Genomic DNA, 70,111 nt, shown 5'->3' on the forward strand with positions numbered 1-70,111 from the left:
GTTATAATTTAATCATAGCAAAATTAATTAATGGAACCCAATAACAGCTCCTGTAGTCCACAATCTCAGTCAAGAAGAAGAACAAATTACATTGAAATTGAATAATAAAATTATTATTAGAAGCCTATGCAAGTATTCATGATCAGCAAAAAAAATATCATAATTACCATTCATGCAAGAGTGATTTTGCTTATTGCAAACCCTTTCAGCAGGAGGAGACTCCAGACAAAAGTGAAGATGGCTAAATGTACCTTTGGGGACAAGTTAGAAAACAAAACTTTACAACTTTTCACATATGTATACTATTTTGGTATTTTTGCGAGATTTCATTTGGTAGAGATTTAGGGACTGAGTAGTTTAACCACTGCATTTCAATCAGTCCCCACAGCAAAAAAATGTTTAAACTTCTTTTGTGTGGGAGTCCCCATGTTAACTAAGAAAGAATATAATGATTAATAACAATGTCTTGTCTTTCTGAATGAGGTAGGAAAGAACACGAAATGCCTCCAAAAAGCACAGAAGACAGTTCTGTTATGTGATCAAGATTTTTAGTGGCTTCCCAGAAATCCTTGAAGTCATGGCTCTATATTTCACAATCACACCATCTTACACCTCGATCTGCTGATGTGATCCTATTTCCAGCTGAAACTATTAAATAGTTCGCAATTTACCTCACATACATGTTCGATTATTTTCATTAGTAACAGCATTCCGAAAAAATAACTGAGGAGTTCCGCTTTTAGGCTCGGCTAAATCTATATATTAAATTTCATTTGAATAATCAAATCCGTAGTATAGTATGGAATAAGAAAGGTTGTTCTAGTACCCAACCTACAATTAGATGGCCAAATACCAACTGAATATCTTCTGTTGTAAACCCAAAATTTCATGTTTCCAGCATCAGACACCATCGACAAATGCCTCGAGTGTCCCTTTCCTCCCCACCCGGGTATCGAATGTAGCTCACTGATCTCTGAATTACTGTCAGTAATAATGGTAATTCGCGCCGGCTATCAATCTAAAAAACAGCAGGAAAAAAAGTACGTTTCAGGTTTTCTTCGTTATTTGTACTTGGCTAGTCTCTCCTCCGGATATTTATGGTACTCTTCTTTTCCCGCTTATGCTGCTAACGATAACAGCGAAAAAGAAAACACTATTCGCGGACTAGTCGCGGTTATTCGCGTGGAATTGTAGGCTTAACTGATCAGCGGACTGCCTTCACGAGTGCGCAATCGGCGATCTTGTAAAGTGGAGATTTTGATTTGCGGTAGAACGCGCGTTAAAATACGTTATCCACGAAGCTAATATCTCAAAAACTGATCCGGTGACTCTACATTTTTAATACATAAAAATATTCAACACCAAAAGCAGAATGCGTGTGCCAAATTGTAAAAAAGACTGTGGAGTAGAATTTCTCCAACTTGGAAATTTCCATTTTTCTTAATTTAAGAAAAATCCTCTCCACAGAATTTATCATAATTTTGCCTGTTTCAACTTCTGTGTGTGATAAAAATATTTTTATAAAAAAATTACAGGGTCACCGGCTTAGTTTTTAAGATAGATGCAATTGATGGTAAAAAGTGGGTCAAGTTTGTTGCTAGGCAACAGAACAGTGCGGCCTTAAATTTTGACTTAAACACAATGAAAAGCACAGTAGAGAGTTACCCTTAAAAAATAGCACAGCCATTCAAAACAGTAAAGTTGCAAGCCTGGAGAATCGCACCTAGTTTTATAAGTCTAAAAAAAAAAAAGAAAACTGTTTTGAGCCACCTTAAAGTTAAATAGTATTTAACTTTAATTTGTCACAAGGTGTTGTTGCAATTGGCTGTCCGCACATCAATGTAAACTCGTCGAATTCTTTAAGTTGATTTTTCTCGGAAAGTATCACTGATGAAATTAAGAAAAGTAAATTTAACAAGTAATAGATTTACCGAAAGGGAATCGGCTCTAAACCGCAAAGATAAAACTAAAGAACTACAGGCCTTTCGTTATACAATGTCAAACATCGGTGGCTAACCTCAAACATGCTTTAATAAAGCCTCTTCTAGCCTTTTCTACGACAAACGTTCATTGATGCGCTCGTCAGAGAACTACTACCTAGTGGTAATTTGTACAGTAGTAATTTGTTGTCAACGGAAGGATTTACAGGTATTTCTGCATGGTATTTAACTGATATTAAGGTAGACTATATTTCATCAAGGAAGTAAATTGATTCCGGGACCAGGTATTTTGAGAGTTGTGCGCTTTCGAGGTGCAGTTCAGTTGTATACCCGATTCAAAGCTATTCAATTGTGACGCACAGGTAGGGACGGCGGAATCTAAGCGTCTTATATTGAATAAATTTATGCCTTGGTCTATTCTACAGGGTATGATTTCTGCGATTATTTCATCATGGTAGTAAATTGATATCAGGGAAAATTTATTTCATTGCGGTTGTAAATCGATATTAAGGTAGAACTTATTTCATCCGGGTAGTAGATTGATTTCAAGGTGGATTTAACTGGCATATCTTTTATTGATATCGAGGCAGAAAACATTACATCCAGTTGCATTTCTTCGATGACGACATTATCATTGCAATGATTGCTGTGTACGTCGTGTATGACCGCGATGATCGAGCATATCTTTATTATCATTAAAAGTCACGCAAATAAATAATTTTGGTTTTGAATGATGATGATTTTGTTTTGACCTGCGAGACTGTTTATGCAAATGCACTCTGTCTAGGTTTACTTTTGCTGTTGAGAACAAACTCCTTTTGACGCAAATGTTAGCTTTATAAAAGAAAAACGAACATCGCGGTTTACGTTGCCGAATTCATTTCCTAGTTGTCGAAAGGCAGAAAGTTCGCAATGAGGTTTATAGCAGACCTTATATAACTACGCGGAGTCTTTGACGCCGGTTTTCAAGACAAACAGGTCTTAGTTACGAGCAATTCACCGCCTGCAACGGAAAGGGATAGATTCTTTGGAAGTCGTTACGACATCATTATGCTGTATTCCTTCATTCATGTTTGTTTAACTAATGACACGTTCACACCGCAAGAGTTGCGTGAAGTAATATTGTGACATGATGTTCCCTGGGTCCATTATCTCTGTTACCAAGTGACCAAGGTCATTCCATTACTACGGCAGAAAACTCAAGTTAACTCCACATTCTCGAAATCAACCTGGTCGAAGTTAACAATTTCTCAAGTAAAAAACTAGGAGGGTGCATCGTACACCACCGATTCTTCTGACACTTTAAATGATCGGTTGATTATGGCTGTGACAACAAGCTAACGAGAAATAAGCCTTCCAATTAAATGAAGTGTGCTGTCTTTGCAACAGATAATGAGCTCTTTCTAAGGCCGCGCACACCACCTCCTCATTTTTCGAACCAGGTTCTTGTCATAAAATATTATGAAATAAGTAAGAACGTAGAGACGTGCGCTATGCATCCTTCTACGTTTTAAAATTGTCTTCGTTGATTTAGAAATAAAACGATAAAAATGTCGTGTTGTCTATAGCGGTGACGATTTTGACTGATAGATCTTTTTGTGTGCCCTTTCAGTCATTTACGAAACGTGTTGTCCGTGGGACGGTTTCGTGTTTTACATTTGTTTACTCCTTTTGTACACGTATACATTCCCTAAGGAAAGTCGAGGAGCTTGTTGAAGAGATTACTCTGCCCCAACGAACGAGGAGTTTCTTTCTTGAAACAATACTTCCCGACTAAAATAACTCACTACTATGGCGTTCAAGATGATCGTGGCCCTAAGTGGAATCCTCCTGGTAAGTGATCTCTACGACCACATCTTTCAAGAATTGCGGAAACAAAATAGCGCCTCTATTTTTGATGTCGGTGGGTTAATGATTCTTCTTGCAATAAAGAGACTGAAAAGCTGCGAAGTCTAAAGGGTGAAATCGTTTAGCAAGAGCATTTTTGGCTGAGAAAAAAAATCTCTAGTACCTTTTGAACGATAAAACCGATGTTTTGTCGCTTCGATGGCATAAAAATCACCGTTGTAGGAATATTTGTGGTCTAGTTTCGCTCGCTGCTTTACCGCTTCTTTGGGTCCCTCACCCCTTCTTCGCAGTGTTATTAGCAAGACAATGAGATGAAAAAAAAAAAAAAAAAAAAAAAAAATGCCGCTGGCTGGTAAAGAATAACTTCGGCTTAATCTGTCGATAGCCTTAAAGCTAACGAAATGTTTCTTTATTTTCTAGGCAATTGCTTCAACTGACGATCAAAACTTACAAAAACGAGTTCTTACCGTGGGATGCAAGGTAAGATATATATATCTTTGATCATGAGACTACGTTAAACTTTTACGACTCCTAAAATTTACGTTCATCTTTACTCAGGGAATTTTTGTTACGATAGCTTAAAGTTTAATATTGTATTTCAAGACAGCTTGGCAATAAATTGTCAATTGCAACTAACGTTAAAAGTCGATACTAGCAAAAACCGTAGCAAAATAGTCCATCTGGGTTTTGTGCTTTGGGAAGAAATGTACAGAGAGATACCGGAAAGCAAGAGGACACCAGTAGCAGAATGATAAAATGTGTTCATTTCTGTTTCCAGGGAGATAACTGTCCCAAACCAAAGATTCAAGCGCAGGACACATTCCGTCCTACCTCCTGCCTTGATTATCTAAAGCGAGGTGACTCCAAATGTGGCATGTACAAACTTTACGACAACGCTGGTAACAGTTACCCTGCTTACTGTGATCTGAAGTCCGAGCCTGGTACAGCGTGGACACTGGTGATGTCTTGGGCTAACATGCATCGTGCGCTATCTCAGTTCCGCACTGTTCCCCTTAACGGCAACGCTCCAGTGAACGAGAACGCCCAGAATTGGAATCTGTACCGCCTGAGCCTGGCACGAATGAGGTCACTGCAAGCTCATTCCACTCACTGGCGGGCAACTTGCAGCTACCCAACCTATGGTGTCGATTTCAGAGATTACGTCCGTGGCAACTTCAAGGACTTCAACGTGGTCGATTTTACCGGGTCTGGCAAGTGCATGAAGGTGGAATACGTGAACATCCGCGGGCACATGCGCATGCATCTGACGGCACGTGTCTGGCAGAGTACCTCTGTGTTTTGGCACATTGACAGCAGTTTTTCCGGCTGCCAGTTTGACCCAAGATCTGGCGCAGTATCAAGCGAGGACAACTTTGGTTATTACGGTACCATCAACCCAAAGTTCCGCTGCAACCAGGGACCTGATTCGACCACTCAGTGGTGGTTTGGAGCTCATTTGTAAACCCTTTCTAAAGAAGTAAAAGAAGAAGGGGGCTCAGCACTAAGGTGCTCATCCTGTAACTTTGATTCAAAAAATAGCTATGATTCATGTAGCCTTTCACAGATTCGTTAATAAATCTTTAAAATCAACACTTTGCATCTTCGATTGAGCTGTTTGTTGATGGTGAGAAAGAGGCGTGGCACTAAATTGCAACTTTCAAGCAATTTCGCTTTTAAGGGGCTGCTAAAGCATAGCCTTTTCATGGGTTTTCAGACCGGAGAGGAATGAACGAGGTTATATTTTATTTTATGTTTACTTTGTCAATCTGTACATTATTAGTCGGAGGATACATTTTCTCCAAAAAGCTCAAAATCCTAGCATTTTCAATTTTCTTCATGTCCCAAGATCGCGAAGTTTCGCTCTTTGTACATTCCTTAACTGCAGCCTAGAGGCTTGAAAAAGAAAAAAAAACAAACAAACAAAAAAAAAAACTGAAAGATGACGACTGGATTGTATCGAAAGTATCATTCCTCACACAAACATATCCCTAGTAAAATGGCTGAAGATTGACCAAACCAGTGTAGTTGTAGGTGGAAACAAACTGAAGCGTTAGAACAAAAAAAACACAATAACAAATTCTAATGTACCGATGCGAAGACTAATCAATCGATGTTTCATGAAAAAAGACAATAAAATTCGAAAAGAGTCACGGTCAGACGTAAACTAAAATACAGAAAAGAGAAATACATGTCATTTATCTTGTTCAACCTTTGGACCGCGAAAGGGACAACAAAAAATCACGCTAAATTAAACGAGCAACAAAATCCTTTCACAAATTCGTGAATCTAGGTGACTACACTAGTTTTAGAGCCTGGTATAACACCTGTGAGATACGCAAAAGCGTAAGCACAAGAAAAAGGTAGTCCAGTCTCTGAACTCTCCCTTCCCCGCGCTATAGGGGGATTTGGCAACCCCCATATATCGCGGGAAAGGGAGAGTGCAGGGAATGGACTAAAGCACGAGGATATTCACACTAGCGCATAGGTGTTCGCAATGCGCGTCACGTTTGTGGAGGAATAAGATGGCGAATGACTGAATTCTTGGAATGATGCTTGTGCCTATTTCATGCCAGTACCACTTGTGATACAGGCATAAGATTAGTGAATTAAGTATAAACGCAACCACCAGAAAAAAGGAAATGTTGCTTTTTCTAGGACTGCGCTTACGCTCTTGCTTATCTCAAATGTGAACCCGCCAGGCTTAAACGACAAGGTCACGTGACTGAAACGGTAGGGATATTGACCGCGCGTAGATTGGGATGGTTATAGTCACAACGGCAAAGGCAAAGCTGACAGTTTCCTTTGACGCCCAAAATGAGTGATTTAGGTTACGTGGCTTCCGGCCGGAAAATTAATGTAGGCGTTTACATTTTAACCCTTAAACACCCAAATTTTCACAAAAATGCTATTGCTGGAAAAGCTATTTTTTTCACCAAAAAGATAGATTTCCCGAAGGTAAGGTACAAAAATGTACGATGTTTTAATTTGGTGCATGCGCATAAGCCAAACTTTGGACTTTTTAGTGCGATTGCCTGTCCCAGATTTTCTTCTTGCCCTTTCCTTTCCTTTTTCTCGGCCCTTTAACTCTCGTTACCTTTTGCATGTCATATTCTTTCTGGCTGCTGTAAAAGTTGGCTGTTAATTATGGGCAAAGTCTGGAAATGGGACCTTGATCAATTATAGGTATAATTAATAATAAAATAATAAATAATAAATAATTGGCCATTTTACAACTTTTTTTGCACGAAAACTGATAACGTTTTCAACTTGCAACGTCAGAATGCCGCCGATATCCAAAATCGACTGTTGTGGGATAGATCTATCCTAGCTCTACTATCTGCTTATCAAGTATATCTGATGACTTTTAAATTGATGACGTGGCAAGTGGTACAAAGAGCACGACCATCCCGGACGCTTATATGCGTCCTTGGGAGTCAAAGGGTTAAATAGGAAAAACTGATAGGGATCATTATATAAAGCCCATTTCCAAGAGGATAAAAGCTCGCAAAGTAGTATTATCATAGTTACGACTCCAACAGAAGAGAATCTAGCTTTTGTTCTGTCATATTGTGACCATCGAGTGGTTTTCTGAAAATGGCAAGATCATGTCACGAAATATTGTGTGATTTGACAAACTCATTTGAATGACACAAGCTTATTTTGACTGTACGTTGTTTGATTCACTTTGCGTGGTGTTAGTAAGGAGCGGTTGAGTGTTGGCCAAAACGTACAACAGCAACAACAACAACAACAAGAAGCTTTATTCCCCTCAGTCTCTACAAATATTGTATATTTATAGAGTTAGGGGCTTGGCTACCTTAAATAGCTAGAGAGTTAAAAAGGGCAGGCAGCCAGGTGTGCAGATGTATTAATACAAGTTTTAGGTTGGTGGCCACACAAACACAGATATACAATACAGAGCACATAGTGAGCACTAAATAATACTAAGCTAGACCATTTGGTAATGCCATAGAATAGAAGAAATGTAGAGCAAATAGAAGTGACGCTCTAGAGAAACAGCAAGAAAATGTTGTGAAGAGGAAAGCAATGAAGCAGTAAGGCTACTCTCTACTGCAGCCCAAGCTGTTCTGCGGAACCAAATTCTAGGTAAGTTGTTGTGAATCGAGTTAACGTATACTTGGAGCGTCATGTTTTTAAGAATGCGAGCTGTGATTCCAAGCAGGCAATGTAAAAAGAAGAAATAATAGCTTAGGCAGCGATAAATAACGGTATGGTCGTTTTAGCGAAGTTAAGATTATTTCTTGGTTCTATTTTGTCTCTGATGGGACATTTTCGAAATAAATTTTAATAACAGAAGAAGGCTTTCTAATTTGAAAGTTGTTTACAATTTAGGACAGAGAAACCTGTATCATGCATAATACCCTTTATGAGCTGTAAAATGTCTTGAATCCGTCACTATGGATCTGATTAATTCAATTTATAAGCCCGCCTTAACCGTCTTTCGAAGGTTTTAAAAGGTTGACACTACCGTCGCGCCCTTATCGCTAGCAACAGAAACATCTAAAGTACTTGAATCCAAAAGGTGAGTGAATCCTCTGTTAAGGTGCAGTAGAATTAATGACGTTGGATTTGTATCGCCACTTTCTAAATTTATCATTATTGAAATCGAAAATTTGAAAACGAAACATGCCTACTTTGTGATCGAGTTTCACTGTTATTCCCGTTTAACATCACGTCGTACCCCATTCAAGTAATAGTTTTGATTGGTTGAGGTTTCGTGGGATAACTGAAAAGTAAAATCGAAACCATGGAATAACAATGTAATGAACGATGAATAGGACAATCTACTTTTCCGAACGTCAGTGGTATTTTGTACCCGAATTAACAGCAAAATTTTGTACACGAATTTACAGAGCCCAGCGTGGAAACGCCATAATTCTCTCCCTTGGAGAAGTACAAATATGGAAGTCAAAAATAAATGGAACTATCTTGAATATGCTTTTGGTTTTTAATCGGTCGTCTGCCCTCCTGTAATTGACATTAACACTTGTTCTAAGACGTTAGTTGCGTTAATAGCTAAAACTCGAGGGATGAGTCTTCTTTTTTTACATATCCAGGAGACTTTTCAAGATGGAAAGTTTGTAAGAAGATATGGATTCTTAGAGGCGATGAAAGGTAGAGTTGCCTGTCATTTATGACTTTAGATTTTGATGAAGTCACGTGCAGTGAAAATAGAGAATTATTGGCTTGGTTACAAAATGCCATCCGTCTTTTCCTCGAAACTCTTTCCCCTTGGAATACCACACACCCAGCCATACTGTTGAAACGCTAAACGACTTAACCCTTTTGGGACCAGATTTTCACCAAAAAATACCGTTTAATCAGCTTTTTTGGCTGCCGTGACGCTAAATGGGCCTAATTAAGTCTTGCTTAAAAAAGCTATGTTTTACCAAAAAGATAGATTTCCCGAAGATTAGGTACAAAATTGTGCAGTATTTCAATTCGGTGCATGCGCATAAGCCAAAATTTGGACTTAATTATGAGCAATTATGAGAAGTGGACCTTGATCAGTTATAGGCATAGTGGACCATTTTACCACCATTTTTGCACCAAAACTGATAACATTGTTTTTCAATTTGTTACGTCCGAATGCCGTCGATATCCAAAATCGACCGTTGTACCGAAAGGTTCATCTTAGCTCTACTATCTGCTTATCAAGAATATCTGGTGACATTTAAATTAATGACGTCACAAGTGGTACAAAGAGCACGACCATTAATTACGCGTATATGCGTAACTGGGGCTTAAAGGGTGAATGCGGTCGTTAGTATCAGTTTAGGAACATTTTTTTTAAAAGACAACGCTTTTGAGATTCAAATACATGTTTCGACAGTAACTTCTGTCATCGTCAGTTTATTATTTTATCAGTTAACAAGAAAGTGAAATCAAATGTTACATGTATGTCTTTCAGGGTATCGAATATCATTACATTACTTCGTATGATGCAAGTAAAACAAGAAGTGTTAAAAGGTTGCCACGCTATCCTACAGTCAATAAGTTACAACTGGACGTAAGTCGCGGACTGGACAATGACCAGTCGCTCACAAATTAACGGGTTCTCTGAAGGCAAAGTACCCACATGGAGTACACAAAGAATACTTAAACAATCACAGATCAAATGATAATGCATTTCCCAGGACCAAGTAATTCCCTTCATGTGAGTAAACGACACTCCCAGTAATGAATGTAGCAGACCATTTTGTTTCTAGCACCAAGGCCCATGGTTCCACGACAGCGGCAACTGTAGTATCGAAATCCTTGGTCGACAATGCTGGATAAGGTGTGCATCTGTGCGTCATTCGATGAACAGGTCACTCCAATAATCTTTACATCCTGCGGAATGGTAGAAAGAATAACAACGAAGACACCAATGAATTGAAATGCAGAAATAACAAGGGCACTCAATAGCAGCTAATAGTCCAGGTCTTCAAATGTATGTTCGAAGAAGAACCTACGTAATGTCGCTATAGGAAATCGTATGAATTGCTCGTATGTGTCGCGAGTTATAACCACAAGTCTTAAGACTATATAATGCAATTTGAGAGCTTCCAAAACAATACTAGAGACCATAAATTAAAAATGCTGGAGGAATTCATGCATTTTTGCTTAAACAATCCATACTAAAATTTTGATGCGACCGTAAAGCTACTCTGCACATAAAAGATCTCATTAGTTTCCAAAGTTAAGTTCTCTTCATCCCCTTATTCATGCCATACATTTAATCAAATTTATGATGCGTTAGACCGAATTTTCTCTACGTTGTTCCAAAACACTATATGCTACCAAAAAAAACCAAATGACAGCATTGGATTTTCAAAACTGGTACTTCTCCGAGTATTGTTTCTTCGTCTGGATAGGATGCTACGTAGGCTGAAGTTATCCCAAGTTCTTCTGCCACTATTTTTCAAGTTTCTTCAACACCATATTCGCTAGTATCCAGTTAGACAGGTGACGACAGGCTATGTATCTTGGTTAAGCACCCAAACCGAGACAGAGAATGGAGTTCTAAACATCCACAATCAGTTCATAAGTCTTGATCTATCACCGCGTCGTTAAAGAGCTACCCTCAGTTGCGGAAATTCCTGATAAACATACCAGCCCTTCCGGTGTATTAGAAAAAGCCATGGCAATTAATTCTGGGATTAACCCTGCGATGGACCAGCATCCCACCCGACAGGGAGAAGAAATACTCCGGTAACAGAAACAAGATCCAGCAAGATGGGACGCGTGCCCGAAAGGAGGAGGTCGCTTTCGAGAAGTAGTCGCTAATGCGTAATAACACGAATTGCATACAAACTTACTTTCAATTCTTTCAGAACAACGTCAACGTTTGCATCTGAACCACTATTGACACCGGTAGAACTCTCCATTTTGTAATGACAGTAACTCAGGTTTCCAGGGCCTGGTGGACCTGGACTGCCCGGAAGGCCTTGAGAACCATCACTTCCGCGGGGTCCGACAGGGCCCTGGGACCCTGCAGAGCCATTTAAGCCTCTTTCACCAATGGCACCAGTGGGACCTCGAGTTCCATTGATGCCTGAATTTCCAGGAGGGCCTGGCGGTCCAACTGGGCCAGTCTTCTTACTAACATCGTTGATCTAACAATTGGACGAAAATCCTGTTATCAATTCTCCCTTACTTCCCTATTACTTGTTTCTTCTTTAAATTAATCACACAGTTGCAATAAAACCCGTTCTTAACGTAGAGATCATTTAAATAAAAACTCTTCTTGATTCGGTTTTATGACTTACAAAGTGTTGATGATATTTTTATGGGAAAGTTAAGCTAAGATTAGAACCCACATGAGGACCATAATGTGCTTGCACAGATCCACATAGGACCACATAATGAGATTGTTAAGTTTCATAGCAAAGATGCAATCATTTTTAGGTTACCGAATACCTTAAGAGCACCTTTAGAGTGGCGTCCAAGCGATGTAGCGCGTTCGGTTTAAACTGTAGATACCTAAACCCTATATCAAATTAAAGTTTACAGAGCTGGCTATCACACTATACCAAGAACTTTCCGAAATAAAATGAATTGCCGAATTTGTCACGACCTCTAATTGTGAGCGTCCGAATCATCTTTTGGGTCCCTTTAGAAAGCTACAAGGCAAAGGGAATTTGTTCGTTTGCTCTCAAATTTGGACAGTAGCTAGTTTGACATAGAAACAGGAAAACTCAGTTGCAAATTTTTCATTTCTAAATATTTTTTTCTCTGAGAGCGATTTTTCTACGATCACTGAATATTTTTTTATCCTATTTCGAAAATGTTCTGTGTCTTTTCAATGAAATTGAATACGGCGAATCGCAGATACGTTTTCTAGCACTTTGGGTCCGGAAACTGAGGAACAAATGAAGTAAGCGTAAAACGAGATTCGCTTTGACTTTTAGCTTTTAAAAGGTGATTCGGACGATCGCAATTGAGAGGTCGTAAAAAATTCGACAATTCATTTTATTTCAAAATTCTTGGTACAGTTTGATATCCAGCTCTATAAGCTTTAATTTGATATGGGGTTTAGGTATCTACAGTTTAAACCGAACGCGCTGCATCGCTTCGAAGAGAGATACCTCTAAAGGTATACGGTAACCTTGAATGCCAACTCCAGAAGAAAAGTAGTCAAAGCCACCAAGAGGACGCTATCAAGAGCAGGAAGTGGACTGGGCATCTCATAAGAAAACTTAGAGAAAACAACCCTAGGACCGCCTTCGAAAATCGCGCCAAATAGAGTGCAGTGGAGAACAGCGGTGGAAGCGCTAAGCTCCCCTAAGGAGTGAAGTTGGTAATATTGAATATTGTGAGCCTCAGGCGCTCTCGTGTTACCCCTTTTCTTTCCTTTTTTTACACTTCTGCATTATCTCCTTCCATTTAGAAGAAAGTTACCAACTTAAAAATTACAATAATGATAGTACGTGGGGGGGGGGGGGGGGGAGGGGGGGAGGGGGGGAATTGTCGAAAAGGAGAGAGTGCCCTGGTAGTTCAGTTTTCGAGAATGACTAAAGTCACTGTCAAGCACATATCTGGACTGACAATCAAAATAATGGGCGTTATTTAACAATTATTCCATGAGCGCGCGTTGGATATGAGATGGTAAATAGCCGACGAGGCCCGTAGGGCCGAGTTGGCTATAACCAATCTCATATCCAACAAGCGCGAATGGAATAATTGTTTTATTAAATTCGGTGCGTTTGTATTCTTGGAGATATAGCTTAATTTTATTGGATTTTAATTTTACAAAACGACCGGAAGTCGATGTGACAAAAACAACAACAAGTGGGAAATCACATGACATGCGCGCCGTTTGTAAAATTACTTGAATGAAAAATTTGAGAGCGAAGCAAGAGAATTTGCTGAATGAAATTGCAATCAAGTAGAATTCAAGAAACGTCTATCAAATGAAGGAGATATAACCTTGGTCAGAAAGTTTGAAGAGCGTTCAAGTTCGAGTCATGGAGAAGAGCCAAATAATTGTGCACTTGCACATTGCCATTGTAATAATGCTGCGGAAAACTTTGATCGCCATGTGACACAGACGTTGTGCCAAAATCATTCTCGACAAGATCTCTCTCAGGATTCCCTTGCTTTGAAAGCCTTGGCATTTCGAGCTGTATGTGTGGAGCTCATTGTTGGTCAGTTTTAGAGTCAAGGACAGAAACTATCTTAGCGTCAGGTTCATCTTCAGAATCTCCAAGGCCACCCTGGTGGTTTTTCGTGGCTGGTAAAGCACCGGGCTTACTTCGGTTCAGCTCAAAACACTCAACTCCTTAAGGTGTTTTTCGCAAGGACAGAATTGTTGGCGCTAGCTATCGTTGATTCTCTCGTCGTCGTCGGCCAAAAAGAGACTGAGATGAAACTAGGTCGTCCTCTGTAGCTGTGCGGAATTCTTGCTCTCGGCCGATCCGAGCTTGCTTAGTCGAACAGTTTCCTCATCTGCTCATTGGAAACTGGTTTCTTTTGGACTACGCCGGCAATTATGCCTGTTTTCCTGCGGCCTTTTACAAATGCATGTGCTCTAATAATTTGTTTGCCTGGTCAGAGATAATGGAAAACAGTTTGTTGGGCGGCGGCGTGCGAAGGAAATGACCAACTGGCGGCTTTAATGGATTTAATCAATGAACTTTTGCAATAAGTGTCTCCTTTCTTCCTCGCAGACGAGTAAAAACTCTTCAACTGAACATTCAGTTCTTCTTTTGACATTTCTTATATCAGTTTTGAAAATTTGGTGCCACTAGCAAGCCATTCTGTTAAGGTAAAATTTGTTTTTGTTACATAATCTTCATGAATGCGTAAAATCTCGTCGGTCATATTTTAATTTTGCAACTATACGTACCGTTAAATAATCTTATCTCGAACTTTGTGGCTTTTTTGTTGTTACTGGGACGGCATTGTCCATAATTTCCTGTATTTCCTGTGTAGATAGCTCACCGAATGTGCTTTTTTTCATCCATTTTTTTTGTCGACGAAACTTCGCTTCATGCGAAAAAGCTCATGCCGAGCGACATTTGCCGCTTTCATCTCCATATAAGGTCAAACGCAGGTATAATGGTTGGTAACCGAGATCCAGTGAACCTATCAGAAAGCTAGAATTGTATTATCCGAAGCTGAGAATTTAAGAGTAAATGTCAGTAAAAATCAAAGAAAATTCTAAAAATGTGGCCACGGTCGAAAAATCGATTTTGCTCATACTTTGCCAGTTTGAAGGCCTAGGTAAGTAACTGACGGAAATCAAGTTAGTTTTTTGAAATATCCAATATAACGGCAGAAATTCCCGAAAAACGGTTATCGCACCGAAAGCTCAGATTTCACTTCGCGATAATCCGAAATTTTACACTTTTCAGCTTCTTGCTACACAGTCGTTTACATCGCTGTCAAACGTTCTCAACTTTAAATGTATACATTGATTCTTCCTTAATCAAGAGATAATGATTGTTTTTATTTCTTGTGTTTTCTGGCCGAACTGAGCCCCAATTAAGTAGACATACTTTTCTAATTAAAACAAAACTCAAAAGTTATGCAAATTCAGTGAGGAAAAACGCTGACCGGTAGTGCTTCAAATTGTCTGATATTCTAGCAGAAGACAGTTCAGCCAATGAATTGTAGGCCTACAGTTTCATTTTTGTGGGATCTACTTGCAATTTTGCATGAACGCCGATCAAAAATCGAGAAAATTGCAATTCAGCCCCTTTGAAATTTGCAATGTAACGCAATACGCTAAAATAGGTAAGACCATTTTTGTTGGCTTGAGACAGGACAATCAAAGCCTACTAATGTCTTTTACATTTGAAAAGCTTTAAAATTAGTATTTTATTTACAAAAAAAATCGCCGACAAGAGTTTAAAAAAAAGCGAAAAAGAAACACCAAACTTTTAAATCGCACTCTCCATCTTCTCGCTGCCCAGTGTCACGTTCGAGCGATTTTTCAAGGGGAATTTGAAACCATTTTTTCACCGTTCAAAATGAGTCAAATTTTAATAACAAGATCTTTGCGAAATCATGCATTAATAAGAGAAGATTGCCCAGTTAACCCGCTGAACGAAGTAAAAAAGGTCCCAATAGTATATACATATTGGAACGATGTTAGGGATTACAAGCTTTATGCCGTCGCCAGCTAGTAGGAGGCCATCTATTCCCACGAAAAGTTAATGTTGTATCGATAACCAAGCAAACAACGCACTTATCAAAGAAGAATCGAAGTAAGCTGGATGAATTAAAGACGCCCCGCACGAGTTCGTTCTTCAATACGGTGGAATTTGTGCCGGCACGCAGTTACGGTCATACCGCTCATACAGTGTAACAAGGATATCAAAAGCCACTAAAAGTCCTTCAGATTTTATCGCATTGAGACATACGTGAAGAATATTTTTGGCGAATGTGTGCGTTTTGAGAAACCGAGAAACTTCTTGGAATCAACAATCTCATTGATTAGGCCAGGAGCCCATGACCCGCTCCTGATTAGGTACAGGTCCAGAAGTTGATTCATGTCACTCAAGGATCTGTGGAAATTACACACACGGCAAATGGAAATTTTTTCAAGTCCGTGAATTTACTTAACAAATAAAGAAGCCCCGACTGTGCTCTGTTCTGTTGTAAAGCACGCAGGAAGCGGTAGAGCACGAAAGAAGTGTAGGGGAAAACACGAGACGTAGTCGAGTGTTTTTCCCTGCTTCTTGAGTGCTCTACCGCTTCCTAAGTGCTTTACAACAGAACAGAGCACAGTCGAGGCTTCTTTATTTGTTTTATGATAAAGAATCAGATAATTTCCCTACACATTCAGCTGAATTTTCAAACCAAACTTTATTTTCCAAACGAGCAAAAGTGGCGTCAGCCGTGCACTGTTCTCTGATAAAGCACGCTAAAATAAGCCAATCACAATCCTTGCTAGAATTGTTCAAATAATTTGATTGGCTAACGAAGCGACAGCTGTCAATCACAAACTGGACTTCAGCTAAGCTTTCAGTTTCGAGAAGTTTGAGCGGCTTTCGAGAGAAGAACGATGCCTTCAAAGTTCGCTTTTAAGTTAATTTTTAAATACGGATCTCAAGGCAGGTAAAGGTTTATAGTCCAGAGGAATCCGGTCGTATTGTGGCCCATGAAAACGAGCACTTTTCCAGTGGAAATTACGAAACGCGGAGCTCAAAGCTTGTGGATGAAAATGCGAAATGCCGGGTTGAATTTGAAAGGAGCTACAGTTATTTACGGCTTGTAGCCGCATGCAGCAAGATTGCCCGAACTAGCGTAAAAGTTAGAAAGACTTAACGGCTCCCACTGGTTCTACTTCGAGCACAGAAGAGAACATCAGAGCAAGTTTTGCACTGACCACTCGTCGGTTTACTTCGCTGAGATGACCGGAGAACGAGCGTTACTACACTGCATGTAAGTGTTGTTTGAGCAAATGAGCATACAGCTATACATGTTTTGTCGGCGGGAATCTAGCAAAACTTGTTATTTTAGTACAGTTTTAACACTACTGTTGCTAACAATGGTCTCTGTGAGCCATATTTACTGCAGAAAAATAGCTCGCTTCCAGTGCGTTTGTCTGAGTCACAGGGGATGTTTAATTTGGGTCAAATTTGTCAAAATTCCGAAGCAAAAACTTGGAAGCCAACTTACCGTCATCAACCCGTGCTCTGTTCTCTGATAAAGCACGCTGTTTCAACCAATCAGAGCGCGCGTTATACGGAAACTTTATTATAATAGAAGATTCAGAACAGTTCTTCCCTGTGGGCTCAGGCGCGCCAGTAACGACTGAAGTCTTTGATGAACAGAGAACCAGAAACTCTCCTCAATGATAACAACACATATTCCTCCTTGACTTGCACCTGCTGGCTTGTACTTTAAAATCAGTCTGACCTGATAAAAAGCAACACGCCAGTCCTTGTGCTAAAAGTTTTCATCATTGAAGGAAGTCGAGGTAGGCAAATACTTTAGGAATAATAAATAAATAATTTCCGTAGTTTTAACGGTCACACCCTCAATGACTATCCAGAAGCAAGGTAGTCCTCTTCTGGCCCTCTCCTTGTCAAGCAACGTCGAGAGGGAGGGTCCCTCTCTCTCGGCTCTCTCCCGACGTTTCGTGACAGAGAAAGGGCCAGAACTGGACTAGAAGCAAGGGAAAAAAAATTGACGCGCGCAAGAATGTCACCAATGTTGCACACACGCAATTTGCTTAATTACGTTTGGCCACCTTGTTGCAACATCCAACATCTTACAGGATACTTGTGTTTTCGAATTATTTCTTGTTAATTATTTGAACTGAAAAGCTTGTTAAACCAGGGTCGAAGAAAGGCTCGTCAACTGAATGAGGCAGTAGTTGGTGGTATAAAACGATCCACAAGACTACATGATAAAGCATGATAAAGAGTAGGTAGCACTAATTTTTTCAGAAGTGTAAACCACAACGTAGCTTAAAGATATACCGACATGTCATTGGCTACAAAAATGCTTCATGCTTCAGTGCTAAATAGCAATGAAAACCAACCGTGGCGTCACAAATTTGGTTTGTAAACAAGGCAATTTTTATCAGGAGTTTTCTCTCATCCCCACCCCAGCGTTATCAATGCAATTCAACTCTTTTCTCTTCCTGCCTCGCCCTGCAAGTAGATCATGAAACTGATACTGGCGTCTCTTTTTCCACCCCGATCAATGAGCTGAATGCAAAGGTAGGCTTTTTGTACTGGACGAAGCTTCAAAGGAAAGCAAACTGATATCTGAATATCGCATAATTTGAAAAAGCGATTGAAGGTTGAGTTCTGGAGAAAGCTCCATCATCTTCTACAGATTTAACGCATCTTCCAAGTCCGTCACGTACTCGCTGCATAGTAGCACCGTGGATTGCAGTGTAAAGCTCTAGTACGCGTTGTTATTTGAGAAAACTGAACAGTGCGTTTTAGCCGTCCCGAATATCCTTGCTCCTGCAGATTTGAATTGTTTCTGGGAGGAGTTATCTAAACGCAAAGGGAATCTAAGAGCAACTGGTGGGGAAATACTTTGAACGCTTCAAACACTCCGTCACTTATCCCGAAGCTGCATAAATTACTTGACCTTCGCCACAGATTGTCATTTCCAAGATTGTAGCATCGGCCAAGTGTATCATGCGTGACACAAAACAGGGAGAGTTAGGGAGCGATTAAGTTTGGCTCTACTCGTGTTTTTTAGCTATTACAGGCAATTTCCAAGTTAAATATTATTTCTAAAGCGTTTCAACCGTTAAAGACATTAATAAGCTTTGATTGTCCTGTCTCAAGCCAACAAAAGATTTTTACTTATTCTAGCGTGTTGCGTTACATTGCAAATTTCAAAGGAGCTGAATTGCAATTTTCTCGATTTTTGATCGGCGTTCATGCAAAATTGCTGGTAGATCCCACAAAAATGAACCCGTAAGCCAAAATGCATCGACTGAACTGTCTTTTGCTAGAATATCAGACGATTTGAAGCACTACCGGTCAGCTTTTTTCCTCACTGAATTTGCATAACGTTTGAGTTTTGTTTTAATTGGAAAAGTATGTCTACTTAATCGGGGCTCAGTTCGGCCAGAAAACACAAGAAATAAAACCAATCTCTATCTTTTGATTAAGGAAGAATCAATGTATACATTTAAAGTTGAGAACGTTTGACAGCGATGTAAACGACTGTGTAGCAAAAAGCTGAAAAGTGTAAAATTTCGGGTTACCGCGAAGTGAAATCTAAGCTTTCGGTGCGATAACCGTTTTTCGTGAATTTCTGCCGTTATATTGGATATTTCAAAAAACTAACTTGATTTCCGTCAGTTACTTACCTAGGCCTTCAAACTGGCAAATTATGAGCAAAATCGATTTTTCGACCGTGGCCACGATTTCTTTGATTTTTAGTGGCAATTATTCTTAATAATGACCGTTATTCTCCAATAGCAGAGGAAAAGGACAAATCTGGAGAAGCAGTGAAAACAAGACGCTCAAGTAATCTTTTTAAAACAAAGTGAATTTAAATGTTATGTATTTACCTTGTCTAAAAGAGACGTGTTCAAAAGCATAATGTGCTTCTGCAACGTACCAAGTTCAATCTGTAGCTCCTCCTTTACCATCGATATCTGAATTGATTAATACAAGAAAATGCAAAGATTAGCGTATCAGAATTACCATTACATTTCCGACCGCAGTTGTCAGTATATGTCAATTCATTGGTGTCGGTGACCATTGATTTTCATTTTTTTAATGTAATTCCAATAATATCGGAACTATGTCGACTAGAAAGAACTGCCACAGTTAAAACAATTTGAGCTTGCATTTTAGACTGACCATTAAGCATATAAACTGAGTATAAAGCGTTGCTAAATTCTTCTTGACTGTTCTCCTATCATAAATATAGTAATACAAACCACGACAAAAAATGTTCAAGAAATACGTAAGGATTCATAAATAATCCGATGACTGAAAGCTCATAATGCAGGGTGCGGCTCGAGAGAAAGTAATGCTGTGTTAATTCATTCTCACTTGTAAGCAACATTCAGTGCAGGTCTTATTAACTCTCTGTTACTTCAAACTATTTCTTCATAAGCAGTGAATATGTCATATCTTTGTTGTGGGTATAATATTCAGTGCTATTATGTTTCCGGAAAGTTCCATTAGAAACTGCCTATGGGATAAAGTTTCTAATAATAGGTTGTACACGTGTAGATGTTAGTCAACTGATAAAAGGCAAACAAACGGTTTCACTGGGATGCTTGACTTTCAGGATAGACAAACAGACTCGAAGCAGTTTTAATCTTTCTTCTTTCGACAAACACCTTCTTAGCTTGAGTTTAATTTTTACGTGCCCTCACCTCTAACTCTGTGCGTGAGAGATTTTTTGCCGCCTTTTCGATGTCTTCGATCAAATTTCGTGACTCGTTTTCCAGCCTTTCCAATCTTTTGTTTGTTGAATTAAAAAAGCTCTCAGGATTTCCGGAGGTGTTATCGCCGTCCAAGGACGTATTTCCTCCGGCAGCAAGTTTGTTTTTCTTGGCTTGTATTTCTCTAATTTCTTGTTTGGTTTCATTCAGACTTCCCCAGAGTTTCTCTGTGTCGCCGACAGATTTTCCTGTTGAGTGCGAAAACAGATACATTGCGTTCCGTAAATCTCCTCAATTTAAAACACATCAAACACGCCCTGTTAATGACGAAATAACGGAACCTGTAAACCAAACGGTGAATCGATGCATATCTGCTGTGTACGAGATTAGATTAGCTAAGGTGACTAACAGAAAACTTAGGCTAAATTTAATTTTACCAACAGCTCAGTATCAGTATAAACTTGACTTGAAAACAGGTTAATTAATTCCGCGTTATGCTATGCGGTGGGTAAATACGGTTGCTATTCTGTCGATGTATTGCCCTACAGGTGAACTCTTTTTCAAAATTCTTTAAATATTTGACCTGCTACAGAAATAAGCTTTAAAATATGTGAATTAGACCTTATCGAAACGTTTCAGGAACAAGGGGTTAAATTGTTCGGGTAGGGTGAGAGAAGGCCTCAGCTTGAAATATATCCGTGTGTACAAAATGGTAGAAAGGGATTCTACTGACTGAAACCAACTGATATAATGGTAAAATTATGAAACAGAATAGCTCAATATCATTCAGTTAAAAAAAAAAAAAAAAAAAAAAAAAAATAACAATAATAATAATAATAGAAAAAACCAGTGAACACAAAATCGTCAAATAAGGCTATTCAAATACCTCTGGGTAATCGATTAACACTGCAATCATCGTTCTGTCCACGGTCCCTGCTGATGATCCAAATGTTTAAGACAAGTGAAACAGTGGAGGTGACCACTAAGACTGCAACCAGGACTCGGAGAGAATAAACCTCCTTTCGAATTCTTTCGATGCTGACAGAATTCTGCGTCAAATCATCTTTCAATAAGCTCTTGGAACTTTCAGGTGTTCCTTTGAAGCTTTCCTCTGGAATGGAGTGTAAATTGCGACGTGAATGCTTGTCGTTTTGTAACTCAAGTTGGAAGCTGTCTTCACTCTGAACGATTTCTTCATCAGGTTTTTCTGAGCTGAACGTTTCAATTGGCTGCACTTTGACTTTTTTACTTCGAAACGCCATTGGCTCTTGAAACATTGAGTGGAGACTTTTTACACAAGTCTTATCATGCGATGGATATGGCCCTGTGGTCCTGACTCTATTAATGAGACCACGTGGTTTAAGTTGACACCCAGTCTGAAGATTCAATCGTGCTTTGTCATCACTGGTATAACAATTCAATTAAAAGTAAACACATCTACGACTTTACTTAGTGGAGAATACTTGGGTCCCCCGGGACTGAGCAGGCGGCGTTGGACACGGTTCACGTGACAGTATTCGACCAATCATATGTCGTCTCAGCCGGAGCAATGGCGGACACATTTTTCGTTGCGAATGGAGAGTAGGTTGTCGTTTCTCGACCGATTTCTGCATTCATCATGAGATTCAAACGAACCTTTTCTAGGTGCCGCTATTGTAATATCTAGACCAGTTATTTGCCAAGCCTCAAGCTTTGGTAAGCAATTTTTGCATCAGAACTGGTCAATGGAAATCATGCTATGTTGAAAACGTTTGTTTACCACACGCGCTTGACATGGGTATTCTTTTAGTCGTTTGCGGGGTAACAGGGATCAGTATTGTGAATTATTTTTTCGTGAAACTTTAGTTCGAGAGTTGAACTTTTAGGAAAGTTCGGCGGGCCCAGGCGGGCCCCGTCGTTTCAACGGTCAAAATCGAGCTTGAAGTTGGGGCATTTTCCTTGATTTGTCAGATGTTCGCGGTATTTCGCGGGAGTGATTGTGTGATTTCTACCCTTGTTATTTTGTGGCTCGGCTTGTTCCCTTTACATCTTAATGTTTTCTTGTTTGTTTGTTTGTTTTTGTAGTAAGTATGCCATCCGTTTGTTTGGCCGATGTTCAAGATTTTTGGATCCTGCTTTGGATTCTAGTCTATTAAAGATATCATCTCATTTACAGTGAATTTTCACTATCATGATCGCTGCCTGTCTTGAACTGTTATCTCTAACAGAAATTTACTACTCTTGGATCGGATGTTATTGTTCAGTCGTCTATGGCTGATAATTTTAGAAAGCTGCATGGCAATCCCAAGTTTTAAGACCTACTGCAAGTGTTCAGTACAGTGCATCTGCTTGTATTTTCAAATGTTGTTGCAATTTAGTTATCTCAGTCAAAATATCTCACTATAGATGATCTAGGATACAGTTACATGCTAGATTATTCTGAATTCAGTTGGTCATAGTCATTACGAGTCAACATGAGGAAGTGCTGTGGAGACTGTTTTTAGCAGAATATTTAACAGCAAACGTAGGAAATGTTAATATCGGTACATGATCACTGTGTTGTTGACCACAGGACTTGCAGTAAATAATAAATTTTAAACTGATAGATATTTCAAATGACCTGCATAGCACTCTTCTGGGTAAGGAGCTCCCTTTAGTTTACACAAGTTACATTGAACCTTAAACTTTAGCAGAGTTGTGATATGAGGACATGCAATGAAGGCACAGGACCATGAGCAATTCAGTCATTGCTAATTGACCGTGCCTATCATTCACAGTCTTCCAGTTTATTAATTTATAAGTGAACTTAATGTTGGCTGCTGTTTCCAGAATATGATTTTTGTGCTATTTTGCTGGTTTTTTTGGTGTGCTTGTCAGTGCTTTGCAAACATTCAGTTTAAAAAGCATACTTTGGAATTGAATTATTATTTGCAAGTAAATGTAAGTCTTTTTTTTTTTTCACATCTCCCATCTGCAATTTTAGTTGCAACCACTTTAAATAGCATGAAGTATATTATTTGTCCAAAGCATTCATTTCATGTAACTCAACCAAGCCTTCTTCCCATTGAGCCTGATTTCCCTCTTACATGGCCTCACATGTACTGAGAACCCAGGAATGGACACTTGGAGCAGATACAAGTTACATCCAACACCTAAGCACTAGGCGAAGAGAAATCTCAAACTCTCATCATTTTGAACATTGATATTGCCAGTGGCAATGTCTGAGGCAAAGTCATTTGTAGACCCTTTTACTTTAAATACATTCAAGGAAGTTGAACAAGACAAAAGTCGTGTTATCTCATTGTCTACAAAATAGATCCACACAGTACATATTTAATCTTGGATTTGTAAGTTGAACAAGGATTTGCCGGAAGTGTGACCTGGTATAGGGGACAAATACAATTATTTTTTACCACTTACATTGAAGCAAAACATACCCTACTTCTCCCATTAAGCTTCTAGTTTTTTAATTCCATTTATTGCAAATTGTTTTTGTCATTTTGAAAGAGCCATAGCTCATTAGCAAGTTGTTTAAGATTCCTTTTGGTTAATAAGGAAATACAGCGGGCGAAACTCGATTAATCAAGCTTTGCACAAGTTTTCAAGGACAAAACATGGCTTTGATTTCGAATTATTCAACCCTTTTCTTCGTAGGTTTTACTTTTCAGCTCTCTTATCGTCGAACGAAAACATGATATCTGTCAACAACCATGTTGTTGGCCAGCGATACACTGATACACTTCACACACAAGTCGAGCTATCTGAGAAGGAAAGTGCCGAAGGTAGGTTCAATTCCGGCAAGTTAGGATCGAATTCGAAGAGATCAGAAACGGAAATAATTTATTTTTCAACCGTAGAGATTCGACGAACCGCGAAGCTTCGATTCCTACTAAAATCATCTGTTTAGCACTGAAAATGGTTGCTTTGTAAATCGAGCAGAAGTCAACTTTCAACTTTCAACTTTATATTGCTTCCATCACCTATTACAGTATATACTATAAATCGCCTAATATTACTATTTTGATGATACAAAACAAGTGATGAGGGAGTCTATAGAAAAGCCAAAAAAATGCTTGAAATTATATATTCCTAATTTGACATTTTTCAACTAACTGATAATAATTATCAAACTTGAAACAACTCAAAATATCTTATGAAATGATCAACGAAGCAATAAGTATCAAAAGCTTATTTTATAAAAGGGGTATTTTGCCACTGCTGCTATCTTTGTCTATTATAGATCTTTTTATGTTATTCTTAATTATATTGAAAGATTTGATTTTTCGTGTTTTGATGTCTATACTATTCCATATTTTTGGACCTTGAAAGGCCAAGGAGTATTGGCCAAGTGTAGTTGATTTGCGAGGGAGATGACAATCATCTGCATGTCGTGTACCATAACTATGTATTTGATAATTTGCTGAAAAGATGTTTGACAAATTTTTTGGAAGTTGATTATTGTAAAACTTATCATAAAAAATGATTAAATTATCTCCTGTACTTTTAACATTTTTAGCTCCTTCAAGACATTTTCTGTACTCTCTCTATACTGTATTTTAGCTATAGCCCTGACTGCTCTTTTCTGAAGTATTACTATTCTAGATAGTCTAGTAGGATAATTGTTGGCCCATATGACATTACAGTAATGTATGTAAGGGTAAACAAGAGTGTAATATAAGGTTTTGGTCGTTTCTTTGGTTGAAAATTGCCGTACTTTAAACATAATTCCAATACTTTTTGATATTTTACTTGTTACCAAGCTAATATGAGGTTTCCATGTTAGGTTTTCATCTATAACTGTGCCAAGAAACTTACATTCCCTAACTCTGTCAATGATGTTCTCGTCTATCATTAAATTATAGTCTCATTCATGTTTTTCTTGTTTGAAAATATCATGTAAGTTGTTTTAGAAATATTTAAAGATAATTTATTTGCTTTGAACCATAGAGAAAGTTTAGTTAACTCACCATTTGCTTTTGTAAGTAACTGGTTTAGACTTTTATTTTTGTAAAATATGTTGGTGTCGTCAGCAAATAATGTGAAGGAAAACAAATTTGAGGAAGCACTTATGTCATTGATGTATATCAAGAATAGGAGTGGCCCAAGTCATCTACAGCTATTACTTGGCGTGCGGAACATTTCATGTGGATGTCATTCCAGATTTCTTTCAGCATCGGATGCGAACGAACCTCCTATAAGTCATATTTCCACGTCACCATCGGCGCGTGGAGATGTTTGCCGTTCAGCGATCAGATGAAAATGAGCTCCAGGGAAAATTTCTCCCGACATGCTTTGCGAGTCGTGTCCAACACCGCCTGGGGACTGAAGTTGCTGTGGCTAAATGACCGGAAGCCGGTCAAGGTTTTAAAATCACTAAATGACCGGCAGTCTGATATTTTTCTCAAATTTTAAGGAATCGAAGGAACCCATCCAGTTCAAACTATCACATGTCGATTAAGAACTGCCAAGCGATCTAGAAGAGTTGTATAGATCGTAAGTCTAACGCTTGGTTTACGCTCGGCTCAGAGAGCGAGACCATGGTTTGTGACACTTAGGATTTATTTAGATTGACTGCCGGTCACGGTTTTCAAATCACTAAATGACCGGCAGTCTGACATTTTTCTCAAATTTAAGGAATCGAAGGAACCCATCTATTCTCATACTTATAATGTAGAAAAAATTTTTTGGATCGCTTGAAACTTCTCAGTCGACATATTGTAAGATGGACATGATCGGTTCCCGCGATTCATTAAACTCGGACTGCCGGTCATTTAGTAATTTGAAAACCGTGATCGGCAGTCGACCTAATTAACAAATAAAGAAGCCTCGACTGTGCTCTGTTCTGTTGTAAAGCACGCAGGAAGCAGTAGAGCACGAAAGAAGTGTAGGGGAAAACACGAGACGTAGTCGAGTGTTTTTCCCTACTTCTTGAGTGCTCTACCGCTTCCTAAGTGCTTTACAACAGAACAGAGCACAGCCGAGGCTTCTTTATTTGTTTTATGATAAAGAATCCGATAATTTCTCCACGCATTCAGCTGAATTTTCAAACCAAACTTTATTTTCCAAACGAGCAAAAGTGGCGTCAGCGATGCACTGTTCTCTGATAAAGCACGCTAAAATAAGCCAATCACAATCCTTTTTAGAATTGTTCAAATAATTTGATTGGCTAACGAAGCGACAGCTGTCAATCACAAACTGGACTTCAGCTAAGCTTTCAGTTTCGAGAAGTTTGAGCGGCTTTCGAGAGAAGAACGATGTCTTCAAAGTTCGCTTTTAAGTTAATTTTTAAATACGGATCTAAGGGCAGGTAAAGGTTTATAGTCCAGAGGAATCCGGCCGTATTGTGGCCCATGAAAACGAGCACCTTTCCAGTGGAAATTACGAAACGCGGAGCTCAAAGCTTGCGGATGAAAATGCGAAATGGCGAGTTTAATTTGAAAGGAGCTGCAATTATTTACGGCTTGTAGCCGCATGCAGCAAGATTGCCCGAACTAGCGTAAAAGTTAGAAAGACTAAACGGTTCCCACTGGTTCTACTCCGAGCACAGAAGAGAATATCAGAGCAAGCTTTGCATTAACCACTCGTCGGTTCACTTCGCTGAGATGACCGGAGAACGAGCGTTACTACACTGCATGTAAGTGTTGTTTAAGCAATTGAGCATTTTTACAAAAATAAAGCTTCTCATCATAAACAGAGACAGTTCAATTGTTGTTTTCTGTCGTTGTTTTACTTCTTAAGTATAATTTCTGCCTTCGTAACAAATATAATGTCCTTATCGAAGCACTGTTTAGGTTGAGAATTTGTTTATTTCGCTATGTGTTTTGTCGGCGGGAATCTAGCAAAACTTGTTATTTTAGTACAGTTTTAACACTACTGTTGCTAACAATGGTCTCTGTGAGCCATATTTACTGCAGACAAATAGCTCGTTTCCACTGCGTTTGTCTGAGTCACAGGGGATGTTTAATTTGGGTCAAATTCGTCAAAATTCCGAAGCAAAAACTTGGAAGCCAACTTACCGTCATCAACCCGTGCTCTGTTCTCTGATAAAGCACGCTGTTTCAGCCAATCAGAGCGCGCGTTATATGGAAACTTTGTTATAAAAGAAATTAAAGTGTCACAAACCATGGTCTAGTTCTCTGAGCCGAGCGTAAACCAAGCGTTTATTAGACTTGTGATCTATAAAGCTCTTCTGAATCGCTTGGGTTGGGATGGGTACCTTCGATTCCTTAAATTTGAGAAAAATATCGGACTGCCTGTCATTTAGTGATTTGAAAACCGCGACCGGCAGTCGACCCAGAAAAATCGTGAGTGTCACAAACCATGAGCCGAGCGTAAACCAAGTGTTAGACTTGCGATCTATGCTGCTCTTCTGGATCGCTTGGCAGTTCTTAATCGACATATGGTAGTTTGAATTGGATGGGTTCCTTCGGTTCCTTAAATTTGAGAAAAATATCAGACTGGCGATCATTTAGTGATTTTAAAACCTTGACCGGCTGCCGGTCATTTAGCCTCAATTGAAACAAACTTCAGCCTGCGACATGCAGTCTGCGTCTGTTTTGCCTTCTCAAGGGGACCAAGCTGGGCGTGGGTTACGCTTTATTTCACCCCTTAAAGATATTGTACAAAAAAAGACACAAAACTAAGAGCTATAATTACTTTAGGGCGGCTCGATCGGATTTTAGTTCAACGTTGAGCTTCACCATGGTCAATCCAACAGGAAATCGAACGTATCATGAAAAAGGTGAAAGTCCCAAATGAGATGCCTTTTACCACAATCTGAGGTACCAAGCAGTATATTCATGTCATGCGAGATTTTACACGAGACCACATAATTTCATTATCATGATTAGGGAATATGTTTGGAAATGTGGGGTCGGGATCTTCCACCTGACCTTACGAGAGCATTTTCGAGAACATGCGAGAGACGTTTCAATGTGTCGAATGTCCACAATAACAAAACTAATTCAAAATGTCATTGAAAACTACAGTCACACTCGCTCCACAATGGCCACCTTAGGGACAGTAGGACGGTAGAGAGGTGGCCGTAATGGGTAGGTAGTGAAGTAATATAACACTAGATATATTTTTCGCTAGTGCAACATTTCTGTTTCTAAAAAAAAATGCTTACTGTAGCATACAAATGCGTAAAACAATCAAAATAGATAAATAAAATTGGAATAAAACAGAAACAGAGACCAACGACGAGTGGTACAGATCAAGTCAGTTTTGTGACCTTTTACAACAAAACATGGGTTTTTGTATACATCGTTAGTCACTGGTTGGTTAACTGGCCGTTGTCGAGAGGTTATTTTGGTAGTTGGGGACGAGTTTTCAGTGGCCGTTTCCGTTGTGGAGAGATGGCCGTTGCAGAGAGGTTAAATAAGATTGAACATCTCGACCGTCCACTTGTAGCCGTTGTAGAGAGGTGGCCATTAGTGGAGGATCGACTCAGTAAGTCCACAAACTTGACTAAATAGTATTTTGGTTTTAAATTGAATCTTTATAACATCTACCTGCAATTAACTTGAATTAAAATCCTTTCAAACATTGGCTTAAAAAGCAATTGCTACTACCAAACTCATAAAAGCACGAACACCAAAGAAATAGACTGCGAACACAGTCTCTCTTTTGTTCAAAAGTCCGCGGGGAAGAACGTTCTTCCCTAGCGGATCTTCGAGCAAAATAGAGATTGCTTGTCGTCTGCTAAAAAACTCCTGGAATTTTTATTATAAGGTAAATGCGGTACTACATTTAACCATAAGGCAAGGTGGTCTTGAAGCTTCTAGAGGTAGATCCTAGCGTTCTGATTGGCTCTCAATTGGTCGAGATGTTGCCTTACGAACCGTTCTCATGGAAACGGTCATTAGCCCTGTATTTTTTTGGCTTTCGAAAACCGATAAATTCACTTACTAAACCACTCACTAACCTAGCTTGCTCCAGCCGTACTGGAGAAATATTGACCTCCGGCCGTTTTTGTACGGACCACGCTGCGCTCGGTCCGTACCGCGCCTCGACTTCGGTCAATATTGTCCAATACGGCCCTCGCATGCACTCGGTTGGTAAGAGGTTAATATTGCCTGCTAGTTGGGAGGAAATATATTATCGTAACGAAAAATACACATTACTTTAAAGTACGCCGAGGAATTGTACACGCAAAAATATTTTCCGTTTCAGTTGGTGGCGCATCATTTAAATCTTTTCGACTTTTGAGCCATAAATTCTAAAAAAAAAATTTCACTCAATGAATCTCAGTGAAGGTCTCCAAAGTAGCCGCCAATATTAACCTCCAAATACAGACATCTTATGAGATTACCTGTGTCCTATGAAATTCAGAAAAGTCAAAACTATTCGAATATTAGTAAGTCGATATTCGATACTTAAACCGATGGGTTTGGGGAATAAAATGGGTTTGAGGGAACGCTACTATAGCTTCCATCGAGCTTTTACGCGCATCATAACGATACAATGATTTAATGTCCTGCATAACGCATACAATAGCTATCTCGAGCTGTAACTCTTTTTTTATTATTGCTAGTTGCACAATTGAGACAGCTTAAACTGTGAACCTTGTTATTGAAAAGTTCATTGCTCCAATTGTCCCATTTAAGAGAAGATACTGAAATGACGACTAAGAATAGTGGTTTTGCTGGTGGCCCAGTAGGCCATTTCCGAGTTACCTTTTGCCTCTGAGTCTGTGTCAAAACGAGTCTTTGAGCGAAACCATTCATATAGAAATGAGCTCCGCCTACAACTTCATTTTCAGGCAAATCAACTCATTTTCATTTAAAAGGTTTTGCACTAAGACTCGTTGACGGAGGCAAAAAGTAACTCGGAAACGGCATAATCCAGGTAATATTCACTAGCAATCTAATAATAAATTTAATAATGAAGGTTAAAAACATTTCCCAGTGTTACTAAAAAAAAACCACTTACCTAATATCTTTATTTATGTGCTTTTGAAGCATTTTACGTACGATTGAAGGTATTCATTCATAAATTTAGAAGTGCTTTGAAGAACAAGTAACATGCAACAAAGTCTCCATGGCTGTATTTCTTACAAACGGCTATTTAAAGTAGAACGTTCTTTGCTATTTAATACACTTATACGCGAAAGTGATCTAAAATGTTAAGTGGGAGGAAAGGCCAGTAGCCATTAACTGTAGCCTGGCCACGGTAGCCTGCTAATAATTACCATAATATTAGCTCTGAGTTTTTATACTTTAAATAATCGGCATTTCTTCAGATGGGTATACGTATCTGTCAGTAGGATGTGGAATTTCCATACATGTTATTTTCTTTTTCCAGTGTAGTTATTATGGGATTAGCAAATGTGGTTAACCAGTTTTTTTAGGCTTGGGGCTATGTAAACAGCGTAACATTACACTTTCAAGCAAAGTAAAGAGGAAACCTGGAGTGAAAAGAGTACAACTAAAGATTGTTGCTTTTGTTGTTGTTGTTGTAACACGGTGTACCCAATAGATCCAAGGCGGGAGGAAAGGTTATAGGAGAGTTAATCTCCAAATGGGCCCTTTTCCATGGCAATTTCTCTAAAGCTATTTGTGGATCATTCCCGACTTTGAAAATCCAGGAGGCTCCAGAAATAGAGCAAAATTCTTCACACAGGAATTTGCTCACGTGGACAGACTATTCACGCCTCCATGTACGTAACACGCGCGATAGCATTAGAAAAAGACTTGAGTACCATCGGTGAAATTAACTTGAGAATGACTTTGGCAGTAGGGCCTATAAGGGCCTATAAGGCCCATAAGGGCCCCGTTGTTGCCAAATGAACACAAACATGTTATAGTAATAACTTTCTCTGTGGTTAATGAAATGTTGGAACAATTCGGGTGAAAATGTCGACAGAAGCTTTCAGAAAGGCAAACAAACAGAAATTTGGGAACCATTTCCTGACATTTTGAGAGATTTTGAAGCTGAAAAGTTGATTTTCCATGGCAAATGCAAAAGTATCCCAGAAATTAAATCCGAAACCACGGAATACTTACAGAGAGAAAACACTTTTAAAACACTGTACTTCCACACTAAATAAAAACATAACAAATACACCTTACTACAATTCACATCATTTAATATTTCACTTTGTCAAGAAAACTTTAAATATAATTTGTACAATCTTTGTTAAAATTAAATAATTTGAAGTAACTATACATACATTAAGATTTTTTTTTACATATAATTCAACAATAGCGAAAACTCTGTATCTAAAACACTTCCCTTTTAAAAGTGCGTCTTATTATAGCTTCTGAAGCTTTCACAATATTCAGACTGAAAAAATGTCCTATTTCAATCCCCCGTAGGAAAAGAGATGGCGACTGGTACATTTACCCATAGTTCTTAGCGCAAGAAAACCGTAACCACGTTCGTAAAAACGTACAGAAAAGTTATAAAATCTTCAAACCTAGGCTACAAAATGTCCTTATTACAGGAACAAATATTGTACAAATGTGGCTATCATTTTGCCATATAGGCTGTGTTAGGTTCTCAAGGTATATGGTGAAATGTACAACCGCCATTTTTTTTCCTACGGTGGATTGCTTATATGTCAATTTCTGCTTATTTACAAATACTATCCCACAAATGTGAGCCTACCTACAATAGTCTGTCATTTACGTGGTTAATTGCCTAAAACAAAACTTCAGTAAAATGGAAAATCTGAAGATAATTTTTACAGAAAAATATAATTGGTCTTCATGAAATATACAGTGACTAACTAGTCTTCTCAATTAAAGTCGTCCAACCAATTGTGTTTGATGAGCAAAAATTGATTATTTAGATTAAATATTTTTATGCGATATTCGTTAATTTATAATATATTTATAATCATGATTATTACTCCCGGGAGAGTTCGTCTTGGTTTTTCTTAACTTGTAGCATTATGAAAGTGGTTCCAGTGGTCATAACAAATGTTTTTTTCCCCGAACAATACCTATTCAAAAAAATTGACCCAACTGGCTTATGCCAAAATTGCAAACAAAAAGAAACAGTACTTGTAGCGCATTTCTTTTTGTATTCAAATTTTCGAAACGGAGTTTGATAAAACATTGTCAAAATGAGAAACGTAGTTAGAAGAACGTGATTCCCAAGGAGCTATCAACTAAATAACCTTTACGCATTTGTTGATATCTGTACACTGAAGCAATATATTTTCCTTCATGACACATCGTCAATTGCGCATGACAAAGGTCTAAACGAAGAACACCTGAAGGAGTGGACGTGCTTATTCGAGCTGACCTGCCTTTTTGGAAAGTAACCTTGCAGTTGAGTTGAATTGCTTATTTGGACGGTGTAGGGGTGGGAAATTCAGTCATAAACTGTGCCTTTTCTTTGCAACAGAGGAACCCTCTTGAGGCGAATAGTCCCCACAGTGTTACCTGATCACTACATTGTAAATGAGTGGCAAATGTCATTGATAATTATGGATATCACATTGATTTACCACCTTAGGATCCCCTTTAAAGTACACCCATTTCATGGATGAGTTCAAAGTTCACACTGCCAGTAGTTTATGATGCAAAACATCCTTTTCGCTTGTGGGTTGTTGCGTGTTCCATTGCACGTGCACTTGTATCTATACCCTCCCGATGGTAGTTCCTCGCTTGTAAGATCATAGCTGATGGCATCGTTTGAATAACACGTCGCACTTATAATCTTCTTTTTCTGCAAAAATGAACAACAACGTGCTCACACAACGAAATTATACTGGATTCCTTGTGGCATCGGATGAAACATTCAATAGCAAGAGAAGATCAAGGAAAAACATTTACTCCCCATATTGGACTTATACCTCTTAAGTTACTTTTAGATTATATGGTGCCCTGTTCTTCCGAGGATGTTATCAGCCCCCTAAGTGGATGTTTCCTTGGAGGAGACGTGGAGGATGCAATTGGACCAAAAATGGTGGACAGCGAGTCCTCAAAACAAACATCTCCTTAACGTTTGAAGTTTCAAGCTCACAATCAAGGCAGATGAAAAACTTTGGTTCGTGGGGTAGTTCTACCGAGAACGAGAGGTTATAATGGTTATAATACTTAAGTTTGAGAAAGTTCAAGCTAAAGTTACTTCCACGTCGGCAGATTAAATTGATTATAATACTAATATGAAACAAGAAGTTTACAGCGACTGTCTTTTGCATAGGAAAACAGACGTACAATGCTACACTCTCGACCATCTGTTAGTTCGGTTGCATTGTGTTTGGGCGTTTGTTTGCTTTGCGCTCGTATGGCTGTTCATTTCTCTGCCGTTCATTCAGTTCTCATTGTTTCGGCGAGAACATCTGTTTCTTATTTAAACTCCTATTAAGGTTCCGAAATGTTTTAAAACCGAGGGATTGCCACAGCTCCTTTGTTTTAATATTAAAGAAGACCTCCCCACAGCGTTGGAAGGTTTCCTTCTCTTTTTACACATAATATAAACAAATGCTTGCGCGTGAAGCCGCTTGAGCTGTCCACGCACCGCCCGCGAGAAAAATCCGTGGAAGGAATTTAGTACCACGACCAAAAATAACTGAAGAGGGATCACCTTGCGTATAAGGCCAATATGGGGGATTAACTCCGCTTTAACCTTGATTTTCTTTTGACAGCTAATAGATGGGCGCGCTCCGTGACGTACTTGATGCATCTTTACTCCTTTATCACTAATGATTTATAAAGTTTACTTGTTGCTTTGGATGAGCTCTGTTTGCTGGTAATAAAACAAGATAACCCTATTTGGGGATTTCTTTTGCCGTTTGTGTGGCCGTTTACTTTCATAACAGTCATGATAGGTCTCATAAGTAAAAACATTTAAAGTATAATCCCAGCAAAGGTGACATTACACGATTACACGACGTCACAAGGAATATCATCTGTTTTCTGAGATAACTGTCTTTTTTATACCAATAGTTTAGTGCTTTTTTTTTTTCGTAAAAAGATTTTTAGAAAGTGAAAGTCAGAATTCTAGAAGCAACGTTAATAACGTAAAAAAAAAAACATGTGCTTACCGTCCCTTCATTAACGTGCACGTCATTATGTGATCCCTTGTTCGCTCCACCGCTTTCTTTCTTGTGGTGAGTACAAGAGCTAAAGTTTCCCGTACCCTTCGGACCTACTAGTCCTTGAGGTCCCATAGCGCCTCTTTCACCTCTAGTGCCATTAACTCCTGGGGGCCCCGGGGGTCCCACTGGTCCCTGGATTCCACGATCCCCGCGTTCTCCGGGTGCTCCAGGTGTGCCGTTGCTACCGTTATAGCCACGAGGGCCCTGCCTTCCCGCAGAGCCAGTGAATCCTCGTGGCCCCCCTGGTCCGGGCATTTTGGTAACGTTTGCCTAAAATAGAAATAATAAACTCTTAAAATCTTGTATTTCTCCAATTCTCAGCCATCATGCTGAGCCGTGTTAAAGGTATCTTACCACAGACTGATGGATTATAAAAGCCAAGCGTTTAACTAGTCTGGGTAATTTGAGAATTACCGCGATTTTTTACACAGTTTTTATACATTTACTGTTCATTTTTAAAATGATTTTTAGTGCGTCGGATGTGGCTATAAGACGTGATGTCTTCCTCTTGTTCTTCTCGTTAAGCTTTTAACTCTTTCGGAAAATTTCTTAGATTTTAATCCTTGCTGTAATTACCGTCTTGTGAAGTCTTTTACCACGTTATGTGATACTTGAACAATTAAAACGTTATTGTAATAAATGGCCAAAATAAACGACCCAGTGCCCAGGAGAGATTGGACTATAGAAATTTTAATCCCGTTTTTCTCAAAATCTATCCGTATTACCCCACCTCAAAGTTTCAGGTATTAGAAATCTGGTTAAACATCCATGGATATTAAAGAAAAATGTGAAATTTTGCCTATTTCAAAAATAGCTCAAAAACTGCCTTACAGAGTTATTTTAAAAGGTGGTTTTGAACACGATTCACTACTGCAAATCAATTGAGAAAATTTCATCACGGGTTGTCTGGTACGTCGTTGAGTAATCATGGATCACTGACAGGTTTTTACAGCTTTGCGCGGGAACTGACCCGCGTATACCTTTCATTTAAGCGCGTGCTCATGTGACGCCATATATCGCGTGCGAGAAAGCAAGAGTAAATAAGAACTCCTTTACCAGTTTTTTTTTTATTTCTTTTTTGTCATATTTCATTCGTGCTAGGCTTGAACACTGGTTTTAAAGCAATTTAAAACTATCGCTATGTATGCCAAAGGTTTTTAACGCGTTTCAAGTACTGAAGTTGTTTTGGTTTTTTCTTAATTAGCGTTACTTGCGCCATTTGTGCACGCGTGAATATTACTGAATCTGGCAGGCAATCGTAGTACGCGCTAGCGAGTCTCAGAATAACTAGAGTAAGCCACCTTAATTAACGTTATCGAAAACACTAAGATTCCAAGGATAATCTTAAAAGGGCCTGATTTCTAGTATTTGTTAACTTTCCAAGGCATTTTTTTTCGGTTTTTCGTTTGCCACATATGGTTGCCAAAGAGATTTTTTTCAGAAAGTTAAAATGTTCGTGACGACTACATCTTGGTCATTTTAGGACCGGTACAAGGATAAAGACTCACACATAATTATGAACTTTGATTAAGATAGATGTTAAATCACAGGCAGAAGAGTAATCAATTATATCTAATATTTTATTGGAATTCGTCTTACCACTTTCTTTTGTAGAAACGTCAAATTCTTGGATATCTGGTCCATTCTGTCGAGTAAGTCTTCTCGTAAAGGATAACCTGAGGATTTTACTTCCAGTGAAGGACTCTCATCTGCAAAACAACAATAGAATTTTGAAATTCTCAACAAAACGTCGTCAACCATTACTGAAAGTTATCGTCGCTCTCGCGGAAACCCCTGTGGCACCCTGGGTACCCACCGCCTTAAAATACATAAAACATAGAGGATTTACCTTTGTAGGTCATTGGTTTTTCAAAATTGCCTACAAATATGTTATTAATCATTACTTCGTCAAATACTGAAGCGTATCGTAGCCACAACAGGAATCATCAAAGTAAGTGAATATGACTTCGGGTATGAAATTCACAAATAGTACCAAGAGGGCATACCCAAGTATTAAGGTGATTCCCTAGTAGAAGAACCCGCCATAGATTTCCGATGAAACTTCGTATGCTGTTGTTACAGGACAAGGAGATATTATAAACGTAGTAAAAAGAGGGGTCACCGTGCTTGTTTTCACGCCACAAAGCTGACAAATACGGTCATTTGGGCGACTTTTGGTAATATCCGCGCGCGACAAATAAGCTCGATTATTTTTCAATGCAGCGTGGTATATCACACAGAGTTTGACTTTCTTTGGTTATTTATTTATTTACGTCCCAGAAAAAATGTCTTCAAATACCCTGCATTTTTTATCCTTTAAAGGAAACATAATTTGGACATGCGCTGTTGGGCCCGTTATGTCTTCCTCTATAGTATTCATTTCATTTGCCAAAAAGTAGCCATAGATTTCTACCGATTTCTCACTCAGTTATTGCGGATATTGTTCTCATTGAAATTATGAAATAAAAAGTGGGGGTCACCGTGCTCGTTTAAGAGAAAAGGAGCATTTATTTCGCTATCGAGCTCAATTTCAGGGAAATCTCTCACCTTTTGTACGGGCACGCGCTCATATGCGCGCACTAATGACGCCAAAATCGTGCGCAGTAGGGCTGCGCAATACAATACTAAGGAATCACCTTAAGGTGTCACTCGACTCTACAAAACAGATGGGATTAGCTTACTATTATAAACACTGCCTGATCAACCGGTTCAATTCAGGATGCAAACCGTCGTGAGGAAAACCTTATGCTCACTACATGTTTAGCTCTTACGGTGCATTTTCCCTAATACCTGCTGTTTCATCGTGTTCCCCACGTGATAGGCACGTGGTTGAAACCGCCTCTATCCTGCCCGCCAAAAACACGAACTGCCACTAAAAAAGTATTAAAAGCTAGTTTTGCAAGTTTCGAAATTTTATACTACCTAAAATAAACTTCATTTCAGCATAATAAGTGATTGTATGACGTGTAATAATACCTGGACTAGAGAACCAATCAGACTACAGGGAATGCTTGCGATATTTTGTAGGCGAATGCACTAGAATCGCCGATGGTCGACGCCCGTGCGTAGCAGTATATAATATACAGTATACAACACCGGTATTTTAAAAGCGGCTTCGCTCTTCGTGCACAGACACAAGTATTCTCCATCAAAACACATTCCATGTATTTGCTCCTGTTTCCCAACTGCGATATTGACCTTGGTTTCTTTGAACGATGGCTATTAGGTCGTTGTTCTTCTTAAATTCATTGCCTTATTAATATAACAATTAAATCCCACGTATTTGTGGCGAAAAAATAAAATTATTTTCTTGGCGTAAAAGGACACAAAAATGCCATTTATGCTCCGCAAAAAACCCGTCAAAGCTTTGCACAACTGTATCCATATGTCGTGTACTTGGTGTTCGTTTTGAACGATTTTTTTGTTTAATCGAACGGACAAAGTCCGGTTCTTTAGGCGTTTGTTCGTCCGGAGTACTAACACCTTTAATCTGAATTAGTTTAACCAGGTGTACACTTAAAAGCTTAAAAGGCGACTAGATTGCTGCATTAGTTTTACGTCATAACTGAGCTACTGTAACATTTGCGATTTCTCTTGAATTTCTCTTGAAAAGTGATAATGTCATATTTCGTTGCTCAGGGTGATCCTGTTTTATCGTAGGAAAAGACAAGACAGTGGTTTTAAGATGATATTGACGAAAAAATGTATATAGACATCTAGGCCCTCTAATTTTCTTCTGAACGTTGCTTACTGCAAACAGTAAGTATCCTAAGATCTTCATTTGGGACAAATTAATAAGGATTTAACTTTGATAAAAAATATCCCCCTCACGTTTTAAATTTTTGTCCGAAGCAAGAAAGGTGACCCTTCTTATAGATTTTCCTGTTTCTTCTGTTGTTTTGTGAAGCTTCTGCTGTTCTTTGCTCTGAGTGTTTCTCAAATTGCGTGAAAATATTTATATCGACTTATTTCTAATATTCGCACATGATGACAATTTAAAAGTGATGTTTAGAGGAATCCGAACTGAAACTAATATTGAAGATTACAGAGTATAGGAGCGGTCATCTAGCCATATGGGTGTCAGTGCTCGATTGTCTCGGAATTTATAGGAGAACCATATGGCAAGAATGGAGGGGCCTAAACACGTAACATTAAGCGCTACTGAGCTCTTCATTACTAAGACATAAACATCCTTTTTCTTTTAGCATTATTGTTTTTTTAAGATACAAGCCAAAACGCGCTGATGCCTATGAATACTGAAGTGTCTCAGCACCGACCTTCAATAAGCAACAAAATGTTTCCACTTGAAAATAAAGTCTACTTGCTGAATTGCACCACCGAAGAAAATCGACAGATTTATACGCAGATGACAGTTTGGAATGAGCTTTGAAAGCATGATACGTGCAAAAATTGGAAGTTTGCAGTAAAATAATACTGTAATTCGTAAGGTTAATTTTTTTAAAAACTGACAAATTCGTCGCGGTTTTTATCGAGTTTTAGTAAAGACTTACTAGCGTTCTATCACGAATGCCATTCTCTGATTGGCTACGCTACTCACTATCTGTTCTGTGATAGATAGTGAATAACGTAGCAGTGTGCCCTTGTTAACAAAATGACGGTCGCTTCTTGGCGTTTTTGAAGTGTCTGCATGCAAAGAGGATTTAGATAAAGTTTTGAACGACTAGTAGATCAGCTTACACTAAAACAATGAGAATATTCGCTCTCGATTTCTATGCGTGATAGTTGACTCGGGCTGCGCTCTCGTGTACTATCGCCGGCCGGAAATCTCGAGCTCATAATCTAATTGTTTAATAGAGACCCCTGTGGAAGTTTGGAAGAAAGTCTGATAGATGATGTTCGAGCACGAGCCGAAGGCGACTGTTTCTTTAGCTTTTTCGAGTTCTCCTAAAGTTTCAAAAGTGGTTCTATAACTGAATAGAGACACAGAGAATATATCTTCCATTCTTTAAATAATACTACTTGAAAAGGAGGGGAGAATCAATTGTTTATTTCGAAATCAAAATGTAACTTCAATTTACCCGCACTATTACGTCGGCACCTGGTGCTAGTTTTCTTTATATAGAGTTATAAAAGTCTGGCATTTAGCGAGTACTTTTTCAAGGCGTTTTCGAAAAAGAAACAAGATCAGGTTTTGAAAAGTTTCTGAGTTTCTTTAAACTACGACACAAAGCTCATGTAAGAACGCACCAATTTTAACATAAATTTACACGCGGTTGGTCGGTAGGTCGTTTTTACAAAAATAGAAGAGTTTTCAACGTTTTGACATGGAAAACAAACACAGACATTACAGTTCACGGATGTTTTGGCGCTGCTCCGTGCGAAACTAGGAGTGCAGGATATCCCCCGCAGTTAGAACAAAAACACAAATACAAAGTGCAACTGTTCCACGACTTTGGGAACAAAGTGCAAAATGTTGGAATTGCTCAAGTATGTTGGACTAACAAGAATAATACCATGCTAAAGAGCGGTAAACTTTTTTTCTTTGTAAATAAGCTTCCTATCTGGTGAAAATCACCTTGGAATAGATACTCACTTAAAATAATGTTGTAAACATATATATACATTGTTAGGTAGCGTGACGAAGCAAAGCACAATTGCATAACCACACATGTTTTAACATTCTTCTTCTTCCTGCTGTTCTCGTATTACCCTTTGACAACAAGAAAAACTGGAAATACTACGTTGTATTAATTTCTTTTGAGGCTGGGTGCTCTCAATTGAGTAGAAAAGAGAAAAATTGACTCGTAGAAACTAAGATTACGGAATGGAAGCAGCAAAACGATGGTCAGATTTTGAAACGTAAAACAAAAGTTTCTTGAAAGTCAAACAGTACCAGTGCTCTTTCCCCGCTCAAGGAAATAAGCTCATTAACTGGGGTTATAATAATCAAGTTCAACACCTTAATAAACGTTGAACATATCTATACGATAAAGAGTTTTTCGGGATCTCTCCTCTTTGATTACATTTCGTACGCCCTTACCATCTTTTGGTGAATCGGAGTTTCCGCCTAGCTTTGCTTTCACAGCGCCCGCACTCGTGCTGTAGAAGATGATGATCGTGAACGCTAAAGAAGCGAGCGACGTCAAGGTCAAAATCACCAGCCAAGCGACAAGGCATTTCATCTTTCGAGATTTCTTTCTTGGTTTGGATCTCTCGACGACGTCGATATACATTGGTTCTAAATGCATGTCTCTCTGTCCTGGCTTGACTTGATCAGGATTGGCATAAACGCTACCATTCATGGCCAAGGAGGCAATATTTAGAACTTCGTTTCCTCTTGCAGACCTCGCGATAGAGGAGTAGTAATTTTCCGGAGCCGGAGTAAGACTCTTCCGAGGACCGTAGTCATTTTTAGCCCTTTCTATAAACATGTTTACACTTTTCAACGGAGACGCGTTACCGGATTGCTTGACTAAGTTTGTAATCTGGAGCACAAAGCGTGGAGGCGCTATCTATTATTGTTACCCTGCTGTGGAAATTTCCCGCCCTTAAATTTTTAGATCATTTAAAGATCATTTAACGTGGCTTGCGGTGAAACGCTGAATGACAGGATTTTAAGCATTCCTTGGCTGTCACGAGTTACACACGTGCAGAATTCCGGATGTGTACCTTGTATCTCTTCCTTATATCGTCTTCATTGGCCGCACGTAGAAGAAGTAATTTGAAGTACGAAAATTACTTAGAAATTGTTTTAGCACGATTATCTTTGTCCTAATTTGTGGCCCTTTGTAAGTAAGCTGGTGTTATTGCACTGCAGTAAGTTAGTGACGTATTTTTCTACCCTATTCCGTTTTCGCCGCTAGGGCTTCTTTGACTGTTTTCAGTTTAAATATTGAACCGGAAGATTTATCAAGGTGCAATTTTTATTTGAATATGATTTTAGACCCCCAAAACGTAAGAGCCCTGACTAATCCTGGAACTCTTCACGAAAAACGAACAATTTATAAAGCACGTCTTGAGTGCAAAAGTCAATAGAAGGAAGCTCTAAGTGGTTTTGAAGTCAAAGGTGTACCAGTTTAACGTTATTTGTGTGTTTTAATCGAGACGGTGTTGTTTTACGGTGTAGTAAGATAAAGAGGGATAAGTAAGATAAGTTAAGAGTGTTGCAAACAAAATGCGCTGAAGTTTCCCTCTCTGAAAGCGAGAAATTATCTTTTGCGCGAAAATATCCTTCAGAAAGAAAATAAAATAATTTCATTTAAGTTGGAATTTATCAGATATGTCAATCCCTGATCGTCTGGCATAACTTGTTTTGGTCAAGGTCAGATCAAGGCTACGTAGTAAAGAATTTCGCCTGGCAAGATCTATGCTGGCTAAAGAAGTGGTCACTTAGGTTTTGGGAGTCGGAAAGGCGTATTATTACAGCGATATCGAAGAATTTTTCTGTGGCTAATCGTTTTTGAACACCGTTTCAAATGTATTGTTTACGGGTTATGCTTTTATGAAGCCACACAAAAATAGCTTTGTAATAATAATAAAGTGTTGTTATCTATTTAGCTGCTGAGTCACGAACCCGGGCGACTCCTTGAAAATAGAACCGAGTGCACTGACTGATGGCTCTCAAAACCTCAGCTTCTGTTTAATTCAAAATCACACGTTTTTCCATACCTAGGTCGCTCTGCCTACTATCTGTTGAAGCTAAATCATATTGTTTCAGGCAGTTTGGGGGCAGACGCGTATAAGGTAACTGCCATATGCACAATGAAAGAAGATAAGATAGGCAATAGTTGACTAAAGTACTGGACAGATGTCAGCTCTTTCATTGTATAATCCTTGTAATAGGAATCCTTGCAATAAAGCACGCAGGACTCAATTTATCCAACAACTATTCAACTACCGGGAATTTCAATTGATTTTATAGTACAAAATAAGGACGTTTGCTTTAAAAACACGAAAACTCTCAAACATTTTTGCTTTTACTACTAACCACAAACATCCTTCTCCTAACCCACGTGATTTAGAATGACAGTCGGAACCCTCAAAGATTGGTTATTTCTGTAAGCCTCGTATCGGATTACTGTAATATTTAACGGGTTCAAGCTTGAAAGACCTGAAAGCCCGGGCTTGGGGCCCGTTTCTCGAACACCCCGGCAACTTTTCGGGCCCGTAAAGCCATTTTTAGTTCATCTGTACCTAAAAACGGAGAGGTGTACACGTCTGAAACTTCTTGTATGAAGGGAACCTGTGTTCATATTAAGAATACGTGAATAAAACAGCTTCGTAATCATATGGTTCGAGACTGTTTGCTATGGCTTTCCCGGGTGCGAAAGCTTTTTTGAGACCTTCGAGAAACGGGCCCCTGAAACGATCATAATCGAAGTTCTTTTAATTCTGGAGATATACGGTGTCTACGTTGTTCACAAACATCTTGAAATGCAACCAATACATGTATTGCAAACTTGCCTCACGCTAACCTGTATTCATCCATTGATAGTGGTTTCGTTTTAGCAAATTAAACCCTGACTGCACCTGATTTACCACCAACGGATTCCAATCAGAGCTAATTAGCCAGTGTAAGAAAATCAGCCAATTATGTCGAGGTCATGGGTCTAATTCGGAGAAAGAGCCGATATCCGGCAATTAAAAAATCTTTAGATATATATACCCTCTGTTTATTTATCAGGGGCACCCAACGACCGTTTTCTCTCTAATGCTGTTAGATGCTGTTTTAGGCTATCTGGAGTACTTTTAAAGCTCTGTAGGTTAATTTTAGGTTGCACTAAAAAAATTTTATCTGTTCGGATATTCTAGGGGAACTTGAGTATTCTCGAATTTATTAGGGCTTTTTTGTCCATTTCCCGAAAACCTTAGGTCTTATCGCCTTTCCGAAAATGATAGCTGACCTTTTTTCGGTACTCAAAACGACATTTTTAACAGTCCGAAAACAACAGACATTAAATTTCTCATGTCACGAAAGTTCGAGGTGCCAATTCTCTCAAGAAAATCAGAGGGGATTAAAAGCCTTCCGAACAGATAATTTACCGAAACGATCCGTTGGGTGCCCCTGATTTATCACGCAACTGAATATTCAAAGATCTTTTGATACTCTTCTGAACGGCGTTTTCGCTTTGGAGTTCAGGACCGTAGCCAGTATGAGGCAAACCGAGGCACTTGCCTCAGTCATTTTTTTCTTTTTTTTTTGAAGGGGGAAATAAAACTAAATACCTAGGAAGATAATTTAACCATGGACGTTGTCTCAGTCATAAGTTTTTCATGCTACGGCCCTGGCGTTCTATCTCAGGGGACTCTCTCACGAACGCTTTCCCTTGATCTACACTGAAATAGATTTTAATAATATTACCCAACGCCTTTAGACTTTCTCTGTTATCACCAATTGGAGTGCTGACAATCGTTAAAATAAAGTAGACTACAACGGACAACAGAAAAAACTTTCGACGGATTTATCGGGCTCAGACAAACAAAAATAAAATGCACTATCATGCACTGCCTATTGGCTCAGAATACTATCGCTGTAAACTTTGTTTCATAGAAACTATTTAAGGTAACAGATTTGGGTCAGTTATTCTTATGTCGTAGTAAAAATAATTTGCATCCAATGGACATCAATTTGCCGTCTAGTCTGAGATAACAGATGAAGCAATACCGACTTCAGACACTCGAATCAAACTTGCTGACAGCTAGGTTTAACGCTGCAGACAACAGATCCATACGCTTGGTACACAAGAATTCAACAAGGGTGTTGAATAATACCAAGAAAACCGTGGGATTCGGAAATTTTAGTTCTGTCTGTCTCTTTCTCAGAGTCAAAAATCTGAAGTCCCAGTCTTGGATTTTCAAACGGTGTCTCGGTGTCTCGGTGTCTCGGCAAGTTTCAGATTTTTGCGGTTCATAACCCTAACATGGACAAGTGCATGGCCATGGTGCTTCTTAAGGTTTTGTTGGCCACATACTCCCAATGAAGAGGATAAGAATGGTGTTTCTAACAACATATAAAGTAAAATTTCGAATTCCTTGGATTCATCCATGTTAGAGCAATTACACCTCATGCATATCTTATTAAGACTGGAATGATCCAGTTCTCGTGTTCGCTTAAAGGTTATCAATAAAAGGAAATTCCAATCGATTTTTAACTTTGGCTTCGCATATCCTTTTACGTCAGAATTACGCGCTTGACTAGTTTGTTATAAAACACCTCACGAAACCAAGTTTTGCGCGTAAATATAGATAGAGCGCGAAAAATTTAGTGGTTTTTTTAGCCATGATTCCAGTCATCAAAGAAATAAATAAAAGTAAGTTTAGTAGTTGATTTACTGTATACATTGTATATATTCAAATCGTCGAACTAAAACCATCCTTGAATCAGATAACATAGAGCTCTTAGCTCTTAATACTATTTTGAAAAGAAGAGTTCATGTCTTACATGCCGGACCAACTTGCTGTCAAAATAATATGAAAGAAAGATATATGACTATTATTTGAGATAGCGAGGGGTGGGAATGGAAGGAACCGCTTCTCGAATCCCAGTGCTGATCATCCACAGCTGAAAAGCCATTGTTTTTGCGTTGAAAACCCAACTACAGACTCTACTGACAATTCTCATTTTGTCTGCTAGTGCGGATAGGCCCTCACCACAAAATGTTTGCCAACTCCCGCAACTTGTGAGGTCCCTTGAACTTAGTTAACATCCGTTATTGCGAACTTTTTGATTACGTATGACAACAGGCGACTAGAAATTACAACTTTATGATTACAAACATTCAACACGCAAGTAACAACGTTGAGCTAATTACTGAAAAAAGGTTTAACCTTCCTCTTCTCGATGTTACTCAGCAAAAGCAACTGCCTTTCTTGAAGTTCACTCCAGAATAACCTATGTTTATTTAACAAACAGTACAAGTTGAAGAACCCCTATGGCGGATTTCAGTCCTTTTCACGAAAGGTCAGTCTCTGGAGAGGCTTGAACTTTACTGGAATGAAAATTCTGATCGTGTAAGCACTGTGGCAATTGTTATGAAATGTTAGCAAAATCAGAAGTAAGCAGAGCCACTGACATTTGTCGACTGCTAACCGCCTCATCATTAGGCATGGTTCACAGGAAGAAGAGTAAAAGAGGTGGAATTTTTTTCAAAATAAAGTAAGTTTTCAACGCAGAATTTGTTTTATAAGCATATATACATTAAGACAATGCCGGATTGCCGTTTCTTTCCACATGATGGTGAACCTACATATCTATGAAGTGTTTGGCTCTTCGCATCTTTAGGAAAACTGAAACATGACCTTTAAAAGTGCTGTTGAAGAAGCCAGACGACCTTTAAGCATTGGGCTCTTCCGTTAGCACAGCTAGAAAAATAAACAGCTGCAAATCTTGTTATGTTAAACCGTCAGTTGTGAGGTTGTAAGGTAATTTTAGTGCTACTTCTCCACGAAATTCAGACTCTTCGGGTGAACAGTTTGTTGGACTAAATTAAAATAGTAACCTCAAATAACCTCTTTTGCCTGTGGATTTTTTGATATTTCCCTGTGCAATGAGTCCCCTTGTGAGAAATCTTTAAGGGACTTGTCCCAGAGAATTCTCCTTCGGTATCTGCAAGCCTTAAGATATAATGGATGACGCAGATTGAAATTTAGCCTGTAATTTTAAAGTTTGCCAGTTGTAATCCATGTCAACCATAACACTCCTTGTTCCTTTTGTAATATCAAACCTTTTTTCACCATTGCAATGTTAACTTTATTTTCAGGCTTCCCTTGATGCGAATATGTGGATAACAAAAATAATACTCACTAGGGTGGTATGATCCATTCTGTGCAAACAGCTTCTCAAATAATAACCGTGGACACTGCGGTTAAACAGTATGTCAGCAGATTGGATCCAGTTATCTGAGATTTACTTGTATCACAGCGGTGGTTGCTGTTGTGTGGTTTGCTCGAAGGCGAGGTATGTCAAAGGCAGTAGCAGATCTTGACGATGGCCGCTGCGAATAAAACTGAGAACACGTCATTAGGGTGCAATCTGCCTGTATAGATAAGTGCTTACTCGACTTACTCGTGAGCGATAATTAGTTTATTAAAGAAGTGGCCGGTAGGATATGTAAGTTATCCCGGCCTTATCTAGGCATTAAAAAGTGCCCGAAAATGAATGTTTCACAAGGAAAGCAGTTTACGTCTTCAAGCCGACATTTCAGATCCCAGAGATTTGATTATTTATTTTTATCTCAAAACCACGGGTTTCATCTTAGGCAAAATGGGCATTGGCCCATCTTACTTACTTATTTCTAATTAGAATAGTGTACTTTTTTAGTTCAGTCTCTGTCAACTTTGCTCCACATTCGGCTATAATTATATGCCTCCTCTGCTGCCCGGTGTTTTAATAATTATATATAACTTTGCAAAATAGCTTTGCAATTATTGTAGTTTTTTATTTTTTTATTTTTTTATTTTTTATAAATGTTACAAAGATAAAGCGCATTTATTTATGTATTTATTTAGCTAATAAATTACGAAGTCGTTTAATTGATTGAACTGAAACATGTCTAAGTGCAAATCTCGGAATTGCAGGTGTGGTGCCTCAAAGGCTTTAGGAATGCAAAGGCTCAACTTCTGTGTTACTTCGTATATATAATCTTATGTAACCGATTTCAAGGATACAAACTCAACAAAGAAAAATCAAAAAATGCTACAGATGCGTTGGTAAGTGGCTTATTCTAATGATGGGGTTTAAAAAGAGAAAACATCACTCAGACGACTATCAAAAGAGAACATTTGAAGCTCTTTGAATGTTCAGTTGCATGATCTGTTAAAACAGTATAGCTTAAGATTTTTAGACTTTGGGAGATTAGTTCTCTCTTTGTATTGGACTCTAGTGACCCACACGACCTTAAAATTGGCTGCGGTTAGCTTTTAAATGAAATAGTCCTATGTTCTGCTCTAAGGAAACTTCTTGTTTACAGTTTACAGGCATATTTACAAGCAACTCCTGGATCTACATATCAAAGTTTGCAGATCGTTGACTTGTGTGCAGACATCAGCTTGTCTTCAACTGAATACCAGAATCAATACCAAAGGCGTATGCATCACTGGCGCTCTACACAATCGAGCCTTTCATAGAGATCCTTCCCCACTGCCAATTGCGCGCTTATTATAGCTCACACTTAATTTACAGAACATTGTTACAACAGTGGGCCGGCAAACCTAGGAATTCCTTAGATATTTGTAAGTTAAGGGAGTTCATCTCTTCTAGAGGATTATCAAGTTATCATGTTTGCCTGAAGGCTAACGGAAATTCCAATAACATCTCGATGTCCTCCGACTTTGACTTTGGAATTTCTGTTACATCAGAAACTAGTTTAAAACCATAATTCTGCTTTCTAATGAATGAAGCTTCTTGTAGTCACATTTAAGAGCTAATTTTGCCACGCAGGCAATTTTTTGCCGGACCGTTAAATGTTTATACTTTTAAAGGTCTTTAAACCACATTCTTCTACTTGGAATTGACCTATCGTATGACATTTTCAATCAGAAATTAAATGCAATCAAGACTGAAAGTTGGATTGTACATATCATATATTCAAATCCTTCGTCAGAATGACTAGTACTAGTTCATGTCGGTCCTCTTTCAGCAAGCAAACCGACTCGCCAGTAGTTGCAAATTGAACTTGTGTGGATACCTGACGTTGGGTGGCCAAAGGGACCCGCAAGTTTCCTCGCAAGTACACGCAAGTCCCAAAAAATAACCATTTCAAGGCTAGGGGCTTAGGGTTCGCTTTCCGTCGCTTTCAGTTCCTCTTAGCCTAAAAAACGTAAGATATAATTCCTTTAAGAAGCGGTATAAGCAGCACCTCTTAAATGCTTATAATAGAGTTAATAATAGTCACTTGTGTTTCTGTAAAGTATTTTCAGTTCTGTATTCCTACATAATACATTTTTGTTCTCCGCATTTACCTTAACACGCTGGTAACCAGCTTAAAAGCCCTGGGCTACTACGGTTACCATGCACAATTTGTTTTATTCTTTGCATAACCATATGCAACGTATATTCTCTTGTCATATATATTTATATATATTTATGTTACCGCGAGGAGCGCGAACAAGAATGGAAACCGTTTCTCAAATCCGGAATTTCATCATATCATCTCAAGCTGACAAGCATTTTGCTTCGTTTTACTTGAATATAGTAATACGGACTCCGCTACTGTATGCTGAATCTATTATCGTTAACTTCAGCAATGTGTGAGGTCCTAGCTTGACTTAAATTGACACCCGCTATCTTGACTCCTGCTTAAACCTTTGATTGCCACTGACAACAGGAAACAGTGAGTTAAAACCTAGTAATTATGAACTTTATCACCACGCAAAATAATAGGTAATAACGTCCAGGTAATCGGTAACATTACTTTCTCTGATGCCTTAAAAAGCCTTCAGTCTTGTCGATATTATTTTCCGGCTGCCATTCTACAAAGGCAGCCGGCCATCTAGAAATTTACTAAACAACAAACCTATTTATAATTTATCAGAAGTAGAACTAAGGGAATAAAAATAGAAAATGAAGGGGATTTCATATCCGCCAGTAGCCTCTCTTAGATTCTTTATGGGCGAACGGGAAAGCAGGCAAACCTGCCGCAGACGAATTAAGAACCCAAACTCGTAGTTCGTTTCTGGTTTACTAATAACCGTTAACGTTATTCTCTGTAAGTACACAATAATGTTAAGATATTTTTCGATTAAGGAACATTTTCGTCTATTTTGTCTGAAATGGAGCTACTGTGATAAAGAATAACGCATTTTCATCAGCTTTCATTATCTTTCTTGAGATTTCTTTTAATCTCGCTCTGATTTTAATTTGACATTGCAAAAATTCTCGTGCAGATTTATAACCTAGCCGATCGTACCTCAATGCTTCCAAGGCCCGGGAGGGTACTTTGGGAATTTCTGGGTGGGGATGTGCCGCTGGCACCCTGGAACCCTTAGCCTATACCAGAGCTAGTTCAGCTGAATTTTGCTACCCTATACTAGAGTAAACTCCCCAAATCCCCCCATCTATCGACACTGTTGAGGCTGATTTGTGTAAATTTAAACTTGCTGATTTGATTTTTTTTTTACATTTGTGAGTGGCAATTCCTGGTTTCCTTAGTCTAGATAAAATCTTCAACCAACTTGTCAGTTTTGTGAAAAAATTATACCCTATTCTAGACCCAAACGCTCTGATTTATATACCCTATCCTAGAGTAAACTGCTTGAAAACCATACCCTTCACAGCAGCACATACCTATACAGCTCATATATGGCAGTGACCCCCCGGGTTCCAAGGCCATCGTTTCTGTGCAAGCCGATTGAGACCAATTTTCAAGAGTGCGTGAAGTACACTCTCTTTTTGTCGCGAGAACGTCCATCTTCGCTCCCGGGGTCTGAGCATTCTACAGTTTCAGATGACTTGAGCCTGAATTTTTAAAAACAAGGTCACGGTCTTGTGGTAAATTACCCTTCGACGCGTTCAAACGATGCTTGTATACTTCCATGTCATTGTCAGGTGATGACAGTGTTGGTTCCTGGTTTTCCATTTCCAAAACATACCGGAAAAAGGTTTCAATTTCTCAAATTTTAGCGCTGGGTTTGTTTTAGTATGTTCTTAAAAACAATCCAACGTCTGTGAGATTCAAGGTTGCTAGAAAATGAGCTCTTACGAAAAGGAGTAAGAAGTTTACATACAGATTGCATTTTGTATTATTCATATTTTAGTGAAGATATTTTAGTCTTACCAGTTTTGTATTTTGTATCAGTCCGTGTTCCCTTATTAGTATGGGTGTCTCCCAGGCTACGTGGTTTGACACCTTAATAAAGTGCCGCTGGAACAGGGCATGCGAAGTACATGGGGAATCTTTACCGGCTGCGTTATTGTTTACATTTCAGTTGCATTATTATAGTACGACTCACACAGAAAATGTATCACGTTAGATACAAACATCAAAAAAGATTTCGAAAAGTAGTAATTTAAGATATCTTCTAGCTGTTTGGATATAACTTTTGTAAAATGATGAACACATGCATTCTTCTTGGATAGTTAATGTTGCCGTGCCATTCAATATTCAGAGCAAGTTTTGTTTCTAGTTTGATAACAATCTTAAGGCTTATGTTGAAAATATTGTAAACAATGATTCGCCGTTGAGGGGGAAAATATAGACGCAACTTAATCATAGGAAACACGCAAATGTAAGGTCAAACTGGTTTTGATGTGTTTCCTGTGGACTTTGTGTTGCGATGACGTCTGCGTTATTGCAATTTTTGCAGAATCACTTCCCGACCACGTGCTGTACCTCAATGTCTTTCAAGGTCATAATTTCTGTCCAAGTATACAGATCAATTTTCAAGAAAAGGAAAGGTGTGTACACTTAACCTGGGATCAGAAATCTCTGCTAGCTATTTGGGCGATCATTGCAGTAGTTTTAAATTGCTTAAAGCGTCCGTGTTTGCTGCCCTTTGTCCTTCGTGTAATACATTTAGGCCCCGTCCCCGCATCCGGTTATTTTTGAATCCTCAGCCTTTTATATCCCGATACGCCTTCCCTCCAAATGCATCCGGCGAATTCGGAAGCGAATCCGGATAGTTTTGCTAAGTGTGGACGGGGAAATTTTGGAATCCGGAAAGAAAAAGTTGCGTATTCAAAAATATCCGCATACGTGTGGATGGGGCCTTTAAAGGTTTAGTGCCATATTTTTCTTAATTAATCTTAACTTTGGAGTCATATCTCTCGATGTGGTTTCTTTTGTTTCATGCCCCTGAGTCGCGGAATCAAATCAAGCAATAAGACAAATAAGCTAGAATAGTCAACAATCATTTATTAAAACTTTTGACACTGAAGCTTAATAAAAAAAAGTGGCGAACACGAAAACTGACCGATCTGGAATGACCTACATCTCCCGCTAAATGCCTAAATAGGCCCTAAACGTCCCACAAGGCCCTGCAAACCGCTCCATCGTGCCGTCAGAATAGTAATTTCTGACTAATTCGCTGACACTCAATCGTAAGAAATTACATCTTGATTTTTGTTTTCATTTTGCAATGGAGTGGCTCTTTTGCATAACACAAATGTTGACTGCTTTGCATTTTATATTTCGTGCTTGCAGGGAGTGGGTGTGATGTCCTCTACGCCTCTGTAATCCAGTCAAAACTGGAGATTTAAATGTTAGTGAGGAGTTTCATCTCGTGATATGTTCTGTAATGAGGCAGTTTACCTGATTGGTTGAAAAGAGGTTTAAATTATTTTGTCCATACATAGGATTTTCCGTGGATTAGTTGGAAAGTAGAATATCACTTAGAGTTCATATAGATAAATAGATCGTTTTAGGATTTATCTGAATAAAGCCTAGGGGTTTATTATAGCCCTAACCCTAGGGATTTATTATATAAATCCATCTTTATGTTACGAACTCACAAGGTGACCACCTCCAGTTGGCTAGATAGCTCAGTTGGTAGAGCACTGCAATGGTATCGCAGAGGTCATGGGTTCGTATCCCGTTCAGGCCTAAAATAAATTTTTCAGGCCATAATTTCACAACTGCTCAAGTTGTGTGAATAACTGCGATGATCTGTTATATCTTCATATCATTTTTTGCAGTTCAAGTATATGATCTTTCATATATTTTCGTGTATTCTTCTCCTTCTGCGGGTATATTACGAACTCACGAAGTGACCAGCTCCCAGCTGGCTTGACAGCTCAGTTGGTAGAGCACTGCACCGCTATCGCATAGGTCATGGATTTAAATCCCTTTCAGGTCTGAATTTTTGGCACCTTGCTCCAGGATATTTGATTGTATCACCATGGCGATAGAAATGGTGGGTAAAAAATGAAAAATTAAGGGAAAAAAAATGATAGGATAAGAGACTCGAGTGTAATCATAGCATTCCCTCCGACCAATAACAGTGAACTCAGATTATCCATTGAATCAACAATCCTTTAAATTCGAAGCAAATACCTTTAGCCGGCATGAGACGCGAGAAAAAGTGACCTAGTGAGTCTGGTTCCCGCAGATATTCAAAGGAGTGGACAATGTTATCCCCTAGGTAGCACGCTACTTAGCAGATGGCGTAGTTTGTTTCGGCAACACTTGTCCACTGAATTTTGATTTGTCCAGTCGATAACGTTATCCACCCTTTGAACAACTGGCTCATATTGGATGACAGAGTCGCGTGAATTCCTTGTTAATTGTTTAGCGTTGAAATGCAAAAGCAAACAAAATGTGAATTACTTTACACCTAAGGGAAAACAGCTCTACAGAAATAAAAACTTGATTGACACATGAATGTAATTGCTTTTAAAGCCTATTTCCATATGATCGTTGGCGATCACTACAGAAAAAAAAGAAAAGTAAGCGATCCTTGCGAACTCCGGGTTTCATAAATGATCGGCACGACTACTACAGTCGAAATAGAACCAGGAGTGCGTTTGGTGCTAGTCTGACGCGGTGTTTCGTCTCGGCCAAGATACTCTTCAGAGATCTTTAGAGTTCATAGGCAAAATTCGTTGAGCATCACGCCCAAAGTCCCGTTCGCAAACTGTTAATGTTGACAATCTGACCCTCTATCGCAAAAGGTTGGGAATCCTTCTGAGATAGAGGACCAGAATCCAATCTAAGATTTTCTTAAAGAAGCACACCCTAAGTCTGTCTCACCAGTCATTGTCGCAGAAGAGTGGTTTCCATATGATTACAGTAATTGCTGAACCCTTTTTTTTGCGGCGATCGCAGCGTTCTTACGGAAGCTAACCTTAACGTATAGTTTAGGCTAAATAGTCAAGCTTGTCAGTGGACAATTTTCCCCAGACTTAAAGTTCCAGTCGCTCATTTTTGGCTTAGACTTTTCCTTTGTATATTTGCTCACCTTAGTAAATTTTTGAGTTGATTTTATCTTTATCGAAAAAAAAAAATGATCAGGTATTTACAAACTGTTTGTAAGCTTTTCAAAATTCCGTTAGTTAATCACATACAGAATGTTCCAGGTATTGTAACAACCGTCGTTGCACCGAAAAGTTTTACCCGCCGTATCACATTATTCAACCCGCAATAATTCTTTATAACGGAATTGGCGAAAACAAGGATTGGCCTTTGGGTTAATTGTTAGTCCATAAAGACCATAACTATTAATAAATTTTAATAAGGATGGTGACTTACTAAACTCCAGTTAGGTTTAGCAAGAGAATAGTTAATCAACGTGCTAGCTTTCCATCTGAATTCATGTATACGCATGAAATTGACAGTTTCATACAGTCTACGCCTGGGTCACAATGCATACTGCAGGAGGCATATCTGACAATATCTGCTTTTGGACCTTGGCAATGAGTGAGAAATTGAGTGTAAAGTTCGAGGTACTCACTGGCGCGCTATTTCGCAATCAAAATTTTTCAAACCATGTGTTAGTGAACTTTTAAACAGCCCTCCCGGCTGTTCTTCACTTCCTTTCTTAACGTTATTCAATAACTCAAAGCATGTCACCGGTTGTTGTCGTAACCAGCTGCAGTTTATTTGTACTGCTTCATTACATTACTACGTAAGTCTATATATAGCCCTAACCGTTTTCCAAAACCAATATTTTAAAAACATTCCGTTAAAATACCACCACCACCACCAAAACCACCACCGTCATCGTAATGTTATCGTCGTCGTCGTCATCATCATCATCATCATCATCATCATCATCATCATTTTTAATCATTTGCCACACAATAAAATTTCAATGTACAGTAAAAATACTTTGATAGGGCGTGGAGAGCTAAAAAACAACCAGGCTTACAGCAGAGGCCATCTCAGTCGTTAACATATATGATTTAAATTTTTAGCCTCGTTTGCGCACTTTTTTTTTAATGATATTTAATCATATTTATCTTAACCCTTGGAAGGTTTGGTAAACAAGGCAAAGTAATTATAAGCTGGATGCGATGAATGTTGCGTATCATGTTACAGATTGAAAATTTTCAGATAGAGCGGTTTTCAATAGCCCTTTTCAAGGTTAGGTTTTCTCATTTGTATTACAATGTAATCCAATAAGAATGCGAGGTCGCAATGTCGAGCTGAAAATTTAAAAACCCCGAAATTGCCTTACACGCATGCCAGATTATGTTGCAAAGCAAATGAGAAAAGTTAACCGTGAAAAGGGCCATTGAAACCAAACTCAAACCAATTACTTTCCAATTAGATTACTCAACAAATCTCAAAGCTTAGTTAAACCAAGACCAAAGTAATTACCTAATTACTTTCGACACTCAATTGAAAAGTGCTCTATAAATGTCACAGATGCAATCATTCAATGACGTATCCATTTTGCAACCTACACGGTGGGAGAGGTAGTCACAGTGCCACTAGTGATTTCAAGTTGGCCTGGGTACCATTGAATCCTGGCGGTCCTTTGGGACCTGGAATCTTAGTTGCGTTGATAACTTGGATGATACAAGGAAATTTGTTAGTGGCACTCGCAGAGCAGAGAGGTTACGGCCGCCTCTCGTCCCTGAGTGTCACTAGGTAATCAAGGATTAAGACGATTATCCAGCTGGTAAAGCAAGCGAACGTGCAAAGTAGACAAGCACTCGAAGCAAGCTAGGAAGCAAATCCAGATAACAAGCTGGAAAGCAAACAAACAAGCAAGCAAGCCTTGCAGAACGTAATCAAATAAAGAAGGTACACGAGAAAGCAAGCAAAAAAGTAAACAAGTAAGGAAACACTAAAATACACACAGCGTTGAGGCAACCTCTAAGGGAATTAGCTGTCGCCACAACACTCTGTGAAATTGACCCCTGGCTCACTTCCCGTCCAGCTGATTTCTTGTTGAACACAAGATAACACTGATTACGACTCAACTCTCCTACAATTTATTTCTCTGATCTTGCTCACGAACCATCAGTCAAATATCAAAGTAACGCTTTCTAATAATTTAATGTAAGGATTTGCGCAGTTCATATGAATTGAAGGTACAATTGCGGATAAGGTATTAATTTGCATATTTTCTTTTTACCATGGAAGCACTATGGAAACTGTTTTCTTTCCAAGTTTGTACCATATTTCTTGGTCACGGTCTGATCAAAGCAACGGTACGCAAGCAATAAAAATTGCAAAGATCATTTTAACCTTATAAAATTGAATTAATCAACAAAATTATACAAAAAACCTTAAAGATTATTACGCGATGTCTTAAAACAACAACTATAACTAGGTAACATTTAAGAATAAGGGCGGAGCGACTGGTTACGCCGTCTTCCACAAATGAATTTTAAGTCGTTTACAAGTCTCCGATCAGAGATTAATTAAAAAATGCCTTAAAAAGCGTTCGAAAAAATTGTGCCAAAATAAAACCTATTATTTGTACAGTGACAATGAGTAGTGAGGGGCGCATGATAGACGCGTTTTTGAGGCAACCTCGAGGGTCCTGTCTCTACCTCGAGAATGTACCTTGGTTGCGGCTGGTCACGTGACTGCTAGATTTTAGCAGATTCCGGAGATGTGATTAAAGGGAGGGGCTGGAAAGTTAAAGTTTGTCTCAGCACTGAGCTTGCCTACAGAGCCCAGTAGGGAGTGGAATTTGTAACCCTGCTATTGTGGATCGGCAAAAAACACCGCGAAGGCATTGACACATTCGATACCGGAGTTCAATACGTTCAATGTTCGGCTAAAAGGTTAGCTCTGCATTTAGCTGAATTTTCCCCGTCGATAGTTGGACGGTCTTTGGAATTTGTGGTAGTGAACAAATTTGGCAAAGAACTTGGAAATGACGACCACCACAATAAAATGGACAGCGCGGTGAATTTAATTCGATTTTTTATTTGGCAAAATCACAACGAAGGTATTTACTCGTTCTGTTAGAGTTAAATACGTCGTATGTTCACCTACAAATGTAGTTTTGAATTTGATTGAATTACTCTCATCGACAGTTTGACAATCATTCCATTCTCTTGCGGCGAAAAAATATTACGAAGAACTTGCTGAAATCAGTTCAACAACGTCTGCGCGCTGAATATTAAAGCTTGATTTAACTTAAGCCTATATTTTTCGATCGGCAAAATCAAAACGTCGGCATTGACGCATTCGTTTAGAGTTTGACACGTCCAGTGTTTAACCAAGAGACTAACTCTGAATTTAATTGAATTTATCGAATCGAAAGTTTGACGATCATTCGGTTCTCTTGCAGTGAAAAATGTAGTGAAAAATAAGCAAGCTTCCCTCTCAATCAACATCTCATACACATTAAAGTTCAGATGGAAACGAAGCACCAGGATCTCTGACAAATAACTTGTTTAACTTTCAAAATAACGTCTGTAAGGCAGCGCAACTTTCACCTCCATAGACAGTGTTGACAAAATTAAGTCAAAGATCCACCCTCTGTGCGGAGTTGATTTGTATACATAGGCACGTGACCAGCCGCAACCAGGGTACTTTCTCGAGGTAGAGAGAAGACCCTGGGAACGAGGTTGTTTTCCAGGGAGAACCATTTACATAAAGTGGGCAGCCAGAACACGATGACGTCGCAAGCCATCTTTCGTCACTGTCAAGTCGCCCACGATCAACGCGAGACGCACGTGACCTCCAGGAGAAAACACTTAACTAAAAACATAAACTTCACATGAACGCTAATTTTTAGGTAAGTGTTTTCTCCTGGAGTTCACGTGCGTCTCGCGTTGATCGCGGGCCACTTAACAGTGACGAAAGATTGTTTGTGACGTCATCGTGTTCTGGCTGCCCACTTTATGTAAATGGTACTCCCTCAAAAAGGCGTTTCTCATGTGCCCCTCACTACTACAATGTTTGTAGAAAAGTGTTCAAAGTTATTTATCAGTGGAGTGGAATGGTATGACTTCAATATGGACTGTGAAGATAAAAGCCAACCAAAAACAATCCAAAATAGAAAGGCACGCAGTTCCATGAAAGGTGGCGTAACTTGTTTTTAGATTAGGTCAAAAACGGCAACTGATGAAGTGCAATTTAATGCCAATAGCAATTTGTCTCTAGGTTTTGTTGTCAAGGGAAAACTTGAGAAAGCAATCACGGCAAAACATCGGCTCCTTATATCGGAAATTATACCACAAGCAAAACTGCAAGCAAGCAAACAGAACGCAAGAAATCAAGCATTTATGTATTACAAGTACTGAGAATATTCTGGTGATGTATGTTGTTGTTGTGTATATCATTACTGCGTGGAACGAGTTAAAAAGTTACTGATGTTTCTGTAACCTATATGTTCCCTTAAAAATTTGAATGGCCCATTGCTCTGCATGTTTTCTTAATGAAAATGCAATATTTCAGTGATTGGGTTAAGCCCGTACCCGAGCTCGTCATGGCCTTTGAAAAGTAAGCAAACAGTTACTGCTTTACTTTGGCGCAGTTTTAGTAAATTCTCATTTGTACCTTTCGATCAAGCTGAACGATTTCTTGTTGCACGTCAATTAGTTTTTCGTTTATACTTGCGTTCACTGCAGGTAAAAGGGCTGATAGACTGTCGATCCTTTTGGATGAAGTCTGTATTGCCAGCCACAGCTCTATTGCATTCTTTTCCTAAGGCAAAAAGAAAAAGAAACACCTTACCTTCTAACACCATAGCACCTTAGGCTTCTACTCGGTTTTAGCACTTCCGATCCCGGATATAACTCGCCGCCCACCGCTCCGACGAAAACCTGAAACTTATTGTAATTTCGTAGCAGATCTTGAAATAACTAGTGAGTACAGTGAAACCTCTATTAAGCGGACCCCCAATTAAGCGGGGACTTACCCTGGTCCCGAAATAGACTAATTTGGATATACTAAAATTCAGCCTAAAACAACAGACGAGTACGAGGCTCTGGGGAATTGAATACAGAGTTTGTGGGATTTATTGCCCAGAGCCTCGTTCTGAGGTCTATTGTGTTAGGCTGAATTTTAATATATCGAAATTGGTCTATTAACATGTTATATTTCCCTCTATTACGAACCCCTGTTCAGCGGACACCTCTATTAAGCGGACGCGGGTACTAAAATAAATTGTATTTGGCTAATTTCTATTGTTGAAACCTTTATCAAGTGGGCACCGGACTGAATTGACAATGTGGCATTAGATTTCGCCTTTGAAATAGTCGATTAAATGTCCCCGTATTATCGTTACTGTATGGAAAGGGCATTATTACAAACAAATTAAAGTTGGTAATGAAAGCTGATGAACTTGAACTCTGGATAGCTTTGTTAACAACCTGGAACTTAATTAAAGTACAGAGGAACCGTTGAATGTTAATACCTAACAAACATTGCGCAATTGTTATAAACCTTTTTTAAGCGGACACCCTCTATTAAGCGGACACTTGGGAAGAGGTTTCATTGTTTTTTAAAAGTGAGCCTCGCCAATGATCATAACTATCAATAGCTACCTGATTTGTGTCTGAAGACGTGCTGGATTTATTGCAATTTGCAGAAGAAATACTTCCTTCAATCTTGTTCATCTGAAATAAACCATGTCTTTTTAGTTTTTCCAAGAATTATACATAGGATATAAAAACGTAAAAAGAGCTAAATTTAAGTAATGATACTTATGTATGCTGTAAAAATACTGTGAAAACACATTTTGCAAATTAAATGAAACGGTGAAAGGAAAGTCAATCTTTGATTTGCTCTGCTGAAATCCGATCCAAGCCTTTGGGAAGATTTGACGAGTGAGCAGACTCTTCATGTTAATTTTTGGAACGATATGGGTCAACCCCAGTCTCTGTCATGTTTGTGGCAAAAAGAAAAAGCTTTTATTCATGGTTTACGTGCTCAGCGCAATATGCAGATGGAAGTGTCACATCTTACTAATATACTCACTCTGATTCTGAGATTCTCCAGCTCTGCCGACATCTGCAAGAAATGGGAAAAAATAATAATAAAGTAAAAAAGACCAACGATTAAGTGTGACAAAAATAAATAAGCTGTTACTTTTTCGATTGAACCAAGATTATTTGAATATACAGCGATCTTTAAATTCCTTTTAACCTCAACTTTTTAGCAATGATTAGGATCCATTTTTGTGTTATTTTTAATTATTTTCTGTATTTAGTGGTGCCAATCATCTACTGACGAACAAAATCGAATCTTGTTATTTTTCAACGCGCGTTTTATCTTGCGAATCTCGGTCTTTAACCTCACGTAAGCGTAGCTAAATAAATCACAGTCATCGATTATCTTAGAGATCAGATTTTCCCGTAAAGCTGCGGTTGACCCTGTAAAAAAGAGAAGTTAAAGAGAACAACGAGAGTGAAACAGGTCTTTGCCAATGTCATCCTACCAGAGATTGGCTGTCCTTGATTTCCTTCAGTTCGGATGCCAGGTCTGAATTGTTTTCTTTCATTACCTTCAGCTTGGAGGCCAGGTTTGCCCCTAAGATTCGGTAAAAGAAGAGAGAAAAAAAAAATGAACATTAAAAAAAGTAAGCATAGAAATAAGCAAATGGGCGAACAAACAGATGGGTAGCGGCAATTATCGGGTGAAGGTGATGTTGGCTTTGTTTTGTGACTTCGGGGAAAACGGCTGCGAAGGAGACTATTCGCCGAGTGACTTGCGCTTATCTTTATATATATATATATCTGTGTGTACGGTGGCGGATCTGGGAGAATATAGGGCCTATGAGCCAAAAATGTATATTCCTCCCCCCATTATTTCAATAAAATAGTGTTCATCTGTCGGTTCATTTACTATTATTAGGTAAATAGTATAGTTTGAATTTTCTTTTTTTCTGGATGTATATTTCACTTGTCATACACCGTATTGTAAGATCTTAGTTTTAGCATTTTAATATCAGATCTGTTTCGCTGAAATTAATATTCATGTTTTACTGATTTTCATTTTTTGTGTATCTTCCTCAGAAAATATGATCTGCCAAAGAGATTACACCAAACTTCTATGTATTTTTAATAACTGGTGTAATTTTGACACCGATCTGATTAAACTGATTCAAAATGCTTGGTATGGTCCAGAACAAATTTTTTTAAAGATATTTTAATAAAATGTAAATTACTTTTTGTGGTTACTGGAAGTAATCGTTATGTCATCGGGTCCGTTAGTAAGTAAGTAAGTAAGTAAGTAAGTATATACAGTACCGATCAAATGTAAGTTGACAGTCACTCGAAACTCGAAGGACTCGACTCGATCCTCGATCCTCGAAACTCGAAAACTTCGAGTATCGAGTCTCGAGTCGAGTCCTTCGAGTTTCGAGTCGAGTCGTTCGAGTATCGAGTCGAATCATTCGAGTTTCGAGTCGAAGTGACAAAGAATTTATCGCTCGATTGATTTTTCCGGTACGTGTCAATCTTTCGAGTCGCGACTCCAGAGGCGGTAGGCGACTCTACATTTGTAAATCGGTTGGCTTAGTTAAATCGATTGTTTTGTCCCTCGGTTGAACTTCTTTCGATCTGGAGTTAATTATCGTTCAATTCAGAGTAACAACAGAGTAACAGTTCTGAAGACGACGCTGAGTTTCGTTTAAATCAACTGTACGAAGGGCTCAATAGAAATCAGAAACGTTAACTCTCGAGGTGCGTACGCGACTCGATATCACCAGCTTCCAATCGGTTGTTGGTTTTGACGCTTGGTATGAACACATTTCTTTCGATTCAGAGCTATCTTTAATCCATTCGCTGATGATTTCACGGGAACTTTTCCGGTCAGTTTTCAATTCGAAGCTGGGTTTGTTTTTACGGCTCGATAGAAGGTGGAAACTCTCGAAGCGGGTTGTTTCCCGCAGACAAGAAAATGCACGTCAAAATTGAAAGATCTTATCTTCCGCTGAAGTTACATGTAAGAAAAATTGTTCGATTACCTATAATAATGTCACAAAAATTAAGATATATCAACTGTTAAAGCTGTTAAATAAAAAAAAATGAATAAATCAGTGGAAAACCTTTCTGCTTCATTCAATCTTGAATTTTACTAGCCGTGAGAAGCAACGATTCTGATTGGCCAGCCTGTAATTGTAAGCCAACAAAAAGAGTCAACACAGTCTTTTCGTCTGGGATCCGTCTAGGTTTTTTACGAAGGCACACGAAGTTTTGTTTGTAGTTTAAACCAAGTTGTTATGTTAAACATGCCTTAATGTAACAGAAGTTCACATGACATGAGTAATTTAATGCTGCCATGCAAGTTTCGCAGTTTCATCGAGTCGCACAAACATAATCGGCGAAAATCACGAAAATGAACATTATGCAAATTCAAGTAAGTAAGGTAGTCCGTGACTTCTTGGATCTCACGAAGCGAGGCCGAAAATACTTCGAGATTTGCTCAAGTTCTTTTGATCGATTTTCACCTTCAAAACGCGAGTTTTCGTGAAAATAACTACTTTTACTGTTTAAAATTGCTTCCGTTTAATTTGATATCTCTATTGGAGTGAAAAAATTGCGAAAACATGGCGTTACGGAGCATTACGAATGACTACTACGATCTCTAAGCGCTGACCGCACGAAGGACATTGCAGACTCGTTTTCCCACGCTCTTCGACATGACGTGACATCGTTTGGATAATCATATATGTTTGTGAGTGGCCGCAATGTTTTCTTAGTTTTCCATCTTTCTTTCTCATATAACCAGACATAGCTTTCACCGAATGTGCCAAAGTATTTTTCTCGAAGAATCTTGCAGTATTCTGAGCGGTTTGCGAAAGGCTTTGATTGGAAATACGATTGTTACGTGCCTTGAAAGCATCCATCGGGCAAATAAATACACATTCTCAAATTGATATGTACCGTTGTGGTTAATCACTATCCGGTAACCACATGTCTTCTCAGAGGGCTTTTGTTTCATATCGGCATTGCCCTTACGTCGACGCGGTTACTACTAAAGCTCATTAATTGGTACAAGAAAAAGCCCGTCTTCGGTGTCCCTCAATTTCAGTTACTTTTGGAGCATGTCAGTCATCCTGACCATCGTTAATAGAGGGAAATGGTTATGAAACTTAGCAAAGTTCTTTGTTGTTTGTTTTTGTTGGCTATTTTGGGCTTGACCCTGCGCAAAACCTGACAAATTAAAAAGGTGGTTATGTATGCTCATGCAACTAACCAATAGAAGCATCGCGATTATGTAATTCATACATAGTCAATGAGAAAAAACGGAAAAGATGTGCAGGGTCAAGGGCATTCCAACATAAATCTTAGCCTCTTTGTTTGTTTCTTTGAGGTTTACCAGGCTTCTTAACCATTCCCTCTATTAACTATGTCTCGAGATTTGATACTTTAGCGTAATTCACGGTTCTGCGGATATGAAACCTCCCGAGTCGCTTGCGAAAAGCGTTCCCTAGAATTGTCTTAATATTGCGACTAAATTATTTTAATTACAGCGGTTAGGAGTGAGTTGGTCGAACGTCAAGTAAAATTTGCATAAAAAAGATATGTTGAAATACATTTTTTCAGTACTCCTGATTTCACTCACCATGCACATCAGTTGAATCTTTTGAAGCAGTTAAGTTGTTTCGAGACAGCATCATTGTTAAAGCTAAAACCAAAGTGGCAACAGCAGTCAGGAAAGCAACAGCAACGACAGCGGCTGCAACTAACAGCATTGGACGGAATGCTACTGTATTCGGTTCTTTGGCTGGTTGTCGTTTCTTCTTTGTCTCGTGCGCAGATGTCTCAATGCTCGCTCGTTTTGTTGCAGGGTTTTCGCTGTTGCCATTTCCATCATCATAGGTTCTGGCCTCAGTTCCCTTTTTGGATTCCATCTCGAAATAAATGTTGTCTTTTCCGACTTCTGCTTTATCCATCGTTTAATGGTAAGGGATGTTCCTCTTCCACAGTAATATTGTAACTAGATGCCCAAACCTATGTCAAGCCCAAAACAATGCTTCCCCGAAATCTTTTTACTCCGTCATGTGATGAGGGTTTTTGACATTTGTTTTCAGTATTTGCATTCCAGATCGGAACAAGTAGAAACGCGTTGCTTTTCGGAATTTCCCTGAAGCAATTGTCTGGAGACAGTCACCAAAGGCTTTTTGTAACAAACAAAGATTATGTGCATTCTAGTTCGAAACCAGACGGTCATTAGTTCCATCGAACTTTTAAAAATCAAACTTGACCTAATGTTTGAAAAACATGCGCTGATAGCCGCTCACACTATATGCCAGCATAGTCACGGTACATCAACTCAGCGACCTTCACAACTTCAACGTTTTGATTGGTCACCTGGCGTAGGATATCCATCACTGTAGGTGTTACCGCCATATCGCGAAGCCAATCTCGATCGGTCTCCAAACATCGTTTAAAAAGGGAACAAACGTTAAAGTTTATTCACGACAACGAGTTTGACTGAAAATAGAACAAAAATAAACAATTATTTACAACATTAGACGGCTGAACGGACAAACCCCGAAAAACACAAACTTACAGCTTTTTCCCGAAATGAATGATTGACCTCTGGTGGACGATGATCGCGAAAGGGAAATTATAAGAACAGCGACGATGACTAGCTCTAATATAATTCGAAAGATGTTAGTTTGACCGTTGCCACAGAATTTAAACTACGTCTTATTAACATATTGACCTCACGCGCGCGCGAAAATATCAGATGTCCCGCGGGGCCTCTTGTAACCATAATTAGCAAGAGTGTTACATTCCCGCCCCTAAATGCGGCATTCTATAGCATTTACCAAACAATAGTGTAACATTCGCAGCTCGCGTGATAGTAAACTAATCGAAAGAACAAAACCTATTTTATAGTTCAAACGATACTGCTAAGTCAAAGAAGGGGATTCCCCTCTGATTTCGGTAAGGTTCTTTATCGCGGAGATCCACAGGAACTCCAACGTCATAGCCCGTTCGCTTTGTGATTTGCACACTGAGTCCCAAACAATTCCGCCATACTATGACTGGAGATGATCCAACACCTAATCAGCGGATTCAAGCAAGACAATTTTGTCGATTGGTCGTTGTAGGATCGATCCTTTGGTCTGCACCGTTACTCTTCGCACATAGCCATCTTGGGTGTTCCTATGAACATCCAAGATTCGACCAATCGGCCAGCAGCTTCGTGGGCAGCTCAGATCAGCTACTAAGACAATGTCGTCAACAGCAAAATTCCTCCTAGGCCTATTCCATTTTTGTCTCTCTTGCAGGGAAGGGAGGTATTCCTTGATCCACCTATGCCAAAATATGTCTGCCAGGTATTGAACCTGCCGGCAGCGTCTGCGAGAGTAAATTTCATCTTTGGAGAAGAGGCCAGGTGGTGCCGAAGGTCCTGAGCGAAGTAACAGCAGATGATTTGGTGTTAGGGCCTCCATATCTCTCGGGTCGTCTGAGACTTTAGTCACCGGTCTACCATTCACAATAGACTCCACTTCACACAACAACGTTGCCAAGCCTTCATCATCAAGGATCTGCTCCTTTGTCAAAGCGCCCATAACCTTTCTCACCGTCCTAATGCAACGTTCCCAAATTCCACCATGGTGAGAACCTCCTGGGGGGTTGAACGTCCATGTAACATTCTGTTGTAGCAGAAATTCGCCAATCTTGTGTTGGTTCCAGCCCTCGATCGCTTCACGCAATTCCCTTTCCCCACGAACAAAGTTTCCACCATTGTCTGATCTCACTTCTTCGGGTTGTCCCCTTCGAGCAATGAACCGTCGCATTGCGTTGATAAAGGAGTCTGTATCAAGACTGTGGGCGACCTCCAAGTGTATGGCTCTTACGGACAAACATGTGAACAAGACCCCATATCTTTTCACAAGGCTTCTTCCTCTCCGCACAACGAACGGGCCAAAACAGTCGACTCCTACAAACGTGAAAGGCGGTTGCTCAGGTGTCACGCGGTCTGTAGGCAGATCTGCCATTTGCTGCTCCCCTAATGGCGCTTGCCTCCTTTTGCAGTCGAAGCAGCCGCGTAGCACCCTCTTCACAGCAGTTCTCGCTTTAAGGATCCAAAACCTTTCACGAATCAAGGACAGCACATGTTCCAGGCCTGAATGACCCGACTTTAGATGATAGTGGCGCACGATCAAATCGACAACGTGATGTTTCTTGGGCAGGATTAGTTGGTGCTTGGCGGCATTTGGTATGGAAGCTTGCGTCAAACGTCCTCCGACATACAGTAAACCATCAATTTTCATTGGTGCAAGCTTGTAAATCGCACTCGTTTTCTTAACCAGTGATTCCTGCACTTTGCAACGCTTTGAGCGATTGCCTGCTCCTTTCTGTTCGAGACGGGACATTTCTTCTTCAAAGCTTTGACGTTGAACGAATTTTAGAACTTCTTTCTCTGCTCTGTTAATCTCATCCACATTGATAGACTCACTCTCCCTGCCAACGGTGAATTTCAGTGTTAACGTCGACCCCCTTTTACGCCTCTCGCACGATGCTCTCAGTCCGTCCCGATAGCGCAGGATCCAGGCCATAATCTTCTTGAGTCGAGACCATGAAGAGAATCTCTCGAGCAATTTGTTTATACTATTTGTTCCAGAGTCCGATACAGCGGAAAACGTGCGAGTTTCCCTCTTGATCTCAGGGTCGTCGTCAGGTATTTCTCGGACGGTAGTCGGCTGTGTAGGCCACCTTGACTCCTTTTGCCAAAGGAAATCGGGACCGCGTATCCAACGATTCTTCTTAATAAGCGAGTCTATTGCCAGACCTCTTGAGGCGTCATCTGCCGGGTTCGCTTCGGTGTTCACGTACCTCCACTGAGACGGGGAAGATCCATCATGTATGATCGCCACTCTGTTAGCAACGAAGGTGTGAAATCGCTTGTCATTGCTTCTTATGTAGTTCATCACACAGGTACTGTCTGTCCAAAACACGGACTCGTGTATTGGAAGGTCAATCTCTCGTCTAATAATTTTGTCCAGCCTTGATGCAAGAACAGCTGCTGACAATTCTAGCCTTGGTATCGTTATGGACTTCAGCGGAGCAGTACGCGCCTTTCCCATCACAAATGAACAGTGAATTGTACCCTTGTCATCCATAGATCTGAGATAAGAGACTGCACCGTAGCCTTGTTGCGAAGCGTCTGAGAAGTGGTGTAGTTGCAGCGACGCAGTTCTCCCGAAGTTCTGGGGCTTAAAGCAGCGATCAACTGAGAAGCGTTCGAGCTTGGGTAGATCTTTCAACCATTTAAGCCAACGTTCCTTTTCCTCGGTAGGGATTGGGTCATCCCACTCCAATCTCTTTCGGCATAAATCTTGCAATATCGCTTTGGCTGGGAGTATCACTGGGGCTGCAAACCCAAGCGGATCATACACTGAGGAAACGACAGATAGCAATCCTCTTCTTGTGAGGGGCTTGTCGTTGACTTCGTCTTGAAACAGAATATGTCGCCTTCTACGTCCTAACGGACCCCAAGAGCACGCTCAATGGGCATTTGATCATCAGGAAGGTCTTTGAATGATCCGGCTCTGTCAGACTCAGGTAATGATTCGATAAGTTTGCGAGAGTTCGAGACCCATTTAGTCAGATTAAAGCCTCCCCTTTCTAGCAGTCCTCTGAGGTCAGCGGTCAGACGGATAGCTTCACTCTCGCTAGGTACAGATTTCAGGCAGTCATCTACGTAAGAGTTTCTTCTGACTGTATTGATCACCTCGAAATCGAATCGTTGAAAGTTGTCCTCGGCCGTCTTTCTAAGAGCGAAGTTTGCACAACTTGGAGAGGAGACGGCGCCGAAAAGATGAACTGTCATCTGGTATTCTTCGGGTCGTCTTTGGAGATCGTTATCGGGCCACCACAAGAAACGCAGTACATCAGAATCGTCTGGGCGAACACGGACCTGGTAAAACATAGATTCGATGTCGGCGATAATAGCAGTTCGCTCTTGTCGAAAACGAGTCAGAACACCAATCAGGGTATTGGTCATATCTGGGCCTTGCAACAGCACATCGTTAAGGGACACGCCCTTGTACTTCGCTGCACAGTCGAACACTACTCTAACTTTCTCGGGTTTCTTCGGATGAAAGACTGGGTGGTGCGGCAAAAACCAGGTAGCCTCGCCTGATCGACAAAGCCGATTATCTGGGACCTTTCTGGCATATGCTTTGTCAAGAAGATTGTCTATGCTGGCCGAGTATTTCTGGAAGAGGACTGGATCTTTGACGAGTCTCCTTCGTAGCAGTTCCAGACGGTGTACAGCTAGTATTCTGTTATTTGGCAGGCAGAGTGGAGAGTGTCTCCACGGCATCGCGATCTCATAGTGGCCTTCGTTTAGAACAGCAGTGGATTCCATGACGTTTAGGGCTCTCTTGTCCTCAAGTGACATCGCTTTCTCATTGTCGAGCAGAGAATCGTTGAACTCCATGTTGCAGAACCTCTGAAACTGTTGATCAAGGGCAGTGTCCGCTCGAACAAAGTTTGAAGTACGTTTAGCGCTTCCGTTCCTGCCAAGTGGGCCATTGATGGCCCAGCCCAGCAACGTTTTAGCCGCATATGGACCTCCATTCTGACTCTCTCTAACTTCTTTCGGTTGTAAAGCTTTAGGAACGTCATGGCCTATGAGTAGCCCGACATCGGCATTGATCTCCGCGACCGTTACCCCCTTCAGATGCGGCCACCTGTCAACGTCTTCCTGGCGAGGGACGCTCTCTGAGGCCACTGGAAGTCTAGGTGTAGAAAATACAAAGGGCAGCTCAATGAAATTGTCTTCCTCTAAGTCGAAAACTTCCAACTGGACAAGTTCGCACTTTCTCGTACTACCCTCTCTCTCCATTGTTGTTAATGATATGGTGGTGTTGATGCCTTTAACCCCGAGCCGCTTCATTAGCTGTTCACTGCAGAAGGATGTGTTAGAGCCACCATCCAGAAAGGCATATGTGTGTACAGTGATGTCACTCCCTTTGGCTCTCACTTTCACAGGCACTACCGGTAGCCCTGTCACTGAGCCTCCGACCCCAGAAAAGGCACATTGCAACTTGTCGACATTAACATACGCACTCTGGGTTCCAACATCTGGCTGCGTTCCGCTGGTAGCACGCACAGCTGATGGATGCAGGAATGTCGAATGCTTGTCTTCGCAGCCATCCACCTTACAAAAGTTGGCCTTTGGGCACGCTGCAGCATAATGACCCGGGATCAAGCAGTTGTAGCAAAGCTCTTTCTCTCTTGCAATCTGGTATCTATCACTGACGTTTCTCCTTCTGAAGTCTTTGCACTGGGACAACCAATGAGCAGCTTTACACAATGGACAGCTGAGGGTGGGTTCCCTGGGTCCTAACACCAAGGTGTCATCCGACACGCCACCGTCAGTACTACTACTGAGGTTATGGGCGTCAGCCGCAAACGAGGAGTCTTCTATTTCCTGGTATTTTTCCGTCAAGGACACTTTTGCTTTTCGGCTCGCTGATAATGTCTCCAAATATCGGGTGCGTTAGTATGCGGGCTTTCTTCTCTACGAAATCAGCAATGTCAGCAATCGTCACCTCCCTTGCCTTTGCCTCCGTTATTTCATCTGCAACTTCGCGCCATTTCTGTCGTAGGCTGAAAGGAAGTCTGGCCACATAGCCAGAAATTCCATACAGCATGGCTGCCAAGCATGCGCAGGGGGCACACATGTGGATTTAAATATGGCGGCCGAACATAGAGAGAGTGTGGAGAGTAATGTAAACTTTGCCAGTTTTTGCTAATGTTGCCTAAAACACAGCTTTCCCCAGCTTAAAAATGCGAAACACAATGTATAAACAACAGTTTATTCGAACAACATGCGATGATAAAATTGTTTTAGTCGGTGCCTTTTACTGGTACGTAACCTCAGAAATAAGCGTACCTTTCTCCCATAAGTCTCTGTAAATGGTGGTTACCTTCATATTTTCTTAAGCTCTTGATGCAAAGATCGTCGTACCGACACATTTCCCCAGCATTGCATTCGAAAGATAAGATGAAAAGCTCGCCAATTAAGATATCTTCTCCCATATAAACAGCAGCTAAGGCAGTGCCATTTCAAGATAAAAAGTGCTATTTTCTGTAAATGTCATCAACGAAGTGAGAGCCATTACACTGAGGCAAGAATGGCCGTTGCTCCTGTCTGTTTTCGTTCTCTTCGACAGCCATTTTGTTTTTCCTCGTTTCCTTGGTCAGTGGTGTTCCCTCTTGCAATAGGAAAGCCGCTGAACATGAGAACCGGCAGGATTTGGAAAAAAAGCGGGAAGATTGCGGGAAAATCTTGGGAAAATAAAATATTTATAAATGCCATGTCTGAACTACCACCAAATAAATCATTTCAACCTTGGAAAATCGATATTGTAGATAAATCTTTGCAATACGCAAGAAACATAGCAACAAGAAAGGTAGCCTTAACAATTTCTTTGGCATATTCAACCATTAAAGAGTGGTATTATCTTGTGAGGGAGCAAGAAAAGTTTCAAGCAGCGGGTCAAGATGCTAATTCCTCTCATCAAGAAGGTGAGTAATTTTGTCCTGATATTTACAACCTTGTAAACTTTTTGGTATATTTTCTTAACCTTCTCTGGTGATTCCTTGATAAGAAGGTAGGGGTGGTAGAGAGTGAAAGGGGAAGGGAATATCCATAAGATGAAAGATACAAAGTAACATAACATAAAAAAATATATATATAATCATCACCAACATTTCAGCTGCATAAAATGTACTTCACGAGGCCTTAACATGACCCTGATGAAGGCCAGTCTATCCAGCTAAAAAAAGGTGATGTGAGAGCAAAATACATCATTTTTGTCCTCATTATTTTGTGATCTACCATACACTTTATTATCAACAGGATCTCCTTTTTTCAGTGGATACTTTTTTTGTGGGTTCAAATCTCACTCACCTTTAATTTTCTTTTAAATATATATTCAGTCAATATGATTATTTACAGTGTATAAAGCCAGGATTCTCTTCTATACTGTCCATTGATTGATTGATTTATGCCTGAGAGTATGTTTGTTTTTATTGATTATTTTTTTAAATTTTCTTTTAGAGACTACAAACAACTCTGAGAATATCAACTTCCTCTGGAACTATAGAGGCCTCTAGGGAATTCTATATACCAAAAGCAATGGGAAGGCCAAGTTTTACTATGTCAATGATGGAAGAAAGCT

General features: G+C 39.5%; 7 protein-coding genes and 1 long non-coding RNA gene across 9 annotated transcripts in view; 2 read left to right on the forward strand and 6 right to left on the reverse strand.

The window, feature by feature from the left end:
• Positions 1 to 3,598: 3,598 nt before the first annotated feature.
• On the forward strand, positions 3,599 to 5,378 carry LOC149110699 (uncharacterized). Its single transcript, XM_089291588.1, has 3 exons — positions 3,599 to 3,773; positions 4,209 to 4,268; positions 4,567 to 5,378. The coding sequence occupies exons 1-3, from the start codon at positions 3,732 to 3,734 to the stop codon at positions 5,248 to 5,250; spliced, it is 786 nt and encodes a 261-aa protein (XP_089147714.1). The 5' UTR covers positions 3,599 to 3,731; the 3' UTR covers positions 5,251 to 5,378.
• Positions 5,379 to 9,627: 4,249 nt separating this feature from the next.
• On the reverse strand, positions 9,628 to 21,447 carry LOC149110700 (uncharacterized). The gene is made up of 5 exons (XM_089291189.1): positions 21,002 to 21,447; positions 20,107 to 20,363; positions 19,288 to 19,374; positions 11,111 to 11,407; positions 9,628 to 10,142 (listed from the first exon to the last, which is right to left on the reverse strand). The coding sequence occupies exons 1-5, from the start codon at positions 21,390 to 21,392 to the stop codon at positions 9,963 to 9,965; spliced, it is 1,212 nt and encodes a 403-aa protein (XP_089147315.1). The 5' UTR covers positions 21,393 to 21,447; the 3' UTR covers positions 9,628 to 9,962.
• Positions 21,448 to 21,609: 162 nt separating this feature from the next.
• LOC149110701 (uncharacterized) lies at positions 21,610 to 22,697 on the forward strand. Its single transcript, XR_016207787.1, has 2 exons — positions 21,610 to 21,810; positions 22,180 to 22,697. It is a non-coding gene; the product is annotated as an uncharacterized LOC149110701 (long non-coding RNA).
• Positions 22,698 to 31,166: 8,469 nt separating this feature from the next.
• Positions 31,167 to 42,359, reverse strand: LOC110043165 (uncharacterized). Its single transcript, XM_020748599.2, has 4 exons — positions 40,149 to 42,359; positions 35,747 to 35,856; positions 34,094 to 34,417; positions 31,167 to 32,772 (listed from the first exon to the last, which is right to left on the reverse strand). The coding sequence occupies exons 1-4, from the start codon at positions 40,537 to 40,539 to the stop codon at positions 32,596 to 32,598; spliced, it is 1,002 nt and encodes a 333-aa protein (XP_020604258.2). The 5' UTR covers positions 40,540 to 42,359; the 3' UTR covers positions 31,167 to 32,595.
• Positions 42,360 to 53,613: 11,254 nt separating this feature from the next.
• LOC110043184 (uncharacterized) lies at positions 53,614 to 62,853 on the reverse strand. 2 transcript variants are annotated; one of them, XM_089291236.1, is made up of 6 exons: positions 62,521 to 62,853; positions 59,390 to 59,481; positions 58,930 to 58,962; positions 58,497 to 58,568; positions 57,508 to 57,654; positions 53,614 to 54,551 (listed from the first exon to the last, which is right to left on the reverse strand). In XM_089291236.1, exons 1-6 carry the CDS (start codon positions 62,849 to 62,851, stop codon positions 54,483 to 54,485), a joined length of 744 nt encoding a protein of 247 aa, XP_089147362.1. In that variant the 5' UTR covers positions 62,852 to 62,853; the 3' UTR covers positions 53,614 to 54,482. The 2 variants fall into 2 exon arrangements, with proteins under 2 accessions (XP_089147362.1, XP_089147361.1); XM_089291235.1 differs by having other exon boundaries at positions 53,614 to 54,733.
• Positions 62,854 to 63,970: 1,117 nt separating this feature from the next.
• On the reverse strand, positions 63,971 to 66,037 carry LOC149110702 (uncharacterized). Its single transcript, XM_089292319.1, has one exon. It carries the CDS (start codon positions 66,035 to 66,037, stop codon positions 63,971 to 63,973), a length of 2,067 nt encoding a protein of 688 aa, XP_089148445.1.
• A 360-nt stretch (positions 66,038 to 66,397) lies between these two features.
• LOC149110703 (uncharacterized) lies at positions 66,398 to 69,104 on the reverse strand. Its single transcript, XM_089292321.1, has 2 exons — positions 69,050 to 69,104; positions 66,398 to 68,396 (listed from the first exon to the last, which is right to left on the reverse strand). Exons 1-2 carry the CDS (start codon positions 69,102 to 69,104, stop codon positions 66,400 to 66,402), a joined length of 2,052 nt encoding a protein of 683 aa, XP_089148447.1. The 3' UTR covers positions 66,398 to 66,399.
• A 648-nt stretch (positions 69,105 to 69,752) lies between these two features.
• The window catches only part of LOC149110704 (uncharacterized), a 6,266-nt gene continuing 5,907 nt past the window's right edge, over positions 69,753 to 70,111 (reverse strand). The window contains exon 3 of the mRNA XM_089291174.1: positions 69,753 to 70,111. This exon is cut by the window's right edge and continues 3,031 nt beyond it. The gene's annotated coding sequence lies outside the window, so the exon portion shown is untranslated.

The sequence above is a fragment of the Orbicella faveolata genome, unplaced genomic scaffold (assembly GCF_042242905.1).
Source record: "Orbicella faveolata isolate gen_17 unplaced genomic scaffold, um_ofav_v1 contig_24, whole genome shotgun sequence".
In the NCBI taxonomy this organism is placed as follows: domain Eukaryota; kingdom Metazoa; phylum Cnidaria; class Anthozoa; order Scleractinia; family Merulinidae; genus Orbicella; species Orbicella faveolata.

What these genes read in the sequence shown, in the direction of transcription:
- LOC149110699 (XM_089291588.1), top strand. Translation starts at nt 3,732, where the DNA reads ATGGCGTTCAAGATGATCGTGGCCCTAAGTGGAATCCTCCTG. An exon ending in CCCTAAGTGGAATCCTCCTG is followed by an intron (nt 3,774 to 4,208) that starts GTAAGTGATCTC and finishes TTTATTTTCTAG; the next exon opens with GCAATTGCTTCAACTGACGA. An exon ending in TTCTTACCGTGGGATGCAAG is followed by an intron (nt 4,269 to 4,566) that starts GTAAGATATATA and finishes TTCTGTTTCCAG; the next exon opens with GGAGATAACTGTCCCAAACC.
- LOC149110700 (XM_089291189.1), bottom strand. Translation starts at nt 21,392, where the DNA reads ATGTTTCAAGAGCCAATGGCGTTTCGAAGTAAAAAAGTCAAAGTGCAG. An exon ending in ACACGTCTCTTTTAGACAAG is followed by an intron (nt 11,408 to 19,287) that starts GTAAATACATAA and finishes TCCAATTGTTAG; the next exon opens with ATCAACGATGTTAGTAAGAA. An exon ending in TTGTTCTGAAAGAATTGAAA is followed by an intron (nt 10,143 to 11,110) that starts GTAAGTTTGTAT and finishes ACCATTCCGCAG; the next exon opens with GATGTAAAGATTATTGGAGT.
- LOC110043165 (XM_020748599.2), bottom strand. Translation starts at nt 40,539, where the DNA reads ATGTTTATAGAAAGGGCTAAAAATGACTACGGTCCTCGGAAGAGTCTT. An exon ending in CTCCGATTCACCAAAAGATG is followed by an intron (nt 35,857 to 40,148) that starts GTAAGGGCGTAC and finishes GTTGTTTTGCAG; the next exon opens with ATGAGAGTCCTTCACTGGAA. An exon ending in CGTTTCTACAAAAGAAAGTG is followed by an intron (nt 34,418 to 35,746) that starts GTAAGACGAATT and finishes TTTCTATTTTAG; the next exon opens with GCAAACGTTACCAAAATGCC.
- LOC110043184 (XM_089291235.1), bottom strand. Translation starts at nt 62,851, where the DNA reads ATGGATAAAGCAGAAGTCGGAAAAGACAACATTTATTTCGAGATGGAA. An exon ending in TCAAGGACAGCCAATCTCTG is followed by an intron (nt 58,963 to 59,389) that starts GTAGGATGACAT and finishes CATTTCTTGCAG; the next exon opens with ATGTCGGCAGAGCTGGAGAA. An exon ending in TCGTTCAGCTTGATCGAAAG is followed by an intron (nt 54,734 to 57,507) that starts GTACAAATGAGA and finishes TTTGCTTTCCAG; the next exon opens with CTTGTTATCTGGATTTGCTT.
- LOC149110702 (XM_089292319.1), bottom strand. Translation starts at nt 66,037, where the DNA reads ATGGATGACAAGGGTACAATTCACTGTTCATTTGTGATGGGAAAGGCG.
- LOC149110703 (XM_089292321.1), bottom strand. Translation starts at nt 69,104, where the DNA reads ATGGCTGTCGAAGAGAACGAAAACAGACAGGAGCAACGGCCATTCTTG. An exon ending in ACGGCCATTCTTGCCTCAGT is followed by an intron (nt 68,397 to 69,049) that starts GTAATGGCTCTC and finishes AGACATTATCAG; the next exon opens with CGAGCCGAAAAGCAAAAGTG.